This window comes from Hippopotamus amphibius, chromosome X, assembly GCF_030028045.1.
Source record: "Hippopotamus amphibius kiboko isolate mHipAmp2 chromosome X, mHipAmp2.hap2, whole genome shotgun sequence".
In the NCBI taxonomy this organism is placed as follows: Eukaryota; Metazoa; Chordata; class Mammalia; order Artiodactyla; family Hippopotamidae; genus Hippopotamus; species Hippopotamus amphibius.
In genome coordinates this window covers 57881634-57953722 of record NC_080203.1, presented here as the reverse complement: position 1 = coordinate 57953722, position 72089 = coordinate 57881634, and the positions used below count along the sequence as shown (strand labels likewise).

At 41.8% G+C, this 72089-nt stretch overlaps 3 protein-coding genes across 3 annotated transcripts; 2 read left to right on the top strand and 1 right to left on the bottom strand.

The window, feature by feature from the left end:
* The first annotated feature begins 5885 nt into the window (after window positions 1-5885).
* On the top strand, window positions 5886-15024 carry LOC130841452 (melanoma antigen preferentially expressed in tumors-like). Its single transcript, XM_057717612.1, has 4 exons — window positions 5886-6028; window positions 12322-12621; window positions 13092-13694; window positions 14511-15024. Exons 1-4 carry the CDS (start codon window positions 5886-5888, stop codon window positions 15022-15024), a joined length of 1560 nt encoding a protein of 519 aa, XP_057573595.1.
* Window positions 15025-39006: 23982 nt separating this feature from the next.
* Window positions 39007-48695, top strand: LOC130841451 (nuclear RNA export factor 2-like). The gene is made up of 20 exons (XM_057717611.1): window positions 39007-39158; window positions 39392-39545; window positions 40139-40222; window positions 40334-40438; window positions 40555-40635; window positions 40760-40829; window positions 40976-41064; window positions 41186-41293; window positions 41478-41587; window positions 43216-43252; window positions 43664-43732; window positions 43816-43871; window positions 44014-44121; window positions 44245-44300; window positions 44409-44524; window positions 44620-44662; window positions 45242-45314; window positions 45855-46037; window positions 48455-48515; window positions 48651-48695. Exons 2-20 carry the CDS (start codon window positions 39495-39497, stop codon window positions 48693-48695), a joined length of 1545 nt encoding a protein of 514 aa, XP_057573594.1. The 5' UTR covers window positions 39007-39158; window positions 39392-39494.
* A 2864-nt stretch (window positions 48696-51559) lies between these two features.
* Window positions 51560-52282, bottom strand: LOC130841450 (ras-related protein Rab-2A-like). Its single transcript, XM_057717610.1, has one exon. The coding sequence runs from the start codon at window positions 52277-52279 to the stop codon at window positions 51560-51562; it is 720 nt and encodes a 239-aa protein (XP_057573593.1). The 5' UTR covers window positions 52280-52282.
* Window positions 52283-72089: the final 19807 nt, after the last annotated feature.

Here is a 72089-nt window from a genome sequence, read left to right as displayed (position 1 = left end):
TGAGCTGTATGTATACCCCTGTGCCAGTATCACAGTATCTTGATTACCATTGTTTTGTGATAAGCTTTGAAATAGAGAACTGGGAGTCCTCTTGCTGTATCCTTTTTCAATTTTGTTGTGACTAATCTGAGTTCCTTGCAATTCCATATTATGCATTTTTAAATCAGCTTGTTAATTTCTACAAAGCAATCTCTTAGGCTTCTGATAGACACTGCATTATATCTGTAGATCAATTTGGAGAGTACTGCCATCTTCATAATACTTAGGGTTCTGATCCATGATCATGGCATATTTTCCCATTTATTTAGATCTTCTTTAATTCCGACAATATTTTGGAGTTTTCAGATGTAGATTTTGTGATGTTTTTTGTTAAATTAACTCATAAGCATTTTATTCTTTTTGATACCACTGTAAATGGAACTGTTTTTTTTTTAATTTCATTTTAAATTGTTCATTGGAAGTGTGCAGAAAGACAATTGCCTTCTGTATATTGATCGTATATTGAAAGGCCAGCAAATTTAAAGTAGTGGAAGGTCAGGTATTTTTCTGGGACTTATTGTATTTCTTTTTATTAAAAGCATTTAAAAATTTTTCAGATGCAATAATCCAAACAAGCTGGGATATGATTAAGTTTAAGAAAATAATCAGATTTGTTAAATCCTTCTAAGTATAAAAATATACTCTCACCACCTTAGGAGGAAAGGCTTCTCATTCACAGACTCACAGACACTCACAGAGCTCACAGCTTTGGCTCCACAACCTTACCAAGGAGTCTAAAGCAAAGCCAGATACAAGTACATATGCAAACAAGCTCTGCAGGGAAAAAATAATAATAATCATTGCAAGGAGATGACAGAGAACGAATACTTGGCCTTTTTACTTATTTGCGTAGGAACTATATGAGTTCTTCATATAGTATCCTCTCCATTCTTTCCCATTTACTCAGGGATTTCATGACCCCCCCCTTCCTAACCCATGCAATTCATTAAACAAAAAAACATAGTACTGTTTTTCACATTTTGATGCTTTCACAGGCTTCCAGTCTTGAACCTCGTTTTCAAAGCTAGGACAGCAGTCTCTACACTGAAAGAAAAGTTTACCAGTCTCTTCTCTGTAGCTGAAACTTTCATTCATGAATTCCATCAGCACACCAGGCCAGATCTTTTAGACCCCCACTTGCAAAGAAAACTTTTGGATAAGCAAAGCTCAGTGGTTTGCCACTAGTATTCTCTCACTACTTGGAGAAACATATTTAAAAAGATAAATATAACTGGGAGAGTTAAATGAGCATCATACTTGGAAACCTGAAAACACAGAAAATGAATGTGATCTGCCACATGTCAGAAAGAGCCCATCATGACCATAGCAGCTCAGGCATCGGAAAGTTCAAGGAGCATCAAAGGACTTCAAAGGAAAACGATGTTATATTTTCCTATCGAGGAGCTGCTCTCCAATGCAGGGGGCAATCAAAAGAACTCGAGGTTTGGGGGGGGGGTGAAGGGGAAGCTGAGACGAAGTGAGAGAGTAGCACAGACATATATATACTACCAACTGTAAAATAGATAGCCAGTGGGAAGTTGTTGTATAACAAAGGGAGTTCAACTCGAGGATGGAAGATGCCTTAGAGGACTGGGACGGGGAGGGTGGGGGGGACTCGAGGGAGGGTGGAGGGGGAGTCGAGGGAGGGAATACGGGGATATGTGTATAAAAACAGATGATTGAACTTGGTGTACCCCCCAAAATAATAAATAAATAAATAAATAAATAAATAAAATTAAAAAACAAAACAAAACAAAAAAAGATGAGCAGATTTTGGTAGGCTCACTACTGTCATCAAAATATAATGATAAAAATCAATGTGCTCGAAACTTCCAGTGCCGGCCGAGCTTGAGAAGTCTCTCTACATCAGAACAACCTGGATATAGCATAGCACACAAGCAAAGGAAACTGTAAATGGTAGAAAGGAGAAGATGAATTGCTTAGTGTCCTTGGGAGCTGAACAAGGACACAAGAGTGAGTTCCCTCATTTTTCTTATTTCCTCCCAAATGTCCCACATAGGGCGAGGCAGAAGCCTCTAACTCAGAACCACCAGCAATGACAGACACAAAGCTCTAGGAAAAGTCTATTTCCCTAGCCACAGGACCATGAAAAGAGTAGTCTAAACACAGAAAACCTGTTTGGTAATAATGTACCTCCTCTCCAGACAAACACCAATGGAAAAACTTTACCCCAACCCCTGAGGTTTCAGAGACTGGAGTGGGGGGGTGGGGTGGGGTAGCTAATCTTCCACCCTGCCTCTCTGAAGCAGGTGATGACCATTCAATTCACCTGTCAGGGTAATGTCAGAGGGGTCCAGCAGCAAGCTGAGGCTCCAGCTGCACGCAACAACAGTGACAGTGAACGAGGCAGTGCAGACTGGGACTAGTAAGCATCCCATCTATGCCCATTTCTGGTGTCAGTGATGCCATGCCAGTGGTTAGCTGAACCTCCATATCCACCCAGTATTAATAGGTGGTGTGAGGTGGGACTACTCAACACTCCACTTTCTCCCTCACCCCGCTTTGTGTGCTGGGCCCTTTTGAGAGCCTTACCTCACCTCCACCCATCATCAAGACAAAACCCTGTAGTGGGAGGCAGGGTTGCTTAGCACTCAGCTTTCCCCTTTTTCCCCTTGATGTCTCAGAGACCGGTAGCAAGCTAGCCAAGTGTCTTCCTCCAGCCCTGCCGCCAGCCACAAATTATTCAGTCTGCCATTCCCTTCCCCTTTCCATGGTGTCAGCAGCGTCCAGAAGGGAACTGAGCTTATACTCCCATTCTGAGGCAACAAACTGTTGTGAATTGGTGCCTCTCATTCATTGGAAAGGTAGCCAGGGCTGGGGTGGGAGTTCAGCTACCACTGAGGCAGTGTGAGTCAGTAATCCACTTTTGCTAGGGTGGAATCAGAACGGGAATCTGAACACATAACCCATATCACTCTGTGTTACACCCAAGAATCATGCATAAAATAAAGATTAGTAGTGTTCAGAGTCTTATAATGTGGTATTCCAAATGCCCAGCATATGATAGAGGTCACAATACCAAGAATCAAGAATATCACAGCTTGAGTAATGAAAGACAGTCTACAGATGCCAACATGAAGTGCATAAAGTTGGAATAATGACAAGAATTTCGAAGTGACCATCTTCAAAGTAATTATCAAGCAGCTACAAATTCTTAAAAGAAATGAAAAAAATCGAAAAGCTCAGCAAAGAAGTGGAGGTTAAAAGAGAGAACAAGTGGAAATCATAGAACTCAAAACTAGTGTATCTCTTACTGAAACTGCATAGATTCTGGGAGATAGTTCTGAGACAGCAAAGTGGGCTTCTTCTACCTTGTTATCTATCTTACTATCCACCGATCAATATTAGATTTGGAATTCAGAGGGAAGATACCACAGAGTGTCATTTATACATTTACTGAAGTTGAAAATTGAAGTCAGGCTTTTACTTGTAAACTGTAATTCTCTTCATACTTGAACTTTTTTTTTCAGTGATAACTAGACTTCCAATTGTTCAGTCATATGGTGAACATTTTCCATAAACTGAGTGAACTATACTCGTAGTGTCAAGATTTGGAAAAAATGATATCTAAAACACATCTACCTGGTGCATATCTACAATATACCAGAAATCACAACCTTTGCAAATTCTAAATAGGAGAAACCTGTTTTCACAATTCTTTTAGGGGATATGAGAGGGAAAACATTCTCTTAAATTTCTCCTTTTGAAAAGTTTCTGCTGTTCTGATCTTCATCCAGCAAAGGTCCACCTAGACAAAATGTTAAGCGCATTACCATTGCACCCTGCCTGGTTGCCGTCTGTATAGGTGGCACTCCAATCTGACCTCAGTTGTTTTCTGCTCAGGATTCTCTGGGCAGAACCTGACCTTAGGCTGGGCTAATGTCTTGTCCTTTGAGGGAGGGAGAACATGCTTTCTCATGATCCTTGCCTGGGGTTCTTTAGAAATTTTTCTGGACACCCTAAGCACTTCAATTGGCCATTACCCATTAAAAAATAAGTGATTCTGCGTTCGTTCGAGATGAGTTAAATACTTAGATTTTCCTTAAACCACTTATGGTAGATAGTATTGGCAGGTGTTATTATTCCTTCGGACTGAAACACAATCTAAAGCGCAGGGTGGTTTAAGGGGACTTCTTGGAAATTGCAAACTATTTTTAAGCAATAGAGACTAGGAAGAACCCGAGTTCTTTTGACGCTCAGTTCTGACAACATACAGTCAATGATAATGATCATAATCATTTTTTTTAAGATTTGGGACAGTTTATTACATAATTGCTTCCTAAGAGATTATTGCTGCAATTAGGAAGGGGGCCTTGAGATGGAGAAGGGGGCGGTTAAAGACAGAAAAGACCTAAAAGAGGCAAGTACCATTTTCCAAGTATAAAACTGGTCACATTAAAACTGTCAGGTGTTCTGCTAAGCCCTATACATGTGTTATCTGAATGGAACCCAATCAACAGTCTTAAGAAGTCACATCAATTACCATTCACCTTTTTTTTTAAATTTTATTTATGTATTTATTATTTTTTTGGGGGTACACCAAGTTCAATCGCCATTCTCCTTTTGAAGATGAGTAATGAAACCTTGGAAGAGTTAATACGCCTGGTCAAGATCCCATAGTGGTAAGTGGTAAAGCCATGAAACCAGGGATCCAGTCTTAAGATATTTGATGCCATTTCCCCACCTACTGAAAGATGATATTGTACTGCAAAACCTAAAACAGTCGTGGCTGGTCTACTTTACCTGCAAGTAGGGTATAAGGAAGAGATGCTGAAGAAAGAAAACAGAATAAAAGCTAGACCAAACTAAACCAAAGCAAAGCAAACAAACAAAAAACCCGCCAAAGCTATGATCAAATGCTAAGTGTCATGAAGAAAAGTCAGGCTTGTCTGATAAAGAGCCCAGAGATGTGAATTTAGTAAGGAAGGTGGTACAGGGATATCTGGGGGCAGGCTGTTACAGGAAAACACACAATTGTAGGGGAACATGTTTGGTGAGTTAGGGTTAAAGGCACAAAAAAGAGGCTAGTGTGCCTGGAGAAAAAAATCATTCAACAAATACTCAAGTATCCATTGCACCAGGCATTACCATAGGCACTCACGATATGCTAATGAACAAATAAACAAAGATGCCTGCCCTCCTGGAATTTATATTTTCCCACCACAGGAGACGGCCAATTTACAAAATAGCATATGGATAAAATGTACCCTTTCCAAAAGGTGGTAAACAATTGTAACAGAAAAGGAAACAAACAGGGAAGAAGTGGAATCAGGAGTCCAGGGAGAGGGTTGGAAATAAATACTATTAGCTATCCTTGCAATTGATAGGCAGTTATTAGCAGGTGGCAATTTCTCCATTATGCTGCTTTTGTCAAATGTCAATGTAAACGCTATGCTGGCTTTACTGCACAGAGGCCAGAGTAGGTTTTCTCCTCTCTCTGGTGGGGACCCGACCGCTTGTGTAATGTAGCAGAGCCCCAGGGCCACTAAAGTCTGACGACTTTTTGCCATCCAGCGGCCGCTCGTTTTGAAGCTCACACCCTCTGTAGCGTAGCCCATCAGTTTGGACATCAGTTCTCTGGGTTTGAGACCCGGCCTGGCAGAAACCCTGGCCAGGCGGCGCCCAGGCCACACAGAGAAACACTGTGCCAAGGAGATCTAGGAGGGTGGGGCTGGCGCCTGAGCGGAACCCTCTCACCCACAAGCCTCTCTCCGCTCGGTCCCTCTGGGTGGGTCGGGAATGTGGCCCCGCCTCCCAGCGCAGAGATGATTGGGTGATAGGGGGCCACCTGACCTGAGCCGCGCCAATCCAAGTCCACTTCCGGCATGTGGGAACCGGAACCGTTAAGACGCCAGGCACCGCCGACACTGAGGCTTGTTGGCTGCGAGGCTCGGGAGAGGGAGGAACGTGCTCCTATTCCTGGGGTCCTGGACGGCTCAAGGTTTTTTCCAACTCTTCTTCCAATCGGGTAAATTACAACAGTGTTCTTTCTATAAACTGTGCCTCTGTTGACCTAAATTAAATTACTCAGGATCAAGGTTTGGGGGTTAGTAAGAAAGGCAATTGAATGGATTGCTCAACGGTCCTCTCTCCTGTCCACGCCCCGTGAATCCCTTTTTCCTCACCTGTGATTCGCTTCAGTTGTGTGGCTAAACATTTCATGCTCTCTCTTTAAAATCCCTCGATCAGCCTTCTGCTTCTTAAAAAAAAATTGTAGTTCTCTTTTGCATCTTAGTTTTGTTTGCGGTTCGTTTTGATATCCCAAAGTTTAAATTGTTTTAAGTATTGAAATATGTGTGTGTGTGTGTGTGTGTGTGTGTGTTTTATATACATATATATGGTATTTCATTTATTTTATACTTAAAATGGTTTTCTCATCTGAAGAGCAGATAAATATTCATCTACATCTTGGAGATGACTGCGCTTTCATTTATTTTAATGGGCTCTCTAAAGCAGTTTGAAATAGTTTTTTAATGGATGATGTGGCATGAACATTTACCCATCTTTCTATCCATGCTCCTAACCGTATTTCTGTTAAGCAGTGTCATTTATACAATAACCATTCCTTTAACCACTGAATTTTTTTTTAAGATTCTTTATTTTGAAATAATTTTAGACTCACAGAAAGTTTGCAAAACATAGTATAGAAAGCCTTCACCCAGATTTCCCTAATGTTGACATCTTATATGACCATAGAAAAATTAGCAAAATTAGGAAATTGACATTGATGCAGTACTGTTAACTAATCTACATATTTTCTTTGAATTTCACCATTCGTCCCAGTAATCTCCTTTTTCTATTCCAGCATCCCATTCCGGATACTGCATTGCACTTGGCCATCATTTCTCCTCAGCCTCCCCTAGGCTGACAGTTCCTCAAGCTTTCTGGGTCTTCCCCAACCTTGACGATTTTGAAGCTACTGGTCAGGTATTTTATAGAATGTCTGTCAATTTGGGTTTGTCTGAATGTGTTCTTATGATTAAAGTTACACATTTTTTGGCAACAGCACCTGTTTTATTCTCCTCCCCTTCACCCCACTGCCAATGGAGGGATTTCCACCCTAGTGTTCTGGGGGGTGGCTGAACACCCGACACCCGACACTGGACATGTGCTACCCACAGCAGCATTATTAGTAAGCTTATTAGTAACGTTTACTGTTAGTAACTCACAGGAGTCATGCTCTGGAAGAGAGTGAAGAAGCAGGAGCTGTGGGAGGCAGTCTGTAGTAACAAGAGGACGAGGTGACCCTTGGTTCACGTGGGAGGATGCGACTGGCTTGTTTGAATACTTCTGTGAGCTGGTGGGGAACTGAAACCCGATAGATAGTCAGGGACAAAAGCAGGCACTGTGGCTAGTTCCCATGATCAGGCTGGCTTTTAGGCCAGGGGACCTTCTTCCTGGGAGCACAAAAGGGGGATGGGAACTTGTGGTTAGTCCATTTGAGACCCTCTGGGTTTTCCCCCAGATGTCGAGGCGTACATGTCATTGTGCCTTAATTTTAGGTCTCATAGCACAGCACTGCAAAAGCGATCCCGTTGCCTTCTCCAAGCATCATCTCAGGGGTACATGATGTCCATATATTGTATTAATGATGATATTCATTTTCAACACTTGATTAAGGTAGTGACAACTATGTTACTCCATTGTAATGGTCCTGTTTTCCCATTTGGAAGTAATAAATATCGTGTAGGAAATAGTTTCAGACTATGAAAGTATCCTATTTCTTCTCAGACTTTTATTCACTGCTTTTAAAATCCATCTGTTTGTCTTGCGTACAATTATGACTTTAATGGTGACTTTCTATTTCCTTATTCCTGCTACATTGGTCCATTGGAATTCTGAAGAGCTGTCTTTTCTCCCCCATTTATTTCTTTATAAATTTGCAAGTTATTTATAAAAACTGTTTTATAAAACTTATTTCAAATTATTGAATCAAGTAATCAGATTATGTCAGTACTGAATCATGAATAACTATGTTATATTGTGACATAATCAAATTATATCATTATTTACTTTCTTGAGTTGTTGCAGCTTTGATGATTGCAAGCTCCTTTTGGTGGGGTCTGTGTTCTTTCAGCATGATCTGATCCTCTTTTGTGTACTTCCTTGCTGGCATGATAAGGTATTCCTGTTCATCTTGTGTTTTTTTCCCCAACACAGCCCTGAAATCAAAACACTTCTGCAAAGAGCCATGTTTCCTTTTCTTGGAAAATGACATTTAGAAACCAATATTTCAGTGTGAGTTCACTGCACAAATGAACAGATGCATATATGTTTTCTTATATTTCCTTGTTTATTAAATGAAGGACAGCACTTTATAATGCTCCTTTGCGCTTTCCTTTTTCAATGTACAGCATTGTATAACATAGCTCTTCATCCCATTAGAGGGCTTCATTGTTCTTTTTTACAGCTGCACTGGACTCCACTGACCTATAGAGAGGCATTTAAATTGTTTCCAGCATTTTGTAATTACAAACAATGCTGCAGTGAATAACCTTGGGCCTAAGTATTTTTGTGTTGGTGGAAATGGATCTTCAAGTTTTCTTCCCAGCGGCAGGATTGTTGGACCAAAAATTAAGTGCGTGTGTAGTTCTGTTAGGCATTTGCAAACTTCTCTCCAGAAGGGTTGTACTGGTTTTCATCCCCACTAGCACCTGTGACTGTTTTCCCACAGCCTCACTAACAGAACATGTTGCCCTACTTTTGTGACCTCTGTTGATGTGGTAGGTGAGAACTGATATCTCAGCATTGTTTTAGTATGCATTTGTCTACTTATGAGAAAGTTTGACTCACTATGTTTTGAAGACTGTTTTATATATATTTGGTGAATTATCTGTTCATGTCGTTTCCCATTTTTCTGTAGAAATATTAGCCCTTTGTCCTTCAATACTGGAGTTCTATATATACTTTGGCTATTATTCATTTGTCTGTGGGGGCATGCTGCAAATACTTTATCCTAGTTTGTTCGTTGCCCTTTCATTTCTTTATGATGCATTTGCCATACATTAAGAAAACAATTCTTGTATAGTCACATAGATCATTCTTTTCTTTCATTGCCTCTGGAAATTTGAGTCATAGTTAGAAAGCCTTTCCCTACACTGAGGTGACAGAAGAGTTCTGTCATATTTTCTTCCAGACTTTGTTATGGTTTCATTTGTTTAGATTCCTAACCCGTTTACAGTTTATTTTTGTGTATGGTGTGTGATATGGATCTACGTTGTTTTTTTCCCAATTGTCTGAGTTGTTCCAGCAACATTTATTGAATGTCCATCTTTGCCCCAGTGATTTTATATGCCCTTTCATCATATACTAAAATTTACACATAATGATTGCTGTTTTTCTGGGTTTTCGAGTCTATGCCACTGGACTATGTGTTTATTCATGTACCAGGACCACGGTGTTGTAATTACTGAGGCTTCATAATGTGCTTTAATGTCTGGTATCATTACTCTCCATTTATCGGTTTTCTTTTTCACTTATATCCTGGCTATTCTTGTATGTTTTTTTAAAAATATTAACTTTATTATCCATTGGCCTAATTCCATACAAACGTTTGCTGATATTTTTGAGATTATATTAAATTTATACGCTAGTTTAGGGAGAATCGACATCTTTTTAATGTTGAGTTATTTTATCCAAGGATATTGAGTGTCTGTCTACTTATTCAATTTTCCTTCTATGTCGTTTTCCTCATACAGGTGCTCTCATGAAGTTGATTTCTATGCATTTAACCTTTGTTGTTGCTATTGTACATGGGATTTTCTCTACTAAAGTGTCCTCCAGGTGTGTGTGTGTGGGGGGGTGTGTGTGTGTGTACACAAAGACTGTTGACTTTTGTGTGCAACTTTATATCCTATTTCCTTGCTGATTTCTCTCTCTTTTTTTTTTTAGCTCTTTATTGGAATATAATTGCTTTACACTCTTGTACCAGTTTTTGAGGTACACCAAAGTGAATCAGCTGTATGTATACATATATCCCCATATCCCCTCCCTCCCGCGACTCCCCCCCACCCTCCCTATCCTGGCCCTCTAAGGCATCACCGATCATGGAGTTGATCTCCCTTTGTTATACAGTAGCATAGACATATATACACTACCAAATGTCAAATAGATAGCTAGTGATTTCTCTTATTATTTTACTTAATGTGTCATTGTTTCCATATGGCTTTTCAGGTGTACTATAATATCATCTGCACATAGAGGTGGCTTTACTTCTTGTTATCCATTCATATAGATCTAATCGGTTTCCCTAGTCAGCTGACTAATGCTTATATGTGAAGGTTGAACAGGAATGATATAGTGGACATACTTTTCTTGTTCCTGACTTTATTGGAAAACGTCTGGTAGTCCCCCACTAAATAAAATACTTGCGTGAGGAATTAATTATATATCTTTTCTCATGTTAAGAATGCATCCCTGATTCCCATTTCTTGAGGTTTTTCTCTTTTTTTTTTTTTTTTACATGAATAGGTGTTGTGGTTTCCCAAAGGTTTCTTTGGCATCTATGGTGATAACCATATGGTATTTGCCCTTAAGTATATACTATAGTGAATGATATCAATGGAATTCCTAATATAGAAGCAGCTTTGTATTAATGGAAAAAATTCCACTTGATCACAGCATATTAGTTTCTAAATGTATTGTTGGATGTTTGCTAATATTCTATTCAGTGTTTTGGTATCTACGTTTTACCTGTTGGCATCCTACTTGCTTCATAGAAGAAGTTAGGGAAGTTTCCTTCCTTTCTAACATGCTTACATAACTCACAGTGCTTTGGTACTATTTGAGCTTTGAAAGTTTACTAGAATTCACCTGTAAAACCATCTGAGCAAGGTGCTTTTTGGGAGTAATTCCTATCATAACGTTCTCCATTTTGTCTATGAAAATTGGCTAATTTAAGATTTCTAACACCAGAGTCAGAATTTTGGTAATCTGTATTTGTCTAAGAAGTTACCTATTTCATGTAGATTTTCAAGTTTATTTGCATAGAGGTTGGCAAAGTAATCCCTTATTTTTTCTGTTTCAATGATAGTTTCTCCTGTGGCATTTATTATTTTGTCTATCTGTGATCTCTCCCTTTCTTGCTTCATCAAGCCAGCTAGTGGCTTGTCTGTTTTGTAAAACAGGACTTTGATTTGTTTTTCTATTTTGTATCTCATTCATTTCTGCTTTTATTTTTTGTTTTCTTTAGTTGTTCTTTTGTTTCTAGGCTTTTTTAGTTGTTTTGAGACCATTCTTTAATTCATTTATCTTCATTCTTTAATTTTTACTCATCAAAAGTTTAGTGCTGTGAATTTGCCTCGGATCACTGCTCTAAATGTATCCCATAGATTGTGATATGTAGTTTTCCGTAGTCATTCTTTTAAAAAATTTCTTTGTAAGTTCAGTTTGTATCTCCTCTTTAAGTCAACGTTTTCAAACAAAAGCTTTAAAAATGTTTTCAGGTGGAAAGGCTTTTCTGTTTCCAATTTTTGTTACTAACTTTTGCTGCATTGGGATTAAAGAGGATTGTTTATAATATTTCTCCTTTATAGAAATTAATGATGTCATCTCTGAGATAATTATGATCCATTTTTGTCAAGAATATATTCTCTGTTCTCAGTGTGTGTATAAATCCTTATTGATTAGCTTTCTGTCTAATCAGTGTGTTTAGATTGTCTGTATCCCTACCCTTTTATTGTACTACTTGATCAGCCTTATGCTGACTTTGGTGTATTAAATCTCCTGGTGTGACTGTTTCCTATTATTACTATTATTTTATCTATGTCTCCTTGCCCTTTTGCTTTATAAAGGGGGTTGCTGTGTTATTGGTGCATAAATGTTCCTAAGGGTTATATCTTCATTGTGAGTTTCAGCTTTTATCATTAAGACATGTTTTTGGTCATGTTAAAATCATCCTGAACCACCTGTTTTCTCAACACTTTACTATCTGGTCTATACATTTTTCCCCTCCAGCATCATTTAACACTCACCTCCTGCATTATGATAAAAAGCTTGTTCTATTTTCTTCTACTCCTCTCCCTTCTCTCATTTTTAGTTGCACAATTTCTGGTTTTCCACAACATAAAACTTTTGTACATTAGTCTCCTCCCCTTTCCTCCACCTTGATTTTAGTATTACATTAGATATTTTGGTGAAGGTGGCCATATGATTCAACATATACTTATTCTCAATAAGAGTATTTTGTCCATAGCTAACCCTAGAAGCAACTAGGAGAGTATAGATGTCTTCTTAGGATTTCTGTTCTCTACTCTGAAGCAGGTTTATGAAGATGGAGCAAAAGACCACAGTCACACTCCTAGAGCTTGCTGCAAAGAGTCTGCTGAGTAATGAGCCTGCAGCTATCCATGCCCTGGGCGAAATCCCAAGAGACCTCTTTGTTCCACTGTTCAACACTGCCTTCTTGGGTGGGCATAAGATGATGCTAAAGGCAATGGTGAGCCTTTGGCCTTTTCGCTGTCTCCATGTTGGGTCACTGAATGCACAAGAGTCATGCTATGACATCTTGGAAGCCATGGTTGATGGTCTGCCGATTCACCCTGCCCAGAACTCTTCCTTTTGGTAAGACTATGACCAGTAGAGACATAGGGAGTCAGCAGGAGGGTATCCTGTAGCCTGGGGCAGGGGAATACCTAACCGTCTCCCAACAGTAGCCAATGGTGAATGCTTCAGTCTTTGCAGAGCTATCGGTCCAGTACTTGGGGTCACCTTCAAGACTCCATTGTCTTCTAGAGTTGATTATAGAATAGAGGTGATTGAGGATACTGTGAATGGATTTGAGTGTGAATGGATCTGAGTGTGATTACATAGAAGTGGGATATGGGCATTGAGACAGGGAAAGGCCGAAGGTGAAGGAAGTGTGGGGAAAGGACGAAAGATGCTGCATTTGTGTGGGTAGAACTTCTTGGTGAATGGCGATGAAGTGAAAACCAGGGTTAAAATGCTCTGTCCCTGCTTCTGATCATTGATCATGCTGGATTATATGAAAGTCAGCTACCTCTCATGTGTTCTGTCTCCTCCTTTCCTTACAGGGGGCCCAAACTGAGGATCCTAGATATAAGGCACGACCCAGACTGTGAAACAACATGCTCTGAGATCCACACCACACTCCCTTTCTGTACTCAGTCATGTATTTATTCCCAGTGCTCTATCCTTAAGATAGAAGAAGCTCAGCATGGTGTCAGGTGCCTCGGGATTGGTAATTCCGGGTCTGAGCCTCAGTCAGCTCAGGAACCCATGGAATTAGTAGTGGCTATTTCCCTCAATGGTACCTTGAGAACAGAGCAGTTCCACTCTTTCCTTTGTACCAAAGTTCAGCAGAGCTTTGGGTCCTTGCACCTCTGCTGCAGACATTTGCAAATCGATGGAATGCCTGCCCACAACAGTATCCTGCAGTTTCTGGATCTGGGGTGCATTGATCACCTGGAAATGTATCAGGCTTGTCTGAGTGAAGTCACCAGCCTTTTGGCTCGGATGACCCACCTGAACAGCCTTAGTCTGTCCAACATCCCCTTTACATTTTATAAGGGAAGGAAATTCAGATCTTTTCTCCACCAGCTTGGGCGGCTGGACAGCCTCCAGGAACTCAGCTTGGCCTCCTTCTGCCTCGCAGATCAACTGCACAAAGTGCTCAGGTGAGGGAGTGGGGAGGTTCCCCAAACACCTCATTGTTACGACAGAAGAGACCATGCTTGGATCTTCCTAAGCTCCTTGTAACCTATTTCTCCTTACGCCTCAGCATGGGCACTGCTGGGAGTTTGAACCTAGCCGAGGGAGAGAGGGGTACCTTATGGTGAGGAGCAGACAAGATTAGAAAAGGAAGCTGTGCTCATTCACTCATCCAGTGACCATGGGAGGACTACAATAAGCCCGTAAATATATTGGTGAAAAACACTCAGCCGTGCTCCTATTGGACTTTACAGCTCTCTAGAGAGGAAGGGAAGGCGTTCAGATGGAGAAACATTAAGCTATAGCACTAATGCACATACCCATGGATGGGCCACAATAATTAATGCTGCCAGATAATTTTGCTCCTGTGTGTTCTCCAAGGCTTTGACCCTGAATGGAGAGCTTGTCATCTGGGAACTAGTCAGAGGAAACCCTCAGTTGGCTGCTTTCCCAGACCCATCCTCACCAAATTCGTGAACCAGATCCAACACTGATTATGTTATGTATACTAAGTGCATGCAAGTTTTTCACTTAATCTTTCCCACAACCTTGTATAATAATTACTGCTGTGCACATTTTCAAGATTAAAACCCTGTACCTCAGAGTGGTAAAGTAACTTTCTCAGGGTCACAAATCTATAAAGCCTGATCCCAAAGTCCACATTGTTAGCCACCTATTGCAAACTGTGTACACAGTAGTTTATTCTAGAGCCTTAGGTACCTACAATTCAGGGCTCATTGCCCTCATTCTTCTGAAATAACCTTGCTTTTTTCTCTCTGTAGAGTCCTGCCACCTCACTTGCGCATACTGTATCTACCTTTCTGTGGCCTTTCTAACAGAGATGTCACTCTCCTGTCCCAGAGCTCTCAGGCCACGCACCTAACGGTATTGAATCTCAGTAACAACCGGATCTTCTCAGGAGTTTTTGAGCCCTTCCAGAGTCTGCTGGAGAAGGTATCAGGCACCCTGCAACACCTGGAGATAAATAATTGTATGCTAACTGATTCTGCTCTCTCTGCCATCCTCCCAGCCCTGAGCCGCTGTACCCACCTCCGTGTCCTTAGCTTTGCCTTCAATCCCATTACGATGCCTATGCTCAAGAGCGTTCTGCAGCACTTGACATCCTTGATGAAGCTGAAGCGTGTGATTTATCCTGTCCCTGTCCATTGCTACGAGGAATGGAATTTTCAGGACAGTTTGGACCGACAGAAACTTGCTGAAGTTCAGGCCCAGTTGCAGGCGATGCTGCACGGGGCACAGCAGGACAACATGAACTGGGTCACTTATTCTGAGTGATTTCCACAGTACACAGTTTCCACAGTTGTTTCAACACTGATGTGTGGCCCCTAAAGCGTTCATTTTTTTGCCTGAAACCCAAGTTTTTAGAGACCCATATAAAGTTCTACTGTTCTAGGAATCTGGGGTTAGGGACATTGCGTATGTGACTGATCTCTATAAAAGAGGAACTTTAAAAAGGAAATAGAGGAATTTGAAAGGTCCGCTAGATCTCTTGCCCACTGCCCTCTACTTCTTCTTCTGATTACTAATCACAGTGCTGGGTATGTGATGTAAGCTGACCCAGTCATGGTACATCATTTCCTTAGCCACATTGATTGGTTCATTTATCCATTTATGGCACTTGACACAAGTCAGATCAATTGAAACTCTCCCTAGAGGTGGTAGTTGTTGAATAATTTTACCCTCTAGGGACCTGCAAAGTTCTTGTGTTTCTGGTTACCTCAGGTTGCTTATGAGAAACCATATATAAGTAAAAGGAAATGAACAAGCTATGTCCACTGCCTACTGGTATCTTCATCAGTATGTTGCCACCTGATTTCCCAGGTCCCAGAGCCCTGGCTCAGTTATTCCTTATTCCACACACATGGACCAACTATCTGTTAGGATTTAGGTACTTTTCCAGGTACTAAGAAAAAGTCCCTGATCTCACTCAGAGTGTAGACATTCCTATGATTTATCAGTTTCTCTACTCATTCTTAGCGCATTGGGGAGATTATGTATCCCCCATAACCCAGTTGTTGTTGTGTTGTGTTTTGTTTTACACTTTTTCCCTTATGTAGTCTGCTCAAATGATATTGGCCTCTTTATGCTGTTGGATAGCTGCTCAGCCATCTGATCATGGCTTAAATATTACCTCCTCAGATAGGTTTTCTCTTACCTCCCCATTTAAGTAGGTTTATTCTGCTGTTGCTCTCTCTTAATGTACCGTGTACCTTTCCTTCATGGTACACATTGTTCCATATATATTTGCCCTTTCTGCTCTTCCACTAGAGTTGCACTGTTCAGTATGGTACAAACTAACCACATGTGGCTACTGAGCCCTAGAAATTTGGCTACTCTCAAATGTGATGCACCCTAAGTATTAAATGCACACTGTGTATCCAAGAGTTAGTAAGAAACAAAGGATGTAGAATAATTAGTTGATAATTTACGTGTATTGTTTACATGTTGAAATGATAATATACTGCATAACAAAGACAGTAAAGATAAAAGAATAAATTAAATTCTTTATATCGTTATGTGTTAAAAAGATAGCATTATATTTCAGACTTAGTAAGAAAAATGTTAAAATAATTACCTGTTTCTGTGTTTACATGTCAACATGATGAAACATTGCAGTTCAAAGACATTGAGAGAAAATATTGTAAAGTCAATTAATAGGTTGTACCTATTGTTTTTATGTTCAAGTGGTAACATAGAAAATGTCAACAATTTGATAACAAAAAGAGAATGGAAAAATAATTAGTATTTTGTGTCTAGTGTTTCCTTGTTGAAATGAGAACAGATTGCATTTTAAAGACCTAGTAAGAAAGAAGAATGTAAAAGTAATGAATGATGTTTACATTGTTTCCATGTTGAAGTGATAACACACATATTTTAAAGTCTAAGCAAAAAAAATTTGCAATTATTTTTTCTTATTGCTTACATCTTGAAATGAAAAACTGCATTTCAAAGACTTAGAGAATATAATGTAAAAATTAATTAATACTTAATAAAAATAGTTAATAACTTGTTCTTATCTCCATTTTGCTACTGCATTGCTGACTTAGAAAGACAAACATGTTAAAATAACTAATATGTAAATTGTGCATACTGTTGCTTTGTTGAAATGATAACACATGGCATTTGAAAGACATCATAAGAAAATAAGAATGCAACAAGGCCATTGATAGCAAAACCAGACAAAGACACTACAAAAGAAAAAAAGAAAATGACAGAGCAATATCTCTGATGAATGCAAATGCAAAAATCCTGGAAAAAATATTAGCAAAATGAATCCAGCAACATATCAAAAGGACCATACACCATAATCATGTAGGATTTATTCCAGGGTCACAAGGATGATTCAACATCTGCAAGTCAATCAGTGTGATATACCACATCAACAAAATGAAAGATAAAAACCACGTGATTATCTCAATAGATGCAGGAAAAGCAATTTGACACAACTGAACATCCATTCATGATAGCAGCTCTCAACAAAGTGTGTATAGAGGGAACATGTATCAACATGAGAAGGCATTTACGACCAACCCACAGCCAACATCATAGTGAATGGTGAAAAGCTGAAAGACTTCCCGCTAAATTCAGGAACAAGGCAAGGATGCCCACTCTCACCACTTCTAGTTAACATAGTATTGGAAGTCCTAGCCACAGCAGTCAGACGAAAAAAGAAATAAAAGGTAGTGATATTGGAAGGGAAGAGGTAAAACTGTCACTCTTTGCAGATGACATAATACTTTGTATAGGAACCTCTAAAGCCTCCACCCAAAAACTATTAGAACTAATGAATGAATTCAGCAAATTTGCAGGATACAAGATTAACATACAGAAATCTGTTGCATTTTCTACACTAATAATATCACAAAAAGGAAGTTTTTTTTCTTTTTTGTAATTCTGTTTAAAGTCACATCCAAATGAATAAAATACCTAGGAGTAAACCTAGCCAGCGAGGTGAAAACCCTATCCTCAGAAAAATATAAAACACTGATGACAGGAACTGAAGATGAACAAAGAAATGGAAAGATAGCCCATGCTGTTGCATTGGGAGAACTAATATTGTTAAAATGTCCATATTACCCAAAGCAATCTGCAAATTTAATGAAATCCCTTTCCAAATACCCATGACATTTTTCACAGAACTAGAACCAATAATCCAAAATTTCACATGGAACCACAAAAGATCCCAAATTGCCAAAGCAATCTTGAGAAAAAAAGAACAAAGCTGGAGGTATAACCCTCCCAGACTTCAGACTATGCAACAAAGCTACAGTAATCAAAACAACAAGGTACTGGCACAAAAACACCCATAGATCAATGGAATAGAACAGATAGTTCAGAAATAAACCCATGCACATGTGGTCAGTTAATCTGCCAGAAAAGTAAGCAAGAATATACAGTGGAGAAAAGACAGTTTCTTCAAAAACTGGTGCTGGGAAAACTGGTCATCTGCATGTAAAATGAAGATTAGAACATTCCCTCACACCATATACAAAAATAAACTCAAAATCGTTTAAAGACCTACCTCAGACCATAAAACTCCTAGAAGAGAACATAAGCAGAACACTCTCTGACAAAGACCATAGCATTGTTTCCTTGGATCCGTCTCCTAAGGCAAAAGAAATAAAAGCAAAAATAATCAAATCAGACCTAATTAAATGTAAAAGCTTTTGCACAGGAAAGGAAATCATCAACAAAATGAAAAGAAAACCTAAGGATTGGGATAAAATATTTGCAAGTGATGTGACTGACAGGGGTTAATATCCAAAATATATAAACAGTTCACAGAACTCAATATCAAAACAACAAACAACCCAATCAAAATTGGGCAGAAAGACCTGAATAGACAGTTTCCCAAAGAAGACGTACACATGGTTAACAGGCACAAGAAAAGATGCTCAACATCACTAATTATTAGAGAAATGCAAATAGAAACAACAATGAGATATCATCTCACACCTGTCAGAATGGCTAACATCAAAAAGTCCACATAACAAATATTGGAGAGGATGTGGAGAAAAGGGAATCCTTGTACACTGTTGGTGGGAATGTAAATTGGTGCAGCCACTATGGAAAACAATATGGAGATCCCTCAGAAACTAAAAATGAAACTACCACATCATCCAGCAGTTCCACTCCCATATATATACCCAGACAAATAACAAAAACACTGATTTCAAAAGAAACATGCACCCCAAGGTTCACAGCAGCACTATTTACAGTCGCAAAGATATGGAACAACCCAAGTGCCCATCAAGAGCCGAAGGGATAGAAAAATGCGGCATGCATATATATACACACACACAATAGAATATTACTCAGACATAAAAAGAATGAAATCCTGCTATTTGCTGCAACACGGATGGACCTAGACAATATTATGCTCAGTGAAATGTCAGTATAGAAAGGCAAATACTGTATGATACCACTTATATGTGGAATCTAAAAAAATAATACAAATGAATGCATATGCAAAATGGAAACAGACTCACAGACATAGAAAACAAATTTGTGGTTACCAAAGGGGAGAGGGAAGATAGGAGGGACAAATTGGGGCTATGGAATTAAGAGATACAACTATTATGTATAAAACAGGAAAGCAACAATGATATACTGTATAGCACAGGGAATTATGGGCATTATCTCATAATAATTTGTAGTGGAGTATAATCTGAAAAAGTGCTGAATCACTATGCATACATCTGAAACTAAAATAATATTGTAAATCAACCACACTTCACTTAAAAAAAAAGAGAAAGGATGCAAACTTATTTAATAATTTGTTCATATTGCTTACATGCTGAAAGAATGCACTCCATTTCAAAGACTTACCAGAAAAAAAAAAAAAACCCAAAACAAAAACTAAACTTAACCATGGTGATTACCACCATGCTTACATAAAACATCTTTAGTTATACCAGTCTGCTTTCAGATGATAACAATTTAACTTTGATTGTACGCAAAAACTCTATGTTTTTTCTTCTTCCCACCTCATCTTATGTTATTGGTGTCCCAGTTTATATCTTTTTATATTGTGAGCACTAACAAATTATTGCAACTGTATTTATTTTTAATACTTTTGTCTTTTCATTTTTGTACTAAAGTTAAAAGTGTTTTACCCACCACCGTTACAATGTTGGAGAGTTCTGAATTTGAGTATATGCTTACTTTTACCTGTGAGTTTTATGCTTTCATATGTTTTCCTGTTGTTAATTAGTGTCTTTTTCTTTCACCTCGAAGCAGCTTTTGTAAGGCAGGTCTAGTGGTGAATAACTCCCTCAGCTTTTGTTTGTCTGAGAATGTCTTTATCTATCATTTCTGAAGGACGGCTTTTCTGAATAGAGTATTCTTGGTTGTCAGTTGTTTTCTTGCAGCACTTTGAATATATCATGCCACTCCCTCCTGGACTGCAAGGTTTCTCTTGAGAAATCTCCTGATAGCCTGATGCTACTCCCTTGTATATGGCAATTCTCTCCTTGCCTTTGACTTTTGATATTTTTAGTATAATGTGCCTTCATGTAGCATTCTATGAGATGATACTGTTTGGGGACTTCTGAGCTTCATCAACTTGGATGTCCATGTTGCACCCACAAGTTGGGTGGTTTTCAGCCATTATTTCTATAAATAAAATCCCCCCCACCTCTCTCTCTGTCTGTCTGTCTCTCTCTCCCTCCTCCTCTTCCTCCTGCTCCTCTTCTAGGGTCTCCCATCATGCATATATGGGTCCATTTAATGGTGTTCAAAATATCCCATAGATTTTTCCCACTCTTCTTCATTCTCTTTTTCTCCTCTGATTAGAGAACTTCAACTTACCTCTTTTTTGAGTTCATAAATTCTTTCTTCTGCTTGATGGAGTCTGCTGTTGAAGCTCTCTATTATATTTCTAATTTCATCCATTGCATTCTTCAGCTCCAGAATTTCTTTGTGGCTCCTTTTTATGATTTCTCTCTCCTTGTTGACTTTTTCATTCTGTTCAGGTATTGCTTTGCTGATTTCATTGAGTTGTCTTGTAGCTGGCTGGGCATCTTAAAACAATCATTCAGAATTGTCAGGCAATTCATGGACCTCCATTTCTATGGGGTCAGTTACTGGGAAATTATCCTGTTTCATTGGCGGGGTGTCGGGCTTCCTAGATTTTTCCTGTTCCTGGAAATCTCGTGTTGGTATCTTCACATTTGAGGAAGCAATCTCCTCCATCACTCTTTACTGACTTTCTTCAGGAGAGAAACACACTCACCAGTCAGCCAAGCTAGGGATACTGGGGGGGTCTCTGAGGCCTCTTCTATGGATTCATCTGCTCTGCCCCTCTTGTTGCATCTTGTGAAGGAAGTGTTAGGATAATATATGCCTTGACTCAATTACACAAAACCAGGGCACATGCTGACAGCCTCCTGTTTCTTTTCCCCAGTTCGGGACACTGAAGTGCTTAAGGTATGTCTGTTCTCCCCATCCAGCAGAGTGGTGCCAGTTCTCTTTATGCACTTGCCTGTGATCTGTAGAGGCATGAGTGCACCTTCTGCAGGGGTGTCCATGGAATGCCAGGTCTGAGGGGAAGGGGCACATGGAGTGCTGGATGTGCTCGTGGGCAAACTGGGGGCTTCTGTAGGTGATGGGTCCTATGAAGCTTGGGAGCTACAGTCCGAGAGGCAGTTAGTAGAAACTGCAGCCCTTTGTTGAGTTCGGTGCCCTGTTGGCTGTGAGCCCTTGCCCTTTCCCCTGCTCCTCGCTATGCCAAGACTGTTCCGCCATGCTCATCACCTCTGGGTTCTGGGTTTGGGCAAGAAAGAAGTGGGCTTCTTGGGCAGCGTCTAGCACCACTGGGTAATTCAGGTGCTCACCACCCTCTCACTTTCCCCCACGGGAGGAATTACAGGCCCAGTGCATCTCTCTAGGCATTGATGTGTGTAGCCTTGGGGGAAGATTGATATCGGTAAAGTGAAACTGTTCCTCCTACTCTCTTCAATTTGTTCTTGTTTCATTTGTTTGTTTGTTTGTTTGTTTTTGTTGTTGCTGTTTTTAATGGATCAGTGTGCTGCGGCTTCACCCCTGGACACCGTGACTCCCACAAAAACACTCTCACCCGTGGTTGATTTGGCAACATGTGTATTTGGAGACTCCTATTCTGCCAACTTCCTGACGTCACTCTAGAACTATGTTTTGAGTGGGAAAATGTTTGAATGGATAAAAAGAAGTAATCCAGGAAAAGTTCATTCTCGATCGGTCCCATGAAAATCTGTGAACCTCAATTTTCTTTGCAATGGTTTTCACATGGAAGGGGTTTCCAGATCATACTGGAGAGTCATAGCATCACAAATGACACAACTCATGAATAAACGCCTGTACAGAATCCTTATCTTCTCACGTCTCTCCATCCTTTGCCCAGAAGAAGTTTTAACTGTGGATGTAATTTTCTATTTCCAAGCTGTGGTGGTCCTCACAGGATGAGCCTATTAGTCAACCTAATACACTCAACCTAAAACTGTTTAATTTTACATTGTGATGGTTGGTGGCTAGGCATATTCAACTCTATGGCATGCGACAGTGACTGCAACTGTTTTTCTTTCCCACTGCTTAACCCTGACAATAAACTTACTTCCATATATCCTACCGAATTTCACAAAGGAACAAAGAAAAACAGGTTCTGAATGCAATTTCCATAATGATACAGCCCCGTCTGATGCTGTCGCCTGTGTACTGTTGCTAGGTAAGTCAACTTTGCTTTCTGAAAGTAAAGTCACATAGGACATCGAGTTCAGCTGTACATATCTGTGTAAGAACCAGGAGAATTTGAGTATTTACCTTTAGATAAACAGCATCACAACTGTTCCACTGCTCTCCTTTCCCACTTCTCTGTGTTAGATAAAGCCACTCCTCCTCCTAAAGCCACTGGCGCCAACTTCCAAAATGGCCACCTCAAACCAAAAAAGATAAAATCGGGAAAATGTGTTCCCATGAAATCCTGCCAAATCACACGCAAGAGGCATGGCTTCTCACGTTGCCTACCTAAATAAACACAGTGCCTGATAAATGTAACATCTAAACGGGACCCCAGAGACACAGATCTTTAACCACAGAGTTTCTTCTCCGTCCCCTGATATAGAGTAGAGGGTGCTGACAGGGCCCCGCTGATGTAACTAAATGTTTTCAAAAGGTCCTGAGAAACTCCTGATAGTCGTCTCAGAGAAAGAATGATTGATCTGAGTATCAGGTCTGACAGGAGCAAAATCTGACTTAAAGAAGAGGGACAATGCGGAGGTCAGAATTTGTCTTCTGCTGAAAAAAGTTGACCCCAGTCACCATCAGGTGAGCATAGCTTGGCTCGATAAAATTGTTCTGCATCTTACACTGTTGATCTGTTCATCTGTATCTAATTATAAGAACTATAGCAGGTCTTGATGTCAGATTCCATCCTATGACTTTACACAGATGTTTCCAAACCCCAGGTTACAGTTTCATAATAGGCTCTATTTTAAATAAAGATATGCCTCCTTTTTTGTCTCCTGAATTTATGTGTCCCACAAATAATGCTCCACAGTTACATGAGACACAGTGACCTGCACAAATAACTGTCTTCCCTTAGTATTCTTTACTCCAAACCATAGGACATTTTCCAGTAGGCCTAGAACCACAAACAGAGTCTCTTGTCTTTTCCAAATACCTCAACTTTGACCACAGTGGAAAATTTGATCTGTTTCATTTTCTTCAGCTCATTTATGTAGCCAGGCCACATTGCAGGAACCTAGCAAAATAATCCGAACAATGTATAGCATTGTTTACCCAAGCCAGCAAACCAGAAAGATCAGATCAAACTTATTTTGGACATACTGATGATCCTGCAGTTTCCCACACAAATCAGCAAAATAGGTGTTTCTGGATTTGCAATGTTAAAAAAAAAAACAACAGCCCTACAATATATATTCTCCTACTCCTTTCTCTGTTCTTTCTGGAGAGACACAGACAGAATATACTCTGTACAATCAAGTGAATTCCGATTCCCCTCAGTTGTAATTGTTGTAATGCAGGCACAGGGAGTGTGGTGATTAAACTATACAATAGCTTCTTTTCAGTGTTTATTTAAAAGAAGGAAACGTTTTCAGCTAACATCAAGCAATTCATACACCACTCATATACACACATTTCACATATCAGAGATAGGTTTATATGTATACACAAACCTTAAATGGAGGCATGAAACGGACGCAACTTTGGGGCTAATTAGCAACAGCCCTTGAAATCATTTTACGTGACATTCCAAAGAGATCTCTCACGATCTCAACTTTTCAGGAACGGGGACCAATTTGCCACATTTTGTGAATTAGTAAGGCTGAACCGAATGTTACCTTCTGGTGAGGAAGCTAGTGGGAGATCAGAACACAGAGTCTGGAGCCAGACTGTCTGTGGACCACTCTTGGTTTGCCACCTACAATACATGTGACCTCTTACTCAACTGATTGATTTAATGTATATGTACTTCAGTGTCCTCATCTGTAAAGTTCTGTAAGAGTACCTAATCTACGGAGTTACCTCTCTTAAATGTTACCCTTTTAAAGTGCATGGCCCATAGTAATCACTCCATGCTCCACCCCCCAGCTCCCCCCCAATTAACAACTGCTACTCATCATATTTGCTCTAATTTCCTTTAGACCTGCATGAAACGGAACTCAAGAGCGCTTACCTGTACCCACTGCTTAGGCTCTTACAGTAGTTTCTATGGCATGCCCAGGATTGTGGTTTGGGGAGGACTTATTTCATCCTTATGTGTTAAGTTTCATGCGCTATCAGGGGAAAAAAAGCACATAAAATTAACACATTAGAGAGGGATGGGGGTAGGCAAAGCCCAAGCTTGTGTGCTTAGAAGGTCACTTGGACGTACCAACATCACAGAGGAGACGAGGAATGTGGGCAGTCTCAGAAGTCCAGTTCTCCTGAAGGTGATGTTCTCCTGAAACACGCAGATGAAGGAGAAGCCTTTTGGCATTGGGCCCTACTGTCAGAAAGCTGACTCAGCCTTCCCAGGCAGGTGACCATTGTGTGTTCCTAAGGCTGCAGGTCATGCTGATGCTGCCATCCTGTGGATAATGTTTACATGACAGGCCCAGCCCTTCTTGTCCTGTCAGAACCCAAAGGTCATGTGGTCTCTTTGGTCCTGTTGCCGCTATGACCCTGTGGTAGATCCAGCCCTTTAAGTCACTAGAGCATGGTGGACTCTTAAACCCTGCCTGTCACGTGGCTCCTTCTCTCCTGTGACCCTTACTAGCTACCAGCATTCGGTAGCCTCAGCACTGGACGTGATGTACTGCTTAGGGTTATGTGGGTGCTGTGGTCTGGTGCCCTTCCCAGCATGGTACATGTCAAGTTCAGCAATCTCCTTCACGTGAAGGTTGTGGGTTACTGAACTCTGCAGATCCACGTATGGGCAACAATGTGGCTCCTACCACACGTGGCACACAAAGCTCTTCCACGCACGTGAGCACTGCAGCTTCTGGACCGCTGTTGGGCAAGTGGGCCTCATGGTCACGTGCCGAGATGTGGCCACGTGAGACTCAGCCCTCTCAGTCAGGTGAAGATTGAGGGCGCCTCAGTTCCGTGGTTCAGGTGGTCCCCGAGGTCATGTGATCACCTATGGTCGTGCAGGAGGGTCTGCCCTTTAAGAGTGGGGAGGGTCTATCGGCCTGTGTAGTTCGGCTTAGCCTTCAGAGGAGTCAGACCTATAGGTCCCCTGAAGACCATTAGACCCGTGGTGGGCGCTCTGGCTCAGGGGGAACTTTGAGGAGACTCTGGCTCCGACCCCAACCTTTCCACCAACTTTTATATCCTGCCGCGGTGGGCGGTACTCGGGTAGGAGGTGCCTCCGCCGGTACTAGAAGTTGACTCAGAGAACTGGGCTTTTTGAGGCGCCCAAACAACGCCAGACCGGGGTCCAGCGAAGAGCAGAGGGCCCGAGAGAGTGTTGTACCGAGGTAGGGGGAGGGCTTCTGAATGTGGCCTAACTGTCGCAGAGCTGGCAGAGAAAGCCTGTGGGTGGGTGCGACCTGAACTGGGACTCAGAGGAGCAGTCGCTGGTAGAGAGTGAAGTGGAGGAGGAGAATGCCCTGCCTGGGTGGGTGGGGCGGCCGGGGTTCATGGACTTGGATGGCATCCCTCAGCAGCAGGGTCCTGGTCCATCATGAAAGTGGTATTGAATGAGTAAAGCTGAGCAGATAGCAAGATTGTGTTTACATTTATGGGGGCTAAATGCTTCTTGATACATGGCTCAAGAATATCGTCACTTGTGGTAGTTTATATTACATGTAGCTTAAATAATCCACTTTATTTTTCTCTCATTTCAGCATTTCCAAGCTTGTTCTGCAAAACACTTGGGCCGAAAAACAGCAACAACAAAATGTACTCTACTTCAGAGACGCGTGGAACGTACAGGACCAAAGGTAAAGGAATTTCCGCACTGCGGGATGTTGTTGAGGTAATACGCTAATATGCACTATGAAAGTCAAAGGGGGGGATAGTGTCCCCTACTTACGTGGGAATGAGACATTTTTCCACAGAGCATCTGAGGAACGAGTGTTCCCAGGAAATATTCTGGGAAGACCTGTTCAAACTAAATCTCCTAGCACTTTAAAACCTTGTGCCTTTGTTTACTGAGAGCAAGGGAATGTATGTTTATAATTATTAGAATCCATTCTTCTTCTCTTTAAGAAATTACTTATTGCTCTGAAATTCATTTTATCTTGTCTCATCAGCCAGTCTCTCCCCTGCTTAAATCTTCTCACTTATTAGTCTTCCGTGTCAACCTCAATTTCTAAGCATACGTCTGATAGCATGGTGGCAGAGATAAGCGCATAATGCAAATCCTTAAGCAGTCTTATCTATAGCAACAAATACAGTGCCCCCCTCTGGAAAGCAAGATACTACTTACCTGTCAGGATGAGCAGACACAACACCTCTCGTTTTATACAAATACCCCACACTTTTCCAAAACAGTTTTGTTATTATTATTTAATAATTAAAGCTGCCGTGCTTTGAGCCCCTATTAGGTGTCAAGCACTGTGATAACCTCGTCAGGTAAGTTGAGTCATTTAACCCTCAGAAAGATCCCGAGAGGGTGTTATTTCAGTTGGCAGACAAGATACATGAGTCAGGAGAGGCTGAGCTATGCTGTGGTCATAGACAATCCCCAAATCTCAGTGGCTTGTTTCTCACTCCCACTACACGTCCATGGCAGGTGCACGTCCATCACGGGATGGTGGATGTTGGAGATCTGATCTGTTCTTATTGGAATGACTTGGAGACTGAAACCAACAGAGCAGCCACCATCTATAAAGTTGTCGATCACTGTGCCTGAGGGAAAGAGGGCCCTGGGCCTGCGGGGAGGTCTCACACCGACAACCATATGTTGTGGCCTGGAAATAATACGTATCACTGGAACCCATTAGCCAGAGCTAGTCACATTTATGGCCCGGCCCAAACAAAGGGGATAAAGCAAGAAGTACCGTTCTGCCAGGTGTCCATGACAGGGGAGAAATGGAAATCCTTGGCAAGCAGGACCACTGACTACGGCATGATGCAGCTGAAATGCAGAGAGATTGAGTACTTGCGTAAAATCACATGGGCAGTAAGGGACAGAGCAGGATTTGAATCCAGACAGGAATGTTTTCAAAGTCGATGTTCTCTCTATACTCTTTTCTATGTTGTATGCTAGTCTCTTAAATGAAATAGATATGTGCTCTTGACCCCTGAACAACATGGGGGTTGGGGGCGCCGACCCCCTGCACAGTCGAAACTCTGCAGGTAAATTTTGAGTCCCCGCCAAACATAACTACTAATAGGCTCCTGTTGACTGGAAGCCTTCCCGATAATCTAAACAGTGGATTAACACAGATTTTATGAGTTATATGTGTTATATAGTGTATTCTTGCAATAAGGTAAGCCCGAGAAAAAAAATATTATTAAGAAAATCATAAGGAAGAGAAAATACATTTACAGTACTGTACTGTATTTATCGATATGGAAAGTTTGCATCATCTGTTTGCAAAATGAATCATCTGTCTGTCAGTACCTACATCAGTACTGTCTTGTACGATACAAAACACGGTAGATGTTGTATGTACTACTAACACTAGACATCAAAAGTAGAAAGATCAGGTGAAAAAGAAATTCCGATTTATTTACAGGTATAAGGATCCGTGCATTGATAACGAAGCAGCAGCACTGTGACTGCTTTAGGGTTGTCTAGTGTGATGGATACCATTGCTTCTCATGGTAGCCTAGCCTATACACTAATGAATGTGTCTTTATAAAACTTCTATAACGTAGGGTATCACAGTCATGTTCATAATGCAGCATTGGAAACGTTGTTATATTTAAAAAAAACACATACCTGTGGTGATGATAGGCTGGTATGTAGTTTCTCCAATTATGAGAGACACAGAGAGAGAGAGAGAGACTGACAGACAGACAGACTGTACGGTTATGTAATTCTTTGAAAGCAAAGTTATAAAACAGTAAGAAAACTATCACATGCTTAATTTTTTTCATTAAATGTCACTCACCTTATGCCTGTGTAAGGATAGGCTATCCACTTCAATACCTGTCTTGTACAGAATGTTCTACACATGTATTTTTTTATATATTTGCTGAAAAAAGAGTGCACGTATAAGCAGATCCACGCAGTTCAAACCCTCTGGTTCAAGGGTCGCCTGTATTTGTAGTAGCAATGCTGTTACTTCAGTGCTCCAGTTCCCTCTTCCTTAATGATCTGATGTGCCAACAGTGGAATTGGATTGACCTGGTGGCATTGGCCGCATTGCAAAGCTGCATGCCTCTTCCAAACAGGTGAATGGATTGGATATTTGAGTGTTCATTATATTCAAAGATAAAAATTAGAAAGTAAAATGTAACGGTAGATGAAAAGCCTGTTCATTGATCATTTACTTCATAAAAAGTAATCTCATGTCTTTCCACTGTTGTCAAGGAAAATTAATAAAAGTAAGAACAGAAATGAATGGAACCGATAGCAGATAGGACAGAGTTCAACAACAACAATGACAAGCTAGCTGCAAGCACTTTAGAGAGAGAAGATAATAAGGAAACCTCTGGCACCAAGGGTGAAAAAACTGAGATTAGACACAGATAAACCACTATGAAATGAAAAAAGCTGTCACACTTTCAGTTTCAGCAAAGATTCAGAAGATACAATAGTGTTATGAAAAGGATATGGTGATAAATTTAAAATTTAGAGAAAACAGATAAATCCCAGAGAAAAACACGATTTTCCATACTGAAGAAATAGAAAATCTTAATGTTATTAAAAGTATTTTTGACAAAGAATACATGGGAAGGCAAAATTATTAGCCAATGTCAATTAGTTAGATACATGCAAAAAGTATACATAAATTAATAGCAGCCTAAATCCTGCCATGGCTGAGACGGGAAACACAGTATGACAAAGTCGTGTTTAATCGCAAGTGTGCAACGTTGGTTTAACATTAGGAGATCTGTGATATAATTTAGCACATTAGTGAAATAAAGGAAGGAGGAAGGGTTGATTATCACAAAATATTCAGTAAGAAAGGCCTACAAAAATTTAAACAGCCAATCAGCAGCAAACACGGATAAGAACAGGAATTCTCAGCAGTTCATAAATAGAAAGATGTTTCTTTAAACTGACAAAAATAGTTGAAAAAGAATAAACTACGTCAAATATCATACTGAATAGCAAAACATTGGAAGCATTCCCTTTAAAATCAGAAGAGAGACAAAGATGACTTACATGACCACTTTGTTTTAGCATCATACTACATCTACTAGGCAGTACAATAAGCCAGAGTACATGCATGCATCTATACATATATGAGTTAATAAATGTGTACAGGTGAAAATAAAGCTGTCAACATAACATAGTTATGTTCATATGAATTCAAGAGAGGCTTAGGAAATTAGCAGTAATGATAAGTTTGTTGAGTGTAAAACTAATATACACAAAATAAGTGTAACAAATGGAAAGTACGATTTTCATTCTGAATATGCCATTTACAGAAGAAAAATTATAAAGTTCTGTGAAGTCAATTATGATTTGATCCCATTGGCAACCCTTCTGACATACACGAACACTCATATGCTTTCCTGAAACATGAAACCTGTGTGTGTGTGCGCGCGCGCCCACGTGTGTGTGTGTGTGTGTACACGTTAAGCAGAACCCCTTGCACATGGGGTTCCAAATGGGATCTCAGCTGTATCAAGCATATGCACCATCCTGAGACTTGGAGGGGTAGCTGAATGACATGGGAGCCACGTGTGGCTCAGTGACACGGCCAACTGTGTATGATGGCAGGGGTCCCTGGTTCTCATGCAGCAGTCGCAGTAGAGCACCTGGAATGCATGCCTGTCAGTTAGCATGCAGGCTGCAGTGGTGTTTCAGCTGTAACAGTCTCATAGTGTGAGGGAGCTTCTCCTGGCTGTGTAGCATCCAAGCCTGCTTTTCGGGCCCTCGCAGAGTTTTTGTCAGCTGTGTAATATGTTTTATGAAGGACATCTTACTTTTATAAAATAGCTATTAGAATGTCTATCTGGCATAGGCAAGTGGGAACTTTGATAGAGTACTTGACACCAAAATTGGTTGCAAGCCAAGGGCCCTGAAGGAAGTGGGAATCTGAGAAAAGTTATCCCTTGCAGGAGTTGTCACCTGTGGTCACTTGAATTGAAGTGCCCTTGAAGTCAGTGCATTGGTGGACCAAGCAGCTGCTGTTTGGGACTCAGAGGACACTCCCTTCCCCACAGCATTGAGAAACACACTAGTGCGGAGGACATCTTCATCTTTGAAATGCTCTGAAGGGGCTGACTTGTGTAGGCCACAGATGAGCTGGGCGATCCCCTCAGTTCAGTGGGGATGTTGGGGTCCTGGAGTTGCAGGCCCAGTAGGAGCACTTAACCTCCTGCCTCAAGGAGAGTGCTGTTTCCCTTAATAAGCAGCAAGGCTGGAAGGGTAGTCACATCGGTTTGACCAACAGCAACCTTTGAACGTGGCTAATTGATCCCTTGGACCTTGAAATATCTGAACACACTCGAAAGTTGCATTTGATCAGTGTAAAAATAAATGAAATATAAGTATTTATAATAAGATAGAACATAAAAATAAATAAATGAAGCTCTCGATCTGGTGACTTGAGCTATCTTGATGGCACCTGGTAGTCCCTTACTCAGTTCCCACGCTTGAGCCAGGATGCCATGAATGAGTGGACTCACAAGTAACTGCAGTGAAGTCGCAAGTAACTGCAGGAAATCTTCTCCCCAGGCTTAGCCAAAGGGACCCTCAGCCATTTACCACAGTGACTGTACATTTGCTTGAAGGACACTTGATCTAAGCCAGAGCTCAACAAACATTTCCTGGAAAGGGCCAGATGACAAATATTTGAGGCTTTGCAGGCCTTTCAGTTTCTGACAGAGCTGTTCAAATCTGCATTGTTGAGCAAAAGCTGCCACAGACACAGCATGGCTGTCTTCCAATACAACTTTATATATGGACAGGGACATGAGAATTTCAGATAATTTTCACACGTCAGGAAATATGATTCTTCTTTGGATTTTTTTTTTTTTGTAACCATTCAAATATGTAAAAACATTCTTAGCTTGCAGGCTATAGAGAAACAGGCCCACGGACCATAGTTTGCCAATCCCTGCTGTGAGCTAATGGAATCACTAGGTCCCCCAAAGAGCACTGAGTGGAAAGTCAGCAAAGTGAGGTGGCGGGCATTCCTAAGGTCTTCTGGCAAGCATAACCCCAAAGCTGATGCCTTTTAGCATAGTGGTTTTCAACCTTGGTTGCACACTGCAATCACATGAAGGGTTTGAAAAATGTGATTGCTTGGGTCTGACCCCAAATCTCTTTTAACTGTTGTGGGTGTAGGCTGGTGCTAGTGACTTTTTCAATCTCCCCAAGTGGCTCTAGTGTGTGAACAAGGTTGAGAACTACCTGAACAATGTAAATGATGAGAGTGCAAGCATTTTACAATATTTAGTTTAAAAATCTTATAATCGTGGTTTTGGAATGATAATATTCCAATAATGAATACATAGACTATTGCAATCACAATACATACATAGCTTTGTGGGAAAGTATGAAATAAGAATTCCCATGTAATAAATGGAGAATGCAAGGAAGGGAGAGAGGGAGGGGGGTAGGGACAGAGGAAAGAAGGAAGCAAGGAAGGAAAGAAGGTAGGATGGAAGGAAGGAAAGAAGGAAATGGGAAAACACAGTGGTAAGGTAGGGCCACCAGTGGTAGGTTCAGGGAGGAAGGCTAAAGCACTGATGAGCCCAGAGCCAGGGATGGGTTAAAGCCAAGCTTCCAGTAGCCTAGGGCTGATTCAACAGTGACATCTTCTCTTCAGGAGATAGTCACAACCCAGGGTAAGCATGGAAGACACAGAACACATGCCACACATGGAGTGATTGGTACTGAGGGAATAGGAAAAACAGAAAAGGCTGGAAAAGACCTAAAGATAGTATTTCCCTGGAGAGATAAAGGAGTGGTGAAGGATGAAATTGTGTCTATTGTATAAGAACATAGCACTGACCAGGAAGATGGCTGATTGAACACAAGGGTGGACTTTCACTTTGTCTTGAAACTTCATTAAAACAACATTAAAGGTAAATAAACCAATACAATGATATATTACGCAGCAATAAAAAGGCAAGAACAAGGATGGATGTGAAAAATAAAATAATGGTGCCGAGTTAACAAAGGCATACACAAAGCAGTGAAGGATGTGTGATTCCATTTATACGAAATTCTAGAGCAGGAAAAGCTAATATATAGAGATGGAAAGCAGACCAAAGTTCGCATGGGGCCAGAGGATGAAGAGGAGATTCACTGGGAACCTTTTGGGGGTGTGATATGTGTTCTATATCTTGATTGAGCTGGTGGTTAGCCCTAACCCCTGATCTTTACATGAAAGGAACTGGGATCAGGAAAAGTTGGGTGAGTTGTGTAAAGTGATGCAGCTTCTTAATCAGCGAGAAGATACTTGTATCTGCTTATCAGTCATAAATTGTCCCTATTTTGCTGCATAAGAAGGCAACAGGTATAGTGCTTTGCCCTAAGCACCTGGGAAAATGTTGACCCCGACACAAACATCCTTTTATACAAGCAAAGCATAGATCTGAACAAAGAGCTGTTGTGCGTTCCAACCAGGCATTTATAAACATAGTTGGCATTCTCACGTCTTCTTTTACCTTGACATTTTATTGTTTATTATTATACATAAAAATGTAAGCATTCATTAATATCTTCTGAGGAACTATACTGTAATATGCAGTTTTATATCCTGACATTTTTTTTTTCATATTGTATAATGTGGTGTCAGGAATACTCTGTCTAGCTTTGTGTAATCTGCCACTTAAGCCAAAACTGTTTCTTAAACAATGATACTTTTTTTTTTTCTGCCCAGCCTTTGGAAATGGGAATTTAAGGCCCCTGCCCTGCCACTCCCCCACTTAATCCTTCCACATGTCTGTTTCAGGCTCTGAACTTTTCATTTTAGTTCCCTTAAACAGTATGTCAGGTTGTTTCTCACTGGGGCTGCCAGGTTTTACTATTGCTACTTTATAACATACATTAGTAGCTGACACTGCAACCTGCCCCCATACAGCCATCCATTTTCCTTTTCGTAACAATAAATGCTACTAACACACAGTCATCCCTTACTAAACACCAGATACTGTATTAAGTACCTGACTACTTACTTGTAGTGCTCGTTAGGTCACAGGCACATCTCCGTGGGCTTTTCCATGTATTTCCACATACCAACTCCATTCTTACAGTTACCTTATGAGGTAGAAACTATTACTGTTTTCAGTTTGGTGGGGGAGGGAGGGGCAGAGGCATTGAGTCACCATAAGGTCAAAGTTACTTGCCTCGGACCATAGAATTTAGCACCAGGATTCAAACCCCGATCGATCTGAGCTCAGATCCTTTGCCCATAATCATTACTGTGTGACTCTCTGTTCAGACTGAAGTGAGCACTGGGATGGAACTCACAAGGTTGGGCAGGCAATGAGGAGTATGGGGTCTGGGACCAAGATGCCCTGAACTCCAGCCTTCTGTCCAGGAGACCTATCATTGCACGCCGTTGCCCTGTATTGTCTCTCCTTTCTCAGACTGTGTGGGAACTGTGTCTCTGGTGTTCAAGTTGGAGGTGAAGTAACAGAGACAGACAAGCTACACAGGGAAAGCAGGAAGGTTTCCAGAGGGCGCATATCGCCAGGATGAATTCAGTCTTCAGAGGCTTTTTTCGTTTGTGTTTCATTCTCTTCCCAATGCTCACCCTCATCTTTCTGACCCATGCATCCATCCCTTGGCCTTTTCACGCTGTACGTCAGGTACTCACGTCCCTTCTTTTCCACCTATGCTTGATTCCAATGACAATCATTTCTACCCCTCTTCTGACAATAGCAGCCACCCTCTGGTCCCATTGTCCTTCTGTACCAAAGAGCCAGTAAAGCATAGCCATGTCGCTTAGGTATATGTTTAGGCAGGAATTTTTTTTTTAATTTTAATTGTTTATTTATTATTTTTTGGGGGGTACCCCAAGTTCAATCATCTGTTTTTATATACGTATCCCCGTATTCCCTCCCTCCCTCGACTCCCCCCCCACCCTCCCTCGAGCCCCCCCACCCTCCCCATCCCAGTCCTCTAGCCAGGAAATATTTTGTATGATAAGTTCGAAATGGGAAATGTCTGAGTCAGAGTATAAGAATGACTTTTGAATGGTTTAAGCATACTGTTGGCAATTAGGCTCTCAAACACTGTTAGCGGAACTGTATTTTGCTGTAACTATCATCACATGTCCTTAGAAAGCCATGTCTTACATTGAAAAATAGTGGTGTGATTCTTCTGGGAAGCTGAAGAGCAGGGACTCGTGTTCTGGACCTGCCCTGAAGCCCAAGCTGTGCTCCACTGGGGATGCTCTATATCCCTGGTCAACCCATGGGTATTGTGGCTTTTTTTTTTTTTTTTTTTTTTTGGTACAGAGAACTCTTATCACAATATTTTCATAATTTAAAGAAATCAGTCAAACGCTGATATAAAAAATAATTAAAAAGCACATTAAGACTAAGACTAAAGGGCAAAAATTGTCATATGTAATACAATGGAATGCAGAAAATGTAGAGTAGGATCCAGTTTGGGGGGCAGTGCATTTGCCAACATGATTTGGAATACGTGTATCTGTAACCTAGTTATAAAAGCTTATAATGCAAAATATTAACACATGCCCATGTACCTGCACACTCTTCTCTTCCTCTGAGGCAGTGGCCATGGTTACCATATGTCACAAAGCTGAGCACCCACAGACATGCCCTGTGGGTCCAGAACTTTCTTCCCCCACACACCAGATGCCCTGGAAGAAGCTATGTCTGCTGGGTTCGAGGAAAGTTTCTCCTTGTTTCTGTTCCTACTTCTTGCAAAAGCCTCCCTTCCTGTGATCAGAAAAGCTGTAGTTTTAGCATTAGTCAGCAGGGACGGGTTTAGTTCTATTTCTAACTGTACAAGAATGAAACATATTAATTTTGCAAAAGCAAGAATCAACACATGCTAGTTTTCCAAACAGGTTATGAAACAGTTCTGCAGCCCTTTTTTTTTGTTTGTTTGTCTGTTTGTTTGTTTGTTTTGAATTTCCCCTGAGATAAATAGATGTGGATAGAAATGGTTGAGATGTGTGGATTCTCAAATGCGGCTTTGTCAATGATCCCAAATCGCCATTACACACTTTCATTTAACACATATTAGTTAGTTGTTATTCTGTGCCAGAAATCGCCAGGCCAAAGGGATTTCTAATCTGCAAACCCTGTGATTCAAACAGACCTCTCCTCTAGTTCAAGACAGATTATCTCCACTTGGCCCAAGGCACCTGGACCCGCCCAAGCAGGAGTGACTAGCATCTGGTCACAAAAGAGCATCCCAGGTCTGCTCACAGAAATCCATCCCTGAGACCTGAAAGCTCACTGTTCAAAGAGAACCAGTGCAGTAGCTGGAGGAACACTTAGGATGTGGAGGGAGGCTGATAGGTGTGGACACAATCTCCCTTCTGCCACTTGCTTGACTGAGAGTCCTGGAAAATGTATTGTATCTAACCCCTGTGAGCCTAAGATTCATAATCTGAGAAGGGACTGTGCATACAATCGTCATGGGCTATTTGTGAAGAGGTCAAAGAAATCTAGCGAGTCTACCCAACACTGAGCAAATGTTGGTTGCTGCTGGGCAAGTGTTGGCTTACGTCTCACCCTGTTCTCTCTCTACCATAGCAGGGATGCTGGTGCCATGGACTCAGTGGCATAGCAGTGATGTAGGCAGAATTCCAAACAACACAGGAAGTCTCCATATGAACACACATGATGTCATAAAGGATTCCAAAGACTATTTCTCTATGGGAGGATCTGCTAATAAGTGGTGGAGCCTGAGGGACAACCCAGGCAGCCTCAGTGGGAGGCACTGGTTGCTATATAATATTCCTGTGATCACCTTTGATTCTGGCAGCACGACTGTGAGTCAGGAATCAGACTGAGATGCAGATGTTCAGTAAGTGAATGCGTGCATGTGTGTGTCAACTGTGTGTGTGTATGTGATGGCTCCTCGATGGCATTTTATCACATACTCATTCTCCTGGAAGCGTCCCAAAACAAGATGATGCCTGAGATTGCTTGTGTCTGAATCAGCCTGATGAGGGAGGGCTCTGGCCCTGTTTAGGCACCCGACTTAGTCGGTCAAGCTGGGGACTGCCATGGCTGTCAGCTGGCTCCCTTTTACACTTTCCCCTTGGCAACGTTATTTCTGGAGTAATGCTGGTTTCGAAAATGACTCTGAGGCTTGCTATACACCGTATGTAGACCACATGCCCTTGCTCCTCCCTTTAATGTGTGATTTTTTTTTGTCCTTTCATTGCTGGAGTTTAATGAAAACGAGTTGGTTGCCTGGCATTTTCCAAAGGGCACCAATAAGGCTCCTCTCTGTTGTTGTTACTGCTGCTGAGTAGCATCATGAACTCCTGGCTTTTTAGCATGTTGGTGGGCTTCAAACCATTATTCTATGGTGTTGAGCAGAGGTGTGAAATGATGTGACTTGCACTCTGCTGCTGGGTTGAAAACAGACAGGTAAGGGAGCCAGGAAGAAAGCAGAGGGGCCAGCTGGACAGCAGTCCAGTGCAGGAGATAGATGGTGTCCTGGCCAGGGTGGTGGTAAGGGAGGTGGTGAGAAGTGGCTGCATTCTGGACATACTTTGAGAGAGGGGTCGAGAGAATTTCCTGACCAGCTGGATGTGGCGTGTGGCAGAAAGAGAGCATGCCAGGCCCCCTCCGCGTTTTGGGGACTGAGCAAGTGGCATGTGAGGGTCAAATGCTCTATCCGTGTTTACTTTCTCTTCCAGTGCCACACAGGGAAAGTCCCAAGGGTGGGAGTAGCAGGAATGTCCTGACAGCGGGTCACACGGGGAAAGCAGTGCCTCCCCAGAGGAGCTCATTGGAGGCTTGGTCGTATGATCAACAGTGGACGGATCTTTACTCATAAGCGCGCCCTGAGACAGAGTGGAATGGTTAATATACAAAATGCACAACACACAAACCTAGAGGACCTTAAGTATCACAACCCAAAGGAAGCTGGTTTCTAACAGTATAATTACCATAGTCCTCCCTCCCCACAAACCACTAGGATGTTTATCTGCTGGTTCACGGTTTCAGTGCAATGTGGTAAAAATAAAATACCCTTAGTGAACCCACCTATGGAGAGAGAACTGATACTGTCTTATTTCTGCAGATGCCAAAAACTTAGACATCTTTTCACATGGCAGATTAGACATGTTGGAGGGGCGAGTGTGTGGGTGGAGGGGTGAATGGCAGCACAACTCCTAGGGGTGAACCCAGGGTGAGATATGACCAAGACACTTTCTAAGCGTACCTGTGGCTTCAGTGTCCAGTAAAGTAGATGTCAGAGTAAAGAAAATGAATAAGAGCCAAAGAGAGGCCTTACAGAATGATGGAAGGATCAGGACACCAGGGAGACAGAGTGATCGTAAATGTGTACGCACCAAACAACGGAGCCTCAAAGTACACGAAGCAAAACCTGATGGAGCGGAAAGGAGAAAGAGCTAGGTCTCTAATTGTAGTGGGGGCCTTCCACATCCCCCTGGCTCTTAGCAAGTGACAGAATTACTAGAGAGAAAATCAGCAAGGATATAGGAGACCCGAATAACACAGCAAAGTAGCGAGAGCTACATGACATAAATAGAACAGTCCGCTGAACAGCAACAGAGTACAACTTTCCCCTCCAAGAGTCTATGTAACATTCACCAAGTTAGACCATCTCCTTGACCATCAAAGAAACCTCAATAAATTTAAAAAGAATTGAAATCTCCCAGGGTGTGTTCCCTGGCCACGATGGAATCAAACTAGAAACCAGTAATAGGAAGCAAAAAGAAGAATCCCTGAACACTTGGAAATGGTAGTGGACACATCATTCCAGGCTATCATTCACAGCCTTGTTATAGAAGAGCTGAGGTAAGCAGGAATTGCTTCCTGAGCTGAGCAGCATTTCAGGCTGGCCCAAAAGAGAGCTCACTCTGGATATGGCAAGCAGAGTGTTGTTGAGGGCGAGGCTGGAGGGAGGGAGGCAGCTCAGGAGGCTGTTACATCCGTGCCACCTGATATTAAAGCTCCTACTGCACTGGCAAAGGAAGCACAGCTTGCTGGTTGTTAGTGGAATCGGTTTGGTGGCTGGGTGGATTTGGGAAGCACGAGAGAGGTATCGGTGTGGTTGTTAGCAAGTCCCGAGAGAAGGCAAGATCCAGGTGCCTTCCTGGCATATGACTGCTGTCCCATCTAACCCATGGACGCATGCACCTCGGTTCTTTATAAATCCTGCTCTGTTGTTTTAAAAGCTTCAACACAGTTGTCCTCTCCTCCCTCCTCCTTCTCCTCCCTCCTGCTTCTCCTCCCTCCTTCTCCTCCTGGTCCTCCTCTTCCTTGTGCTGCTCCTCCTCGATTCCTCCCCTGATAGTGCCATCTGTCAGATAAGGCTCTCCTTATCTGGACAGGCAGAAGAGTTTCCTTTCTGAGCTTGGTGGGATTGGGCCCTTAGGCCAGGTTGGCACTTTGCCTGCCTTACCATCCTCTCAGCTAAGACATGGTACATGGTAAGTGGACCACTGATGTGTCTTCACACTTGTATTTTTGTTCTGCTTTTCAGAATGCATTGATGGTGGTAGACCACCTCAAGGAAGACAGAAAGGTTGGAGCTCTTTCCCAGGTAATTCTGGCAAGAGGAGCCCACATTGTGAATATGATGGATGTGAGCCTCGGCCCTCACATATCCAGGAGGAATACGGAAACGTGGTGATAAGGGATGTCCAAGAGGACCCCAAAGTGAGACAGTAAGTGACCAGGCAGCATGGTTTGCACGCAGCAGCCTGTGGGAGTATGCAACTCTCTCACTCTCCATAGACTGCTTTTTCTTCCCTCACTGTACAACTGAAGCATGCTCGAAGTGGAATAATGGTTGAGCAATCCTAATTGTGGTGCTGGTGTCAAAGAGACAAGGGTGTACAGAAGACTTTCTTAGCACCTATGGTCACTCACCCTCCTTCTCTCCACTTCCCCCCTGCAGCTCTCCCTATAACATCCGAGGCAACAAGAGGAGAGTGAGATGGGACACTGAAGGCCTCATCCCTATTACTGTGTGGAGAAATAGAGGACCTCTGGAGAGAGAAATGGGGGAGAACACACAAGATGGAACCCCAGGGAGCTGGTTCAAGGTCACAGTGAGTGTCTTGGCAAGGTCTTCATTGCATAGGACAGCTTGGATCCTTATAAAATGGGGACCACATTAAACACCTTATGTCGATTTATTTGGAGGAGAGATTTCTTTTTCGTTTCTTAAACTGAAGTATAGTTGATTTAAAATATTCTGTTAATTTCAGGTGTTCAGTATAGTGATTTGTTTTGTTTGTTTGCTTTTGTTGTTGTTGCTGTTCGTTTTTTTTTTTTTTTTTTTTTTTTTTTTTTTTTGCAGATCACACTCCCTTATAGGTTATTACAAGACTGGCTATAATTCCCTGGGCTATACAGTAAATCCTTGTTGCTTATCTATTTTATGTATAGCAGTCTGTATCTGTTAATCCCATATTCCTAAATTGTCCCTCCCCCACTCCTGGAGGAGAGCTTTCGAATGGAGAGAAAGACTTTAGGAAATCCATATTGGTGCACACTTAAGAAATCGTGCCACAGTGGTCCCTTCTTTAGAAGCCCTCTCAAGCTCAGTAGGAGGCCGGAAAAGCACATTGTGTTGGGTCTGTTCTCCAGACTGCATTCCCTGTTGTCTGTCCTGTCTCCCATCCCTTCTTTCCATCCTTAGATTCCTTATGGGAAACACTATGACAAGACATGGCTGATGAACTCAATCCAGAGCCATTGCAGTGTTCCGTTCACTCCAGTGGATGTAAGAGAGGATGCTGAAGCCAGACGAGTGGGCACAGGGAAGGGGGAGAGACCGGGTTCAGCAGGCTCTGTTGGCCTCTGATACTATTGCTGTTGCCTTCAATCCCTGTAGTTCCACTACGTGAGAAATATGGCTCGATTCTTTGTCCAGGAAGCCAGCACTGCCTCCGCCTTGAAGGGTGTCAGCTACAAGATTTATGACCAGGAGGGCCGAAAGGTATGTGTTGAGGGTGTTACCTGTACCTCATCCTGGGGAAGGAGTACAGGCCAGGGGCTGGTCGTCTTCTTTGGAACTAGGGTTCCTGGTGCTCAGCCCACGTCTTCTTCCTGCAGATACCTATCTTTGTCAATGCCTCTGCTGTTCCCTACTCTGTGCAGAATAAGTTGGAGCCAGAAGAAATGGAGCAGCTAAAGGTAGTGCAGACTGAAGGCATGTTGTGTGCCCACCTCTGCTTCCTCCAGCCCCCCGTCCCCCTTGCCCCTGATTTCCCTGCCATCACCATAGCCTCAGAGCGGCTCTCTCCATCTCTCTCTGCAGCTGACCTTGAGCAAACGGTATGATGTCTTCCAGCAAGCTCTTGACCTCCAGAGGCTCCGCTTTGACCCAGGTAAGGCTGACAGCAGTAATTCTAGGGCGGGTGAGGGCAGAGGGGTCTTCCTGGAGGGAGACTCGGGGATCGTAATGTGGGGAAGGGCTGGTGCTGGCCCTGGACCCCACTCAGCCATCTCATTCCCTCCCCTCTCCTTCCTGAAGACTTGGTAGGCCATGATATTGATATAATTCTGAGTCGAAGAAACTGCATGGTTGCCACCCTGCAGATCATCGAAAAGAATTTCCCTGAGGTGAGGCTGTAGGTCCAGCGCTGGTATGATGGTAGGGGGTGGGAGAGACAGGAGGCGGAGGGCAGATGTGTGTGTAAGGTCCTAGGGAGTAGCCTTCGCTCTACCTCTTCTTCCCCCAAAGCTGTTGTCCTTGAACTTGAGCAGCAACAAACTGTACCGGCTGGATGGCCTGTCTGACATTATACAGATGGCCCCCATGGTCAAGATCCTGAACCTCTCCAACAATGAGGTGAGAAGAGGGAGCCAGATCAAAGTTGGGCTGAGAGTGGGATGAGGGGCGGGTAGTGGTCATCAGAGTGATGAGGAGGCCGGTGAGAGTACCAGTGGGAGAGGGTGGGGGCTGGGGGTGCAGGCATCCAGAGGTCTCTCCTTCCCTGAGATTCCTTTTCCCATTTCTGCCCCATATTTCTCAGCTAAAGTCAGCCTGGGAGTTGAACAAGATGAAGGGGCTGAAGCTTGAAGAGCTGTGGCTAGAAGGGAACCCATTGTGTGGCACCTTCCCAGATCAGTCCACCTACATAAGGTTGGTGATAACCACTGTCACCCTTCCTGGGGACCTTTGCTCCCTGGGAGCCTGAACTGCTGCAGAGAATTCATGTTTGCAGGAAGCTACAAGCCTGGTCCTCCGCAAGGGCCGCAGGCACCACCTTCTGCTTTCTCTGTGTCCCTCGCAGGTCAGAGGGAGGAAATTCCCTCTTTGGGTGCTCTGGGGTCTGTTTCCAGCTCTCTGCACCCAGCGTTCTCCACCAAGTCCTCCCAAGAGTGTGCACCAGGAAGCAGGGCGTCTCCTTCTCACCAGGACCAGGAGTGATGGGCTTTGATCCCGATGCTGGTGCCCTGGACTGAGAAGGGTCCTCCAGCTCAGGGCCTCGTGCTGAGACAGGGCTTCCTTCTTCGTGCTGAGATGGGGTTTCCCTCCCCTGTTCTGAGAGGGGCCCCCTTCCCCTTCCTCCAGCAGGGTCCCCTCTCCTCTCCCAGACATTGACATGGGGGCTGTCCTGCCCCATGCTGGGAGCTGAGGCCCTGGGTGGCTGCTGTCATGACATCTGTTCTGTGGGCCCAGTGCCGGGGGCTGGACCCTTCTTGGGAAAAAGCAGGGTTCCTTGAGTCAAGGGGCCAGATGTGGGCCCCTGCCAGTGAGTCGAGGGTTTCCTGAGTCAGGAGTGGAAGGCAGAGGGCAGAGGTGGTAGAGGAGACAGAAGGACAGGCCTCTCAGGGGCACTTCACATCCCTCCCTGCACACGTCACATCATCCCGCCTGGTCCTTCAGAGGAGCCCTGGGCAGCCTGAGACAGGTGTGATTCCTCAGATAAAGAGCCAACTGAGACAGGTGCAGGGGCCATCAGGAGAGAAGATGGTGATCACAAGAGGGTTGTGGAACCTCAGCCCTTATGCTGAGCTGGGACCTGACACTGCCCTCCTCCTGGGGAAGGTCTGCCCCCATGGCTGCTCCATTTCCCAGGCCCAAGTCTGACTGAGCTCGCGCAGGTGCCAAAGTTTCAAGCAGCACCCATTGGGCCTCCAGCCCAACATGTGCATATTTTCCATTCCTACCTGGAGTGCCTGGGCCATCCCAGGGCAGGTGAAGGACAGGGCTGCAGCAGGGGTGCCATTTCCTCTTTCTCCTCTCTTCTTCCCTGACCCCCACCACAGTAGAGCTTCTCTCCCTTCCCTTTGCTTTCTCTCTCTCCCCCTCGTCTCTATGCCCCTATGTCTCTCTCATCTCCCCCTCCTACCTTCACTCCTTTTCTGTCTTCATCCGCCTCCATCTCCCTCCCTGCCTCCTGAGCCCCGCCTCACTCCCCTTCCTGCCCCAGCATCCTGGGCGATCCCTGGGCAGGGGGTGTCCTGGTCTTGGCAGAGTTCCGGATGCTCAGTGAGGTAGCAGAGCCCTGGGTACCCACCCCATTCCCTCTTCTCTCCACCGCCTCCAGTGGGGCTCTGGAGGAAGGAAGGGAGAGGAAGGAAGGCCTGCAGCATGAGTTTGAAATGCTGGTCCTTGTGGCACAGGAGAAGGGAGTCAGGGCAGTCTGGGTAGGAACTACCCAGGGGAAGGAGAAGAAGGAGAGAAAGAGGGAGAGACCGAGGGAGAGAGGGTTTGCAACCCTGAACTGTCGTCAATCACTTCTTTCTATTTTTGGTTTTGGACAGTGCCATCCGGGATTGTTTCCCCAAGTTGTTACGCCTGGTGAGTGCCAACTTTCATCATTGTCTCTTAGTAACCTTGGTGACCTCTGCACCTGCCCTCAAGCGCTTTGGGTCTTGCCTAGATTATACATTTGCATCAGACCCTTAACCATCTTAGGGGACATGGAGTCCTAAAAATGACATGGATACACTCACTCAAAAAACACCCATAAATACACACACACACACACACACACACACACACACACACACACACACACACACACGGTACATATACTGGAGACGTCCAGGACCTCACGATGAAGACATGCACTGTAAACTTCCCCATGGAATTTCCAGGGCCCTTTCACACCTGACCTCTAACCCTCACCCTCCTGGGCCCATCCTTTCCCCTGATCATCCAGGGCCACTCCCCTGGTCTCCACTCTTGACTTCCTCTTCCCTTCTCCAGGATGGCCAGGAGTTACCCTCACCAATTATCGTTGACATTGGCACTCCTTACGTAATAAAGCCCTGCGAGGTGAGGAAAAGGAACAAACAACACTTGGGGTGTTATGGGGAGGCTTTATCAGCCACATAGTCTTAAATGCCTTTTGATTCCAGGAAAGCTATAAAGGATCTGAGACATTGAAGAGTATTGTCCTGCAATTCCTGCAGCAGTAAGTACCCTTGGGAATCTGAGCAAGGGGAGGAGGGCTAGGACAGGTGAGGCCACCCAAGCTCAGGTCTGCTCATAGGAGTTTTCATGTCTCACTTAGGTCCAGACCACAGATACAGCCTGTCCTCATTGCTCCCCCTCAGGTATTACTTGATCCATGACTATGGAGACCGACAGCATCTCCTGGGCACTTATCACGAGGAGGCCTGCTTCTCCCTGACCATTTCCTTCCACCCCGAGGACCCAGCCCCGTGAGTATCACAGCCTGGGCTCTGCTCCCGGGCCATGTAGCTCCCCAGCAGACACAGGCCAGCTCCTGAAAGCACCCACACTGGCTGGACCACCACCCACTGTTCCTCTTTGTCTCCTAAAAGCAGCTTGGGCGAGTACTTCAAGGTCAGCAGGAATATGAAGAAGCTCAAGGACCCCCGTGAGTGTGTGATGGGAAGACTGGGTGGGAAAGGGTGGTGAAGGGGTCAATCATAGGTTCCAGGGCGAGGCAGCCTCTGACCTCCGCTTGCTTCCCCTCCCCCAACAGACCTGCGGCTCCAGCTGCTGAAGCACACAAAAGGTGACATTCTGTGGGCCCTCTGTGCATTGCCCAAGACTCAGCATGACCTCAGCTCCTTCATGGTGGACTTGTGGTTCCAGACGGTGAGTGCCTGCTTCCTCCCTGGGGCGGGCCCAGGAAGCCACAGGTGGGTAGGAGGTTGAGGCGGTGACTGAGTGCCTGGGCTCTTCCCTTTCAGGAAACGATGCTCTGCTTCTCTGTCAATGGGGTGTTCAAGGAAGGTGAGTGTGTGTAGATCCCTCCCCAGTTGCCCCACTGCTCCCTTCCCCTGGCCCGTCTCCCTCCCAGAACCCTCCAGGCTTCCCTGACCCCTTCCCTTCCATTCCCTCCCCTTCCCTCCCCTCCTTTGCCTTCTCATCCCATCCCTACTGGGTTCTCTAGCCCTCAGTCTTCCCACAGCCAACCCAGGTCTGAGCTGTGTCCATGTCTGCCTGCCCCGCACACTCTGGGCATTAGGGACATAGGCTGTGGAGTTTGGTGGCTCTCATCGCAGATCCTTAGTCTGAGAACTTAGGCCATTACTTAACCTCGCAGTTTCCTCATTTGCAAAATGGGGTAGTGATATCCACCTCTTGGGCAGCGATGAAAAATGCATCTCATGAACTTGTGAAGTGGTTGTCATGGGGCCCTGTCACTGGGAGCAGACTGCTCCTATAGTTGCCCTCCCCATTCCTGACACCCTGGCCCTGGTGAACAACTGTCCCCTCAGCCTGTGTCAAGTCATGACCCTGACTGGGGACCCCCATGTGAGTGTGCAAAGCACCCGTGGCTCTAAGGGATACTGTTGTTTGTTGTTGAAGTGGAAGAAGGTTCTCAGGGCTGTGTGCGTGCCTTCACCCGGACCTTCATCACTACCCCTGCTAGCCATTCCAGGTGAGAGCCATGTTGTGGGTGGGAACGCCCATCCCAGCCTGGGCTCAGGGGCGTGGGAATGTGGTGATGCAGACCGTAGGGTTAGTCAGCATGGTGGAAAGCCAGCAGGTAGATCCAAGGAGCAGTGTCGGCTAGTGGTTAAGAAGAGCATGGGCTCTGGAAGCGGCATATGGGTTCTCTCCTTGACCCAACACTCACTTGCTGTGTGACCTCGATCAAGTCACATGACCTCTCTGTGACTCATTGTCTTGTTCTGAAAATGGGGATCAGACTGTCCAGTCCTTGGGCTGTTGTAAAGGGGAAATGCAAAATCGTCCCTGGGTTGGAGATTAACCTATAAATCTAATGAAGGTGGTAGACAATTTCTCCAAAGGCAGGCTCTGTGGGAGGGGCAGAGGTACCAGTCAAGGAACCTGGGGGACAGACACAGGAGGGGTATGGAAAGAAACTAGTTGCTGAGTGGCAGTGGGAGCAGAATCATTGTTGGGGGTGTGGGGTGGTCCACCTTTCCAGTTGTCCGAGTGCCCCTTTTTGCTCCAGTCTATGCATCGTGAATGACGAGCTGTTTGTGAGGGATGCCAGCCCCAGTGAGACTCAGAGGATGTCCTCCATCCCAATGCCGACATCCACCTCCAGCTCCACGCAAGCCCTCTCCCAGGAGCAGCAGGAAATGGTGCAGGCTTTCTCCACCCTGTCTGGGATGAAACTCGAGTGGTCTCAGAAGTGAGTGCTGGGTGTGCATGGGAATGAGCTTGGGTTGGAAAAGGGGGAGCGGGAATCATGGAAACTTGCAAGCAATTTGGAAAAATAGCTTTTTGAATATTTTGCTTCCAAAAAGAAAAGTGAGCCCATGAAAAGGGTATCATACTATTATACATGTACAGGGTTTTTAAGATAGTATAATGCTCAATGACATTATCTTGTATATGAAAAATCCAAGAGAATCCACACACACACACACACCAAAAAACAAAACAAACAAACGAGCAAACAAAACACCCCACTCGAACTAATAACCAAGTTCACCAAGGTTGCAGGATACAAGACCAATATACAAAACTTATTTGTATTTCTATGTACTTGCAATGAGTAACCTAAAAATGAAATTAAGAAAACAAACCCAGTCACCATAGCATCAAAAGAGTAAAATGCTTTGAAACAAGTGTAGCAAAAGAAGCACAAATCTCATACTCTGGAGTCTGTAAAACGCTGTTGAAAAAACAATAAAGACCTAAATAAGTGGAAAGACACTCCATTTTCATGGGTTGGAAGACTTAATATTATTAAGATGGCAATACTACCCAGAGCAAACTAGATTCAATGCAGTCCCTATCAGAATCCTTCTTTGCAAACATTGACAAGTTTATCCTAAACTTCATGTGGAAGTGCACCGAAACGATCTTGAAAGAGAAGAACAAAGTTAGAGGACTCACACTTCCCAATTTCAAAACTTGCTACAAAGCCACAGTAATCAAGACTATGTGGTACTGGCATGTGGACAGTATATGAATCCATGGAATAGAACTGATAGTCCACAAATAAACCCTCACATTTATGGTCAATTGATTATCAACCTCACAGAGTGCTGAAAAAAATCTGATGGGAAAATAATAGTGTCTTCAACAAGTGGTGCTGGGACAAGTGGATATCCACATGCAAACCAATGAATTTTGACCCCTGACTCACACACCATGTACAAATATAGACTAAAAATGGATCAAAGATCTAAAAGTAAGAGCTAAGACTATAAAAGTCTGGAAAGGAAACATAGGTATAAGTCTTCATGAGTTAGGCAGTCATTTCTTACATGACACCAAAAGCACAAGCAACCAAAGGAAAAAAGTAGATACATTGTTGACTTCATCAAAATTAAAACATTTTGAGCATCAGTGCACAGTATCAAAAAAGTGAAAAGCCCACCAACAGAATGGGAGGAAATATTTGCATACCACACATCTGGCAAGAATGTATGAAGAGCCCTGGCAACTCAACAGTAAAAAGGCAAACAACCCAATTTTTTTAAAATGGGGAAAGGATCTGAGCAGACATTTCTCCAAAGAAGATATATAAATGGCCAACAAGGAAATGAAAAACTTCTCAACGTCCTTAGTCATTAAAGAAATGCAAATTGAAACCACAATGAATTACCAGGTCACACCCACTAAGGTGGCTTTAATCAATGAAACGAATGATAACAAGTGTTGGTGAGGATGTGGAGACATTGGAATTCTCATGTATTACTGGTGGGAATATAAAATAGAGCAGTGGTTTAGGAAAACATCTTGGCACTTCCCCAAAATGTTAAACATGGAGTTACCATATGACTCAGTAATCCCACTCCCAAGTATTTTACCAGGAGAAATGGAAACCTATGTTGACTCTAAAACTTGTTCAGGAACATTCACAGCAGCCAAAAAGTGGAAACAACCCAAATGCTCTTTAGCTGATGAATGGAAGAATAAATCTGGCACATCCATATAGTAGAATGTTATTCAGTCATAAAAAAGAATACTGTTCTGGTACATGTCGTGACGTGGATGAACCTTGAAAACATGAGGCTAAGTGAAAGAAGCCAGTCACAAAAAGTCACATATTGTATGAAATGTCCAGAATTGGCAAATCCACAGGGACCAAAGGCAGATTAGTGGTCACCAGGGTCTGGGGGAAGGGGAGGAATAGGGAGTGATCACTAATGGTTAAGGAGTTTCTTTTTGAGGTGACAAAATTATTTTGGAGTTAGATAGTTGTGACGGTTGCACAAGCTTGTGAATGAACTAAAAAGCACTGGTTTGTATACTTTAAAGTGGTGTGTGCATTAGATCTCAATAAAAGATGGTTAGAAACTTGTCCTTTAGAATTTTTCATTTGTTATTTTCTTGAACATCGTTCTTGATCAATATATATTGAATTCCCTTGTTCTTTTGCACAGCTCTACTTTTCTGTTTTGAATTCTAGTGGGCATGAATGCTAATGATAGATGGTTTGGTTTCCACTGGGTCTTTCTTCGTCATTACACATAGTGTTCATACTGGTACGTGTGTCCCAGCAAGAAAGTGGCATAGATTTAGCGGTGGCATTGCATGGTCAGCGTGTCTGTACTGTGGTGATAATGGAGATCACTTGTTCTTCTTCCTCTGCAGGTGCCTTCAGGACAACGAATGGAACTACACCAGAGCTGGTCAGGTCTTCAATATGCTCAAGGTGAGGTCTGGGAATCAAGTGGGTTAAAGATGAACATTTCTGGGCCTTCAGGGAGGCCAAGAAGGTGGAGGCTGGAGACTTGGGAATGGAACTCGGAGAGTTGGCTCTTCTGACATCCTGACTCCTTCTCTCCAGACTGAGGGCAAGATCCCAGAGGAGGCCTTCAAAGAAATCCCCTAAAAGGAGCCCTTGGATGTCATCTTTGTCTTCATCCACCTCATCTTTTCTCTCCAGCCTCGGGCCATGCCCATGACTGGAGTTGGAGGCCTGGCTGACCAAGAAGCGAAAGTTACCTTGCAGGCCAGGTAACATAGCCACCTGAAGGGTCAGTTGTTCTGTGTATTTTTCCCACTCACGATTGCTGTTTGTTTTCATAATAAAGAGTGCTGCTGCACGTTGTATGTTGTGTGTCCTGCATTGCTCTTCCCTGCCGCAATCATGAGCCAGTGTGTCCAGACCTGAGAGGCCCTGCCCTCCTCCTCGAGAAGGAGGCACCTTCTGACCCAAACAAGTGGGTTTTTATACACGTTTTTCCATTTATAAAACATTAAGATTCTGCACAAAAATGGCATAACAATTTAAAGTGCATGCATCAAAACTCCTTTATATCCCAGCTCATTACTCGATGGGTTTACATACATCATGTGTCAAGTTGGGAAATTTAAAAATACATTTAGACAGTTGAAAATGGAAACACAGCATACCAAAACTTGCAGAGCAAAAGCGACCATCAGAGGAAAATCTATGAGTCATTAGGTAAATGCAAATCAAAGCCACAATAAGATGCCACTTCACACCCACTACATTGGCTATAGCTTTTTTTTTTAAAAAAAGGAACATGACAAGGTGAACTTTGGTGAGGATGTGGAGAAATTGGAACTTCTGTACATTGTTGGTGAGAATACAAAATGGTTTCCCTGCCGTGGAGAACAGTTTGGTGGTTCCTCACAAAATTTAACACTGGAGTAACATATGGCCCAGCTACTCCACTCCTAGGTGTATACCCGAAAGAATTGAAAGAGGTGCTGAAACAAATTCTTGTATACAAATGCTTACAGCAGCATTATTCATTGTATTCAAAAGGTTGAAACAACCCATATGTCCACCAAGGGATGAGTGGATAAACAAATTGTGGTGTATACACACACTGGAATATGTATTTTTGCAAAGACTGAAATCCTTGTCATATGTGGTCACTGAAGTTGTCCTATTTTATCAGTGGTCAGATAGTGACTTGACGGAGATTCCCTGAAGGGTCTGGAGCCAAAAAGGAAAGGAAAGCAATATTGTCTAGTCTTTGCAGATTGGCTTCTGATCTGGGGCACTCCACCAATGCTTACTTAGCCACGCTGCCTCCAACTCTGCCTTAGCCTTCACCTACTGCTTTTGAGGAGCCAAAAGGCCAGCCACGTGTGCAAGCCTGGCTTCCTCTCAGACCTTTGCCAAGCCTGTGTCCTGCCTTGTGCATATGCATTGCACTCTGGAATCTGTGCTATGCCCTTCAAAACTCTTATTCCCCCCAGGAATTTTCCTCATCACCCTTGCCCTTCCCAGGCTTTGGGGGCTCCCTGCTGATTGCCTTATCTTCTTTCCCTTGCCCGAGGAAGCTATGGGCATGATATGGTTTTACATGCTTTCGAGAGATGCAAATGAGAAAGCCACTCCATGCCTGGGAGGGGCAGTGGGAAACAGAAGTCATCCTCTGTGCCCTTCCCTGAGGTATCCTCCATACAGGTCAGAAGGCACAATCACATTTTTTGGAGAACAAGGTCCATATTGTGACCACTGGGACCAGCAAGAAGCACCATGAATGTGGCTGTCACTCTCATGGCCACCACTGCTCTGGAGAATGGGGAATGTTAGGCAGATAAGCAAAACCTCCACAATGTATTTTTTTAATGTACATAGCATTTTATTTTGCACTGCTCTAACAATTTCATTATAGACCAAGGGAGAAAAAGAAAAAGAAGGATAAAACCACCACGCTGAGCAAATTACTAAAGCCTTTCTACTTTTAACAGGATTTTCCATCTGGTAAGTTTATTGTCACATCCCTTCAGAACAGACAAGATGCTTACCATATTTTAAAGATTATATGCTGCCACCAAAAGAAAAATTTTACACAGTCACTGTACATCAAGGTTGAAAACCTGTCCTGCATGAAAAATATATGTAGAAATCATGTGAATAAAAGAAAAAAAGAAAACATTATTGTGTTTAAGGAAAGATTAAAGTCCTCATAATGTGCCATCTACATGGACATTCACTCCTCCTGGAGTCGCTCAGGTGGCGGGAGTTCTTGCTTCCGCCCACCTCACTCATTACACGGTGTTTTTACCCAACAGTATGCGTTAAGGCAAACAAATCCTTTTCTGAAGTGGTCTTAAGGAAACTGTGGACAAATAGCAAACTTTTGGCATTAAAACAGGTTAACACATACATAGTTTTTAGTAGTGTACATTAAGTATATTTCTCTTGCACTAGTGACAAGAAAAGATGAACATGCTTGTTAACAATGTCAAAAAAGTTTAAAATTCAGTGTTCAAACAATTCTTAATGATGCTTCTGTAGCTTTAAGTGCTAAACAGTATAGAATTTATGCAAATGCATTAAAGAATTCAAGCTTGGCAAATTACACCCAAGCAGGTTATTGAACTATATATACAGAAAGTAAATGATAAACACAGAATTAAAAGAGTCCTTCTGTTTTCCGTATAGCCTTGAAAATTGACAAACTTTTGAGGACAGTTCTATAATATTAAACATTGGGTAACCACAGGTGTGGGGAAACCTAACTACACAAACTGATTTAGAATACTCAGGATGACTTTGTAGTGTTTAATAAAATTCAGTTCATAGGTAAGGGCACAAGACAACATTTAACAAAAATAATCGCATCGATTGACCTAGAAATCAAATGCAAATAGACATGAATACAATCTCCAAAATCAGTCTTTTTAAGTGAACATCAACAATTTATTCAAAGTTATACAAGAATTTGAAGGATTAAAGTCTTCTGTGACATAAAGCCATTTCAAATAGTTTCATGTCTCAGCTGAGCAGGAGGAGAGGGTGAAAGAATAGATGAGTCGCCCCTTTTGGGCAGCGAGACAGTAAAAACAGACTGAACAGCAGCCTCCCCCGGCCTGCTGTCCTCCCTGACTGCCTGCGTGTGTGGCATCAGCAGCAGCATGCTGAGGGCCAAGTTTAATGCCATTTGCCTCGTTATTAATGCCAAAGACGCCTTCCTGGGTTTTTTCATAATTTTCTTTTGCTGTGTTTATAAATGCCTCTTCTACATTAGAATCAGTCTTAGCAGAAGTTTTCATGAAGATAAGTCCATGTTCTTGTGCAAAAGCTTCACCTTCTTCTTTTTTTACTTCTCTTCTAGATTCTAAATCACTTTTATTTCCAATAAGCATAATGACCATGTTGGAACTGGAATGCTGGTGGGCATCTTCTAACCAGGTTGTCAAGTGGTTGGATGTGTCCCTCCTTGTAATATCATACACTAGTAAAGCCCCTGCTGCACCACTGCAATATGACCTTGTGATGGAACGAAAGGACTCTTGCCCTGTCATATCCCATATCTGAAGTTTTATCTGTTTTCCGTCAATAGTTATCATTCGAGCACCAAACTCTACACCAATAGTAAGGTCATGCACTGGCTGAAACCTCTTGTCTGTAAACTGTAGCAATAAGCATGCTTTATCAACGCCTGTGTCGCCGATGATGATGTACTTGAAGAGATGGGCATACGCCATTGCCGCGGCCGCTCTGTGCCAGGGAACACCGCCACAAAGTGTTCTTACCAAAATTTAGTAGCCTCTTTCTTCACTATGCACTGCTCTGGCTGCTGTAAGTTTGTGGGTTTTTTGTTTGTTTGTTTGTTTTTTGGTTTGGTTTGGTTTTTTTGTTTGTTTTGTTTGTTTGTTTCTTCTGAAAAGTGGCAGAGAAGAATGTCACTTCTTCATGATGGCTTTCTTTTATTCCTGATACTGGTAATTTGTGCCCTGTCCCCCCACCCCCACCCCCCACCCCCCACTGTCTCTCTCTTTTTCTTCATCAGCCCAGCTAGTGGTTAATCAATTTTGTTTCAAAGATCCAACTTTCTTTTTTGCCTTGATCTTTCCCTACTGTTTGTCCAGTTGCTATTTCACTGATTTCTGTTCTCATATTTACAATTTATTAACTTCTTTCTTCTACTTACGTTGCAGATAATTTTCACGTTTTTCTCTAGTTTGTTAAGGTGGAAGCTTGTGTTATTGATTTTTATCTTTTATTCTTTTCAAGTGTGAGCATTTAAAACTATAAATTTCCCTCTAAGCACTGTTTTTCCTATATCTCACAAATTTTGACATGTACTTTTATTTTCATTTTAACTTTTTCTGATTTATTTTTTAGCCCATGGGATAATTAAAGTATGTTGTTTAGCTTTCAAATATTTTTGGAGTTTACAGATACCTGCCAGTTACAACAGAATGCATTTTGAGTCTCTGTTTCCTCATTTGTAATATCACCTTAAATATGTAACAAGGTATAACCATATGTAACAGCTGTAACCACATTATAACTACAAAGGATACAATGAGATACCGAACAAATTTCCTAACACATAGTATAGGCTTCATATTTTGCAGTTTAATCTTTCTATTCACTCTGGTATCAACTAAACCTCAAGGGATTTGCTCACAGAGGAATTCCTCAAGCCATAACTTAGAAAAGATTTTGTGTTATTTAACACAGAGTTCTAATTTTTTCTCTCTTCACAACTCACAGTAAGAGTCCAGCAAGGGCTTCATAGGTGGCGTAGTGGTTGAGAATCTGCCTGCCAATGCAGGGGACAGGGGTTCGAGCCCTGCCCCAGGAAGTTGCTGTGGAGCAACTAAGCCCATGCACCACAACTATTGAGCCCATGTGCTGCAACTACTGAAGCCCACGTCCCTAGAGCCCATGCTCTGGAACAAGAGGAGCCTCGGCAATGAGGAGCCCGCCCACCACAAGGAAGAGTAGCCCCCGCTCACTGCAACTAAAAAGAAAGCCCACGCACAGCAAAAAAGACCCAACACAGCCAATAAAATAAATAAATTAATTAATTTAAAAAAAAAGAGTCAAGCCAGACTGACAAGAAAGATCAGTATACTCAGGGAAATACTAGCAGGTTGAAAATTAACAGCTGAGCATCATGACCAAAAGGAAAATAGACTACAGCAGTATGCCATGAAATGATTTTCCTCACCTCAAAAAGCCCAGGTGATATTACTGTATAATATTTGGTTGACTAATTCATTCATTCATGCATTGAGCAACAATTGGTGAGAATCTATCATGTGTTTAAAATAACAACCCTGAGGAATCAAGAAGAGGTTGTGTGACAGAGACAATGTCATGTGTTCACTCAAGCTCTTCTTTTGTCATTGTCACACAGACACTTTACAAATTTGTGGGGAGTTGGGTGAAGCCTTATGACTGAGTTTTTCTGACCAATGGAATGAGGGTTTAAATAATATATGCATCTTTCAGATCTGGACCATAAAAACTGCAAGATCCTGCAGATATGTTTTCTTCCTTCACTTTGTCAGATGCCCGGATGGCAATTGTACACTAGCAAACTCCAAAACCTCAGGGAATTAAGTCCCTATATCCAAGCAGTCTGGGTCTCAGAACCACTGCATGGTTCATGAATTGGACCATGACAAGAGGGAAAATTAAACTAGTGACCCTAGTGGAAAGTAAACCATTTCTGGCAGGTAAAATTATAAGATGACCCCAATATCCCCACCCCCTGGTGCGCTCACCCTGCATAATCCCCTGAACTGTAAATGTGATGGACTGTACTCTCATGATTAGGCTATGTTAGATGGTATAGCTGACTTTAAAAAAGGAGTATTATCTGGGTGGTCCTAATCTAATCACATAAGGTCTTTAAATCTGGGTCTAGAGGTCAGAGACAGAGCATTCAGAGACTGGAAGCATGAGAAGGATTTGACACATTGGTGCTGGGTTGAATATGGAATGGCCTAGGTGGCAAAGAACGTGAGTCCCCTCTAAGAGCTGAGAGTGGCCTCTGGCCGACAGCCAAAAATGAAAGGGCAACCTCAATCCTACAGCCACAAGGAACTGAAATCTGCCAACACAACACAAAGAATGAATTTGGAAGCATATTTCCCCCCAGATGCTCCAGTGAGAATGCAGCTCAGTTGACACCTTTATTGTACTGTCTTTGCACCTTTGTCAAAGATCAGTTGATTCTATTTATGTGGGTCTATTTCTGGGCTCTCTATTCTGTTCCCTTGATCTATTTGTCTGTTCTTTCACCATTTCCTCACTGTCTTGATTACTGTAGCTTTGTAAGTGTTGTAGTTGAGTAGTGTGCAAGGATTCTTCAATATATGCAAATCAATCAATGTGATACACTGTATTAACAAACTGAAGAATAAAAACCAATGACCATCTCAATAGATGCAGAAAAAGCTTTTGACAAGATTCAACACCCATTTATGATAAAAACTCTCCAGAAAGTGGGCATAAAGGGAAACTGCCTCAATATACTAAAGGCTGTATATGTCAAACGCACAGCAAGTGTGGTGTGCATTTGACATATATGGCAAATGGTGAAAAACTGAAAGCATTTCCCCTAAGATCAGGAACAAGACAAAGATGTCCACTCTCTCCACTCTTACTCAACATAGTTTTGGAAGTCCTAGCCATGGCAATCAGAGAAGAAAAAGAAATAAAAGGAATCCAAATTGGAAAAGCAGAAGAAAAACTGTCACTGTTTGCAGATGACATGATTCTATACTTAGAATCATCCTAAAGATGCCACCAGAAAACTACTAGAGCTGATCAGTGAATTTGGTGAAGTTTCAGGATACAAAGTTAATGAACAGAAATCTCTTGCATTCCTACACACTAACAATGAAAGATCAGGAGGAGAAATTAAGGAAACAATCCCATTTACCACTGCAACAAAAAGAATAAAATACCTAAGAATAAACCTACCTAAAGAGGCAAGAGACCTGTACTCAGAAAACTATAAGAAACTGATGAAAGAAATCAAAGATGCCACAAACAGTTGGAGAGATATACCATGTTCTTGGATTGGAAGAATCAATATTGTGAAAATGACTATATTACCCAAAGCAATCTACAGATTCAATGCAATCACTACCAAATTACCATCAGCATTTTTCACAGAATTAGAACAAAAAATTTTACAACTTGTATGGAAACACAGAAGATCCCAAAGAGCCAAAGCAATCTTGAGAAAGAAAAATGGAACCACTGGAATCAGGCTCTCTGACTTTAGGCTATACTACAAAGCTACAGTAATCAAGATAGTATGGTATTGGCACAAAAACACAAATATAGATCAATGGGACAGGATAGAAAGCCCAGAGATAAACACACGCACCCATGGTCACCTAATCTATGACAAAGGAAGCAAGAATATACAATGGAGAACAGACAGTCTCTTCAGTAAATGGTGCTGGGAAAACTGGACAGCTACCTGTAAAAGAATGAAATTAGAACACTCTCTAAAACCATACAAAAAAATAAACTCAAAATGGGTTAAAGACCCATTTTGTAAGACTGGATACTCTAAAACTCCTATAGGAAAACATAGGCAGAACACTCTTGGACATAAACTGCAGCAAGATCTTTTTTGAACCACCTCCTAGAGTAATGAAAATAAAAACAAAAATAAACAAATGGGACCTAATTAAACTTAAAAGCTTTTGCACAGCAAAGGAAACCATAAACAAGACGAAAAGACACCCCTCAGAATGAGAGAAAATATTTGCAAATGAAGCAACTGACAAGGGATTAATGTCCAAAATATACAAACAGCTCATGCAGCTTAATATCAAAAAAATGAACAACCCAATAAAAAAAAAAGACAGAAAACTTCAATATACATTTCTCCAAAGAAGACATACAGATGGCCAATAAACACATGAAAAGATGCTCACCATTACTAATTATTAGAGGAACTAAAATCAAAACTTCTGGAGGTTTTTTGCTTTGTGGTTACCATGAGGCTAACATAAAATACACTTACAGATATAACAGTATATATTAAACTGATAACAATTTAAATTCAACCACATACAAAAGCTCTACCAATGTATCCCCCAACTATCTCGTTTTTGACATCACACTTTATCTCTTCTTATATTGTGGATTCATTAATAAATTATTTTAGCTATAGTTATTTATAACACTTTTGTCCTTTAACCTTCATATTATAGTTAAATGATTAACATAATACCATATTACAGTACTGGAGTATTCTGAATTTGACTGTATGCTTACTTTTACCAGTGTGTTTTATATTTTAATATGTTTTCATGTTACTAATTAGTGTCCATTCATTTCACCATGAAGAACCCCTTTCAGCAGTTCTTGTAAGTCTGGTCTAGTGATGATGAACTCTCTTAACTTTGTTTGGGAAAGTCTTTACCTCACTGTCATTTCTGAAAGATAACTTCACTGGATTTTGTATGTGGTTGAATTTAAATTACTATCAGTTTAATATATACTGTTATATCTATAAGTGTGTTTTATGTAAGCCTCATGGTAACCACAAAGCAAAAAACCTCCAGAAGATACACAAAAGATAAAGCTAAAGGGATCAGAACATACCACTATGGAAAATCATCAATTCACAAAGGCAGGTAATGAAATCAATACCTCAAAAAAAAATCTGCACTTCCATGTTCATTGTAGCGTTATTCATGGTAACCAAGACATGGAAATAACCTAGGTGTCTGTCGAAGATGAATGGTTTAAGATTTTGTGGTATATATGTACAACAGAATATTATTCAGCCATAAAAAATGAGGAAATTCTGCCATTTGCAACAACATGATTGAAACTTGGGGACATTATGTTAAGTAAAATTAGTCAGACAGAGAAAGATAAATACTGTATGTTATTACTTACATGTGGAATCTAAAAAAGCCAAATTAATAGGAACAGAGAGTGTAATGGTGATTGCCAAAGACTGGGGTGGGGAGGAAATGTAGAGATGTTGGTCAAACGGCACAATCTTCCAGTTATAAGATGTATAAGTTCTCTGGATCTAATGTACAGTATGGTAACTGTAGTTAATAATACTGTATTATATACTTGAAAGTTGCTAAGAGATTAGATCTTAAATTTTCTCACTCTAAAAAAATGGTAATTATGTGAGGTGACGGAGATGTTAGCTTACTCTATGGTGGTAATCATTTCTCAGCATAAAAGTGTATCAAATAACCATGTTGTAAGCTTTAAACTCATACAACATTATGTGTCGATTATATCTCAATAAATCTGGGGGAAAAAGAAACATTTCACATTCACATCTGGAACAGATACAATATTTATTTATAGATTTTTGCCCACCACAAACAAGATCTGAACCACCAAGCCATCTCACAGAACATCACACGGATCCATTATATCTACTACATTATACTGATTGGACAGGAAGGACAATAAGGGGTTATTATACTAGGGCTTGGTAAGACACATGTGCTCTAGAGGGTGAGAGATAAACCCTAAGAAGATTTAGAGACATTACATTATCAACATTTTTCAAGTTACAGTGGTCAAGAGAATGCCAGGATACCTCCTACAGAGTAAAAGACAAGTTGCTGCACCGTGCATCCCCTCCAACAAATAAGGAAGCACAGTGCTTAGGAGGCCTCTGGGTTTTGGAAGCAACACTTAGGTATACTGCTCTGGCCCATATCCTAGGTGACCTAGAAGGCTTCCAGCTTTCAGTGGGGTCTTCTGTGCAGGAAGGGTCTCTGCAGTAGGTCCAGCCCATGCTGCCATCAGCTTTGTTTTTGGGGCCACGTGATTCTGTAGTCTCTGTGCTTTGGGTTGAAAAGAATGCAATGTGGACCTTATGGGAAGTCCCAGGATTCCAGAGTAAAGCCATGCCATCTACAGCTGATAATGATATACCTTTTGAGAGAGAGCTCCTGGTTTGGTACCAGGATCTAGTAGACAGAATGCTTGACCACGCAGCACCAAGTGACCATACATATGGAATTACCCATTAATGTGGATTCTTTCAGTATCCACAGAATTCTTTCAGGCCATCATAAGTTGGAAACAGAACATCTGAATTAGGTGCAAAGAGGACCAGAAAGCACAGGAGAGGTGAATGAGCAGGTAGCCTAGATCCCCATGTTGCCTACCACAATTGCACCAGTGCCTCTCTCCTGGCTTGTACCTTTAGCTGTATGGGGGCAGGGGGAGAGTGTGTGGACCCATATAACCTGCTGAAGGAGGAAGGAAAAAAAGCTCAAGGTTGGTTTATAGGTGGACCAGCCTGGTATGTGGATGCAAGTAAAAATGGATAGTGAATGCATTAGAGCCACATTTAGGGGTGGTCCTGAAAAGCAGCAGAGACAGAAAACGTTCCCAGTGGGTAGGGCTACAAGCAGTGCACCTGATCATTCACTACGTATGGAAGGAGAAGTGGCGCAAGGTGAGAGTCTACATAGATTTATAGGTGGTAACCAATGATCTGGCCATCTGATCAGGAGCCTGGAAAGAAAAGGTCAGATAAAAGGTAATCTGGAGTAGAGGCACGTGAATGGACACATGGGAGTGGTCATGAAATGAGAAGATGTTTGTATTAGTTCTACTTTAATGGCTACTTGAAACCATCCATCATAAAAGAGTAACTGGACAACTAAGTAGACAAAATGATTTGGCTAATTGACATTAACCAGCACCCATCTTGGCTACCTCAGGAGTGGCATAATGGGCACCTCAAAGGAGTGGCCATGGTGGCAGAAATGGAGCCTATATGTGGGCCCAATAGCATAAAAATGTATATACCAAGATATTCTAGCTGTTTCCCATTATGAATATTCAACCTGTGGCAACAAAGGCCAAGGCTGCTTCCCAAATATATCACTATTTTCAAGGAGACCAACAGGTCACTTAGTGGCAATTTGACTGCATTGGACCCATTCTATCCTGGAAGGATCAGAGGATCATGATGACAGGGTATGAGATTTTGCTTTCTGTTTGCACAGCCTTAGTAAGCACCACTAACCGGGGGCTTTTTGAGTGCCTGATCCACAGTCATGGAATCCCACCCAGTATAACGTCTGCACAGGGTAGCCACTTCACAGTAAAGGATGTGCAGAAATGGGTCCATGACAAGAGGATCCATTGGTCATATAACATGCTACACTATCCAGAAGCACCTGACCACATAGACCGCATTTAAAGGCACAGCTAAAGCACCAAAAGTGACACTGAAAAAAGTAGGCATCATTCTCTAGGATGCAGTATATAGACCACAATATTGGGCTTTGGCCTTAATTGGAAGAATTAGATCTGGAATCAAGAGTGGAAGGAGGAGTCTCTACTTCCCACCAAAATGATCCATGGGGTCACAGCAGGTATCCCATTGAATGATAAGCACTGGACTTGCAGGCAAGAAGAGAAATCACTCTGTGGCAGGAATAATCGACTATGATCAATAGGAGGAGGTAGGGCTGCTGTTATGCAATGGGTCAGGGAGAAATGCATGTGGAACCAGGTGATCTACTTTGGTGCCTCCTGGTACTCTGTTGCCCTATTGTAACTTAATGGTTATGTAGCAATCCCAGTCTGAGGTAAATATTATTGCTAAGGGTTCAGGTCCCTCAGGAATGAAGGTTTGGTTCACACAACTATATAAGCTTCCAAGACTTGTTAAGATAATAACTGAAGGTGAGAGAAATTTAAAATAGATAGTGGAAAAGGAAAAGAATAATTACCAGTTCCCAAAGACAAAATGGAGCAGTAATTTATCCCATTAACCTCTCCCTTCAAAGTTTCTCCTCATGAAGTTAGGACCACAAGAATGAGGGAGGAGCTGTTCTCTAAACCTGCATGGAGAAGATCTGTGCAGTACAAAGATGAATGGTGGTGGCTATGAAAATGTGCCATTCAGGCCATCATCAAAAAATCTGGAAACAATAAATGGTGGAGAGGGTGTGGAGAAAAGGGAACTCTCCTGCACTGTTGGTGGGATTGTAAGTTGGTACAGCCACTATGGAAAACAGTTTGGAGGTTCCTTAAAAAACTAAAAATAGAACTACCATATGATCCAGTAATCCCACTACTGGGCATATACCCAGAGAAAACCATAATACAAAAAGAAACATGTACCACAATGTTCATTGCAGCACTATTTACAATAGCCAGGACGTGGAAGCAACCTAAATGCCCATCAACAAATGAATGGATAAAGAAGATGTGTCACATATATACAATGGAATATTACTCAGCTATAAAAAGGAATGAAATGGAGCTATATGTAATGAGGTGGATAGACCTAGAGTCTGTCATACAGAGTGAAGTAAGCCAAAAAGAGAAAAACAAATATTGTATGCTAACTCAGATATACGGAATCTAAAAAAAAAAAAAAAAAAAAAGATGGTACTGATGAAGGTAGTGACAGGGTAAGAATAAGGATGCAGATGCAGAGAATGGACTGGAGGACGCAGGGTTGTCGGGGTTGGGGGTGAAGGGGAAGCTGGGACGAAGAGAGAGAGTAGCATAGACGTATATAGACTACCAACTGTAAAATAGATAGCTAGTGGGAAGTTGCTGTATAACAAGGGGAGATCAACTGGATGATGGGTGATGCCTTGGAGGGCCGGGACGGGGAGGGTGGCAGGGAGTCACAGTAGGGAGGGGATATAGGGGTATGTGTATAAATACAGCTGATTCACTTTGGTGTACCCCATAAGCTGGTACAAGAGTGTAAAGCAATTATATTCCAATAAAGAGCTTTAAAAAAGAAAAAAAAAAAGAAAAAAGAAAATGTGCCATTCAGATCTTATGAGGTCTGGTGGCTGGAGCCTAGCTGACTGACAGCCTCAGCTGCTGCCCCTCTCCATCCACCACTGTCTTTGCATCAAAGCCATGCTTCCCTTGAACTGCTCCCGAATGATCACTAAGTGGGAAGTAATAGTATAGATGGGGGCTACCAATGCAGGTCCTTTCTTTGAGGATGGGGCTCCTCTAACAGGCAACTTTGGCTCATGGTACCCCCTTTAGCCTGTCAGAAACTTTACAACAGTGTGGCAGTCTGAGAATTTTCCTATCAGATCCTTTTTCTCTCTTTTCACAGATATCATCTCTGCATTGTGGTCTTAAAGCTCTTCCTGCCCTCTTTCACTCTTTCCCTTTTATCTTTTTCAAGCTTTTCCCCCCAATTAATCTGTTTCCTGGAAGCCTCAACCTGGTATCTGCTTCTCAGGGAACCTGAACTAACATAGATACTAATAACAAAATTATTTGCAATCACATGATCATATACATTGAGAAATGTTTACATCCAAAGAAAATCCACCAAATGTGGCTATATAAAAAGTGGTTCCATTGTTATTTATTTTATTACAAATAAGGTTACTGAATATTTTTAAACTGATTCACTTCAAAGTGTAGTTTTGATTCACATCAAAATGTTTTTGTAAGGAAAATTCCAGTCAGGATCTATGAACTCAAGAAAACAATATATTATTCTACTAGACAATGCAATCTGATTTGGAAAATATTTCTGGAGATGATAATTGGATATCAAATGAGATGTATTTGATATTTCTGGCATATTTAGTTTACTAGAGTTAGAACTCTAAAGGCATGCCAATTATATTCCAATGTCAATTTTGTTATAGGTTGTGGCCAACAAATCTTTAAATTAGTGGCTCTAGGTAATATGTTCCCCAGCTTTTTGCAGCATATTGATGTGGACCATATTAATAAAGACAGTTTGAAAAAAATAAAATTAAGTATATGGCAACAACTCACTTTTATATTTTACGTTTTGTCTCAGTGGACTTTCTAAACAAAAAGACAGTCAGCTTCAGTGGTGCTGCCTAGCTCACCCCATTCACTTCATGAAATCACGTAGAGACTTCATCTTGCCTGTCCTTTCTGGGTTCTTCTCTGATGCAGCAGAGACAGGTTATGTAGGAGTTATGTAGGCATTACTGGATTTCATTCACTGATTCATTTGTCCACCAAATATTGGTGGGGCATCTAATATGTGGAATGGATCATACAATCTCATGTTCCACATTGTATTGTGCTCAATAAATGTTTTTCCCTGTGTTAGGGACTATGGAGAAAGAGAGAAGCTTTGTTCTTAAAGAGCTTGTGACTGGCGACTTCCCTGGTGGTTTAGTGGTAAAGAATCTGCCTTCCAATGCAGGGGACATGGGTTCGATCCCTGGTTGGGGAACTAAGATCCCACATGCCGAAGGGCAGCTAAGGCCATGCACCACAACTACTGAGCTCACGCACCTCAACAGGAGAGCCTGTGCACCGCAAACTACAAAGCCCATGTGCCCTGGAGCCCACATGCCACAGCTAGAGGGAGAAAACCCGCACATCACAACTAGAGAGAATCACGGGCACCACGACAAAGAGCCTGTGTGACACAACGAAAGATCCCACATGCCTCAATGAAGATCTCGCATGCTGCAACCCAATGCAGCCAAAAAATAAATAAATAAATAAGAGCTTATGACTGATCATAAACTGTAGTTAGGGGTGAGGGTATGCCTCACCTCTGTGTTAGGACAGCAATAAGTCCTTGATCTTATTTGGGCCATCACTTGACAATTCCCAGCCTTCAGAGGTTAATCCTTCTGAAGGTTAAGATCCGGGGCCTGAATACCAAAGGGCATAGAGAAATCTTCATGACCAAAGCCTTCCCTCCTCCAAATTTACCCAGTCTAAAGAGAATGCCTTGACTGCCTCTAATTCATCTGCTCTGGAGCTACTATAACTGTGTGTACATCTCTAGGCCCTCATGCCTGCTGACTCTCCTGAAAGAAGCCCAGGGTATTGACCTCTTTGCTCACTGTTGCATCCCCAGTATCTAGAAGTGACAGATATGCTAGTATGTTACTTCTGAGATTTGGTTCTAAAAGAACTTGCATCTTCTATTTTGGTTTCTCTCTCTCACTCTCTTGCATATCATTTATTCTGGGGCAAGCCAGCTGCCTTGTCATGAGAAGCCCTGTAGCCAGGCCCATATCATGAGGAGATGAGGCCTCTGGCTAACAGCTAGCAAGGGAATGAGGCCACTTCCAACAGCCATGTGAGTGAAGCTGAAAGCAGATCCTCTTGCCCATCAAGCCTTCAGATGACTGCAGCCCTGGCAGATATATGAACTGTAACCTCATGAAAGATTCTCAGCTTCCCCTGAATTCCTGACCCTTATAAACTGTGTAAAATAATGAATATTTATTGTTGCAGGCTGATACATTTTGAAGTAATTTGTCAGGAAACAAAAGGCTATCAACATGTCAACTCCACGATGGCATAAATCTTTGTTTTTTTGTTTGCTTGTTTTTTTGTTTGTTTTGTGTGCTTTTTTGTTTGTTTGTTTGTTTTACTACCGTATCTCAAGTACCTTAAATAGTGTCTGACACATACTAGGCATCCGATAAAAATGTATTAAATGAGTGAATGAAAATAACTCAAAACTGCTTCATTACCTCTGAAACAATGAATTCAAACTTCCCATTCTCTGGCCATAACCTTTCCTCCTTCAAACTGGCTTGCTCAAGTGCTTACTCATAATTATGTTTCAGTACAGTTGGGATTTCCAGGTCAATGCCATTGGCTCTTCTACTTTCTTAATATCCTTTAAGAGTATTTTTTTCTTATATTCACAGCTTGTTTCCATAATTTCATACTTCCTCTTTGGAATATTGCAAATGTATTTTTCACTTTTCTATATAATTTTACCTCTCTTCTGTCTCTATTTTTGTTTTGTTCAGTTTTGATGAAGAGATCTCAAATTTGAAGTTGTGAAATGTATTTTTAATGGACTTTATTTTTTTAGAGCAGTTTTAGGTTCACAGCAAAATTGAGCAGAAAGGACAGAGAGTTCCCATATACCTCCCACCCCCCAGCCTCTTCTGCTATCCACATCCCATATCAGAGTGGTACATTTTTTTGTAATAGATGAATCTACATTGATACATCATCATTACCCAAGTTCATAGTTTACACTAGCGTTCACTCTGTATTGTATGTTCTATGGGGTTTGGACGAATGTATAATGACATGTATACAACATTATAGTATCATACAGAATAATGTCACTTTCCCAAAAATCCTCTGTGCTCTACCTGCTCATCCCTTTGTCCCTCCCAGCCCCTAGCAACCACTGATCTTTGTGCTGTCTCCATGGTTTTGCCCTTTCTAGAATATCACATAAATAGAATCATACACTATGTAGCTTTATAATACTGGTTTCTTTCACTTAATAATATGCATTTAAGGGTCCTTCACATCTTTTCATGTCTTGATAGCTCATTTCTTTTTAGTGCTAAGTAGTATGCCATCATAGTGATGTACCAGAGTTTATGTATCCATTCACCTACTAAAGGCACCTTGGTTGCCTCCAATCAGGAATAAAGCTGCTACAAACTTCTATTTGCATGTTTTTGTATGGGTATAAGTTCTCAGTTCATTTGGGTAAATACCAGAGAACACAACTGCTGAATCATATGGTTAGGAGTATGTTTAGCTTTGAAAGAAATTGCCAAACTAGCTTTCGAAGTGGCTCTACCATTTTGCATTCCCACCAGCAATAAAAGAGTGTTCCTACTGCTCCACATCCTTGACAGCAATTGGTGCTGTCAGTGTTTTGGATTTTGCTCTTCCAAAAGTTGTGTAGTAGTATGCTATTGTTGTTTTAAATTATAATCCCCTAATGACATAGTGTATTGAGGATCTTTTCACAAGTTTATTCTCCCTCTATATATCTTCTTTGGTGAAGTGTCCAGATATTTTATCACTTATTAATCACACTGTTTATTTTCTTTTTGTTGAGTTTTAAGAGTTCTTTGTATATTTTGGATAACAGTGCTTCATCAGATATACCTTTTGCAAATATTTTCTCCAAGTCCATGGCTTGTCTTACCATTTTCTTGACAATGTCACTCACAGTGTAGTAGTGTTTAATTTTAATGGAGTCCAATTTATCAAGTGTTTCTTTCATGGACTGTGCTGTTGGTATTTTATCTAAAAGGTCATTGCCAAATGCAAAGTCATCTAAAATTTCTCCTGTGTTATACTGTAGGTATCTTACAGTTTTTCCTTTTGCATTTAGGTCTGTAATCCATTTTGAGTTTATATTTGTGAAGAGTGTAAGGTTTGTGTCTAGATTCAGTTTTTGCATGTGGCTGTCCAGTTGTTTCAGGACCATTTGTTGAAAAGACAATCTTTATTGTACTGTCTTTGCACCTTTGTCAAAGATCAGTTGATTCTATTTATGTGGGTCTATTTCTGGGCTCTCTATTCTGTTCCCTTGATCTATTTGTCTGTTCTTTCACCATTTCCTCACTGTCTTGATTACCGTAGCTTTGTAAGTGCTGTAGTTGAGTAGTGTCAGTCCTCCAAATTTGTTCTTCTTTTTCAATATTATGTGAGCTATTCTGGGTCTTTTGCTTCCCCACATAAACTTTATAATTTGTTTGCTGGTAGCCACAAAATAATTTTCTGGTACTTTGATTGGGATTGTGTTGAGTTCATAGATAAAGTTTGGGAGAAATGACATATTGATAACATTGAATCTTCCTATTCATGAACATGGAGTACTTTCATTTATGTAGTTCTTCATTTTATTCATCAGAGTTTTGTAGATTTCCTCATATTTTAAAGATGATTGACTTTTGTATCAATCTTGTATCCTGAAACCTTGCTATATCTATTAGTTCCAGGAGTTTTCTGCAGATGTTTTCAGAGTTTCCACACAATTATGTCATCTGTGAACAAAGATATTTTTATTTCTTCCTTCTTACTCTGCATACCTTTAGTTTTCAGTTCTTGCCTCATTGCATTATCGGGGACGTCCAGTCCACAGTTGAAAATGAGTAGTGAGAGGGGAAATCCTAGTCTCATTCCTGATCTTAGCAGGAAAGCATCTAGTTTCTCACCATTAGGTACGGTGATATCTGCAGGGTTTTTATAGATGTTCATTATTAGGTTGAGGAAATCATCCCCTATTCCCAGTCTGTTGAGAGTTTTCATCATTAATGGGTGTTGGATTATGTCAAATACTTCTGGATCCATTAATGTAATCAGGAGAGCTTTCTTCCTTATGCTGTTGATGTGAAGGATTACATTAATTGATTTTCAAATGTTGAATCAACCTTGCATACGTGTAATAAATCCCACATGGTCATGGTGTATAATTTTTTAATATATCGTTAGATTCTATTTGCTAATACTTTGTTGAGGATTTCTGCATCTATCTTCATGAGAAATATTGGTCTGTAGATTTCTTCTTGTGTAACATCATTGTCTGGTTTTGGTGTTAGGGTAATGTTGGCCTCATAGACTGAGTTAGGAAATAGTCTCTCTGCTTCTATCTTCTGGAAGAGATTATAGAGAATTAGTCTAATTTCTTACATAAATGTGCTGGTATCAATCACCAGTGAAGCCATCTGGGCTTGATGCTTTCTGTTTTAAAAAAGTTATTCATTATTGATTCAATTTCTTTAACAGATACAGGCTTATAAAGATTGTCTATTTGAAATGTATTTTAAGTTTGAAATGTATAGATGTATGTCTTTTGGGGGGGAGTTGTTTTGTTTTGTGTATTTAACTGCTTTATTGAGATATAATTCACATCTTATACAATTTACCCAAAGTGTACAATTCAGTTGTCTCTAGGATATTCACAGCAACCATCACCATAGTCAATTTTAAAATTTTTTCATCTCTTCAAGAAGAAACACCCAACCCTTGAGCTGTCACCCCTTATACTCCTATCCCTTAAGCCTTAAGCAACTAATAATCTACTTTGTCTTTATAGATTTGCTTATTTTGGACATTTTGTGTGAATGAAAATTATATAATATATGGCTTTTTTGACTGGCTTCTTTCACTTCGCATAATGTTTTCGGTGTTGATCCGTTTTGTAGGATATATCAGTAAATCACTCCTTTGTATTTCTGAATAATAGTCTGTAGTGTGGATATACCTCAATTTGCTTATCTGTCAGTCAATTGATGGACAATTGGACTGTCTCCAATTTGGGGCATTATGAATAATGCTGCTATAAACTTTAATCTATAATTTTTGTGTGAACGTATGTTTTCATTTCTCTTGGATATATACCTAGAGTGGAATTATTGGGTTGTATGGTAACTCTGTTCATTTCAGGAACTTGTAGACTGTTTTACAAAGTGACTGTGCCATTTTACATTTCCACCAGGAGTGTATGAGGGTTCCGATTTCTCCATATCCTCACTAATATTTGGTGTTACCTGACTTTTTCATTCCAGCTACTTTAGTGGGTTTGAAGTGGTATCTCATTGTGGTTTTGATTTGAGTTTTCCCCAATGACTAATGATGTCGAGTATCTCATTGCCCGTTTTTATGTTTTTTGGAGAGATGTATATTCAGATCACTTGCCCAGGTTCAGAAATTGGGTTGTCCTTTTATTAATGAGTTGTAAGAGTTCCTTACATATTAAGGATACAAGTCTCTTGTCAGATATATGATGGGCAAACAGTTCCCTCAGTTCTGTGTGTGCTACTGTCACTTTCTTGGAGCATAAAAGTTTTCACTTCTGATGAAGACGCTAAGTCTATATTTTCTCTCTCGTGCTTTTGTAAGTATATCAAAGTATTCTTTGCAAAATCCAAGGTCATCAAGATTTACCTCTATATTTTCTTGTAGGAATTTTATGGTTTTAGATTCCACGTTTAGTATTTTGATCCATTTGGTGTTAAATTTTGTAAATGTGGCGTGAGGCAAAGTTCCACCCCCATTCTTTTGCATGTGGCTCTCTGTCCCAGCAGCATGTGCAGAAAAGGCTCTTCTTTTTCCCCATGGAATGGCCTTGAAACCCTTGTCAAAAATTGGTTGACCAAAGATGCTTGGTTTTGTTTCTGGACTCTCCATTCCATTCTGCTGAGCTGTATGTATACCCCTGTGCCAGTATCACAGTATCTTGATTACCATTGTTTTGTGATAAGCTTTGAAATAGAGAACTGGGAGTCCTCTTGCTGTATCCTTTTTCAATTTTGTTGTGACTAATCTGAGTTCCTTGCAATTCCATATTATGCATTTTTAAATCAGCTTGTTAATTTCTACAAAGCAATCTCTTAGGCTTCTGATAGACACTGCATTATATCTGTAGATCAATTTGGAGAGTACTGCCATCTTCATAATACTTAGGGTTCTGATCCATGATCATGGCATATTTTCCCATTTATTTAGATCTTCTTTAATTCCGACAATATTTTGGAGTTTTCAGATGTAGATTTTGTGATGTTTTTTGTTAAATTAACTCATAAGCATTTTATTCTTTTTGATACCACTGTAAATGGAACTGTTTTTTTTTTTAATTTCATTTTAAATTGTTCATTGGAAGTGTGCAGAAAGACAATTGCCTTCTGTATATTGATCGTATATTGAAAGGCCAGCAAATTTAAAGTAGTGGAAGGTCAGGTATTTTTCTGGGACTTATTGTATTTCTTTTTATTAAAAGCATTTAAAAATTTTTCAGATGCAATAATCCAAACAAGCTGGGATATGATTAAGTTTAAGAAAATAATCAGATTTGTTAAATCCTTCTAAGTATAAAAATATACTCTCACCACCTTAGGAGGAAAGGCTTCTCATTCACAGACTCACAGACACTCACAGAGCTCACAGCTTTGGCTCCACAACCTTACCAAGGAGTCTAAAGCAAAGCCAGATACAAGTACATATGCAAACAAGCTCTGCAGGGAAAAAATAATAATAATCATTGCAAGGAGATGACAGAGAACGAATACTTGGCCTTTTTACTTATTTGCGTAGGAACTATATGAGTTCTTCATATAGTATCCTCTCCATTCTTTCCCATTTACTCAGGGATTTCATGACCCCCCCCTTCCTAACCCATGCAATTCATTAAACAAAAAAACATAGTACTGTTTTTCACATTTTGATGCTTTCACAGGCTTCCAGTCTTGAACCTCGTTTTCAAAGCTAGGACAGCAGTCTCTACACTGAAAGAAAAGTTTACCAGTCTCTTCTCTGTAGCTGAAACTTTCATTCATGAATTCCATCAGCACACCAGGCCAGATCTTTTAGACCCCCACTTGCAAAGAAAACTTTTGGATAAGCAAAGCTCAGTGGTTTGCCACTAGTATTCTCTCACTACTTGGAGAAACATATTTAAAAAGATAAATATAACTGGGAGAGTTAAATGAGCATCATACTTGGAAACCTGAAAACACAGAAAATGAATGTGATCTGCCACATGTCAGAAAGAGCCCATCATGACCATAGCAGCTCAGGCATCGGAAAGTTCAAGGAGCATCAAAGGACTTCAAAGGAAAACGATGTTATATTTTCCTATCGAGGAGCTGCTCTCCAATGCAGGGGGCAATCAAAAGAACTCGAGGTTTGGGGGGGGGGTGAAGGGGAAGCTGAGACGAAGTGAGAGAGTAGCACAGACATATATATACTACCAACTGTAAAATAGATAGCCAGTGGGAAGTTGTTGTATAACAAAGGGAGTTCAACTCGGGGATGGAAGATGCCTTAGAGGACTGGGACGGGGAGGGTGGGGGGGACTCGAGGGAGGGTGGAGGGGGAGTCGAGGGAGGGAATACGGGGATATGTGTATAAAAACAGATGATTGAACTTGGTGTACCCCCCCAAAATAATAAATAAATAAATAAATAAATAAATAAATAAAATTAAAAAACAAAACAAAACAAAAAAAGATGAGCAGATTTTGGTAGGCTCACTACTGTCATCAAAATATAATGATAAAAATCAATGTGCTCGAAACTTCCAGTGCCGGCCGAGCTTGAGAAGTCTCTCTACATCAGAACAACCTGGATATAGCATAGCACACAAGCAAAGGAAACTGTAAATGGTAGAAAGGAGAAGATGAATTGCTTAGTGTCCTTGGGAGCTGAACAAGGACACAAGAGTGAGTTCCCTCATTTTTCTTATTTCCTCCCAAATGTCCCACATAGGGCGAGGCAGAAGCCTCTAACTCAGAACCACCAGCAATGACAGACACAAAGCTCTAGGAAAAGTCTATTTCCCTAGCCACAGGACCATGAAAAGGGTAGTCTAAACACAGAAAACCTGTTTGGTAATAATGTACCTCCTCTCCAGACAAACACCAATGGAAAAACTTTACCCCAACCCCTGAGGTTTCAGAGACTGGAGTGGGGGGGTGGGGTGGGGTAGCTAATCTTCCACCCTGCCTCTCTGAAGCAGGTGATGACCATTCAATTCACCTGTCAGGGTAATGTCAGAGGGGTCCAGCAGCAAGCTGAGGCTCCAGCTGCACGTAACAACAGTGACAGTGAACGAGGCAGTGCAGACTGGGACTAGTAAGCATCCCATCTATGCCCATTTCTGGTGTCAGTGATGCCATGCCAGTGGTTAGCTGAACCTCCATATCCACCCAGTATTAATAGGTGGTGTGAGGTGGGACTACTCAACACTCCACTTTCTCCCTCACCCCGCTTTGTGTGCTGGGCCCTTTTGAGAGCCTTACCTCACCTCCACCCATCATCAAGACAAAACCCTGTAGTGGGAGGCAGGGTTGCTTAGCACTCAGCTTTCCCCTTTTTCCCCTTGATGTCTCAGAGACCGGTAGCAAGCTAGCCAAGTGTCTTCCTCCAGCCCTGCCGCCAGCCACAAATTATTCAGTCTGCCATTCCCTTCCCCTTTCCATGGTGTCAGCAGCGTCCAGAAGGGAACTGAGCTTATACTCCCATTCTGAGGCAACAAACTGTTGTGAATTGGTGCCTCTCATTCATTGGAAAGGTAGCCAGGGCTGGGGTGGGAGTTCAGTTACCACTGAGGCAGTGTGAGTCAGTAATCCACTTTTGCTAGGGTGGAATCAGAACGGGAATCTGAACACATAACCCATACCACTCTGTGTTACACCCAAGAATCATGCATAAAATAAAGATTAGTAGTGTTCAGAGTCTTATAATGTGGTATTCCAAATGCCCAGGATATGATAGAGGTCACAATACCAAGAATCAAGAATATCACAGCTTGAGTAATGAAAGACAGTCTACAGATGCCAACATGAAGTGCATAAAGTTGGAATAATGACAAGAATTTCGAAGTGACCATCTTCAAAGTAATTATCAAGCAGCTACAAATTCTTAAAAGAAATGAAAAAAATCGAAAAGCTCAGCAAAGAAGTGGAGGTTAAAAGAGAGAACAAGTGGAAATCATAGAACTCAAAACTAGTGTATCTCTTACTGAAACTGCATAGATTCTGGGAGATAGTTCTGAGACAGCAAAGTGGGCTTCTTCTACCTTGTTATCTATCTTACTATCCACCGATCAATATTAGATTTGGAATTCAGAGGGAAGATACCACAGAGTGTCATTTATACATTTACTGAAGTTGAAAATTGAAGTCAGGCTTTTACTTGTAAACTGTAATTCTCTTCATACTTGAACTTTTTTTTTCAGTGATAACTAGACTTCCAATTGTTCAGTCATATGGTGAACATTTTCCATAAACTGAGTGAACTATACTCGTAGTGTCAAGATTTGGAAAAA

Excerpts from the sequence above, each read along its gene's own strand:
- LOC130841452 (XM_057717612.1), top strand. The coding sequence starts at position 5,886 with ATGTGGGAACCGGAACCGTTAAGACGCCAGGCACCGCCGACACTGAGG. Across the intron at positions 6,029-12,321 it reads CCAACTCTTCTTCCAATCGG|GTTTATGAAGATGGAGCAAA; the intron begins GTAAATTACAAC and ends ACTCTGAAGCAG. Across the intron at positions 13,695-14,510 it reads CAACTGCACAAAGTGCTCAG|AGTCCTGCCACCTCACTTGC; the intron begins GTGAGGGAGTGG and ends TTCTCTCTGTAG.
- LOC130841451 (XM_057717611.1), top strand. The coding sequence starts at position 39,495 with ATGGGGGAGAACACACAAGATGGAACCCCAGGGAGCTGGTTCAAGGTC. Across the intron at positions 40,439-40,554 it reads ATGACCAGGAGGGCCGAAAG|ATACCTATCTTTGTCAATGC; the intron begins GTATGTGTTGAG and ends TTCTTCCTGCAG. Across the intron at positions 43,733-43,815 it reads ACGTAATAAAGCCCTGCGAG|GAAAGCTATAAAGGATCTGA; the intron begins GTGAGGAAAAGG and ends TTTTGATTCCAG.
- LOC130841450 (XM_057717610.1), bottom strand. The coding sequence starts at position 52,279 with ATGGCGTATGCCCATCTCTTCAAGTACATCATCATCGGCGACACAGGC.